Source organism: Tetrao urogallus (assembly GCF_951394365.1).
Source record: "Tetrao urogallus genome assembly, chromosome: 8".
NCBI lineage: Eukaryota > Metazoa > Chordata > Aves > Galliformes > Phasianidae > Tetrao > Tetrao urogallus.
This window is the reverse complement of record NC_136821.1, coordinates 26963259-27034856: the sequence shown is the minus strand read 5'-3', so window position 1 is coordinate 27034856 and position 71598 is coordinate 26963259. Positions and strand designations below refer to the sequence as shown.

The following is a 71598-nucleotide window of genomic DNA, read 5'->3' as shown; positions in this document are numbered from 1 at the left end:
TATGTAATAAAAGTATTACTACTGCAGTATTTAACAGTAATACAGATGTGCAGCTGAATGCCTAATATATACTTAAGCAAGCCAAAAGGTTCTGTCTTTTCTCACAGGATATCACTTACCTTCTGCTCTTGTCAGAATTAACTAAGAACCCAGTGCTACAGAAATTGCTGGCTACGTTTCAGCAGGCTTTAAGGCATACCTGTTCATCACCATCCTTTTTCTGTGGAAAAACAAGATAAATATATAGAAACATCTGCAAACAAATGTGCAGAATAACTTCATGTATTTGTACATAATTAATTTCTCCTTACTGAATGAGGAAACAGCCTTTTTTGAAGGTCGTTTCTTTGGTCTTAAAAAATTCAAACTCAAGCCACCTGGTTCTCATTTCCTGGCCTATTCCTCCTGCCCCAGCTGCATACCATGCTAAAGACAAAGACTCCATTCTTTAATTGTGAATATCAGGCGCCTTTAACCTTCATTTTGCTGCTATGGCCTTGGAATGTGAAAAAGCTAATATACAATATCCTCTTTTATTAGCTGAAATAATAAATGGCCAGCTCTATTCCTTTTATCAGCTGGGCTCAAGATCCACAGATCCTCAGAAGCTTCGACAGAGACAAAAAAATGTCTGAATTTCAAAGCAGAATTAACGTACTTGCACACAGTTCTGGTCTACTGCTTTGGATGACAGGCACAGATTGAAGGTCATCATGTTTGAAATTACCTAAGAAGAGGATGGAAATAAGTCACCTCGGACCCTTGTCACCCCATGGCGGTAACAGCCATCGTATCTGGTCTCAATCAAAACCCAGCAACAAACTGCAGCCAGCCTGCTCAAAGGCCAGGACCACATACAGCTCTAACACACAGACTGGTGCAGAGCAGTAGGAGCATGAAAGATGGCATTCTTCAGTAAGAAATGTGAGTAGTCACAGGAAACGGAGGGGGAGAGGAACTTGCAGAGCTCACCGAATTGAAGCTGATCAGCCAGCTCCACGCACAGCTGCTACTACAGCAAAGGAACACACATCCACTGGTGGGAAGGAAATGTTTAAATACTATGGTTTCCGAACCATCTCCTACCTGTGAAAGGAACGGGAGATTCAGAGTGAATGAAACAAGCTTATCCACACTCCATTAATGAGTTAAAAAAAAAAAAAAAAAGATATCCCTCTATCAAGAAAGCAAGCCTTCAGAAAACCTGAAACTCTGATGATCACTATCAAGAAAAGTCACATAGCTGACCAGGGAGATCCATCAGCTTCAGCCTTAGGATAAGTAAATTAAGTGCCGTTCATTTACTCCGTTATTCATAATACATTTGTTGCTGAGTTGCCCACAGATGAAACCAACTTATCCATAACTCACAGAACACTCAGTCTGGGGTCTGAGCTAGAAGTGACTGAGTGTAACTGGGGAACAAAGAGGCACTCTCCATTCAGGGCCACGCCACATCTCTTCACTGAGCTTCTGGGAGGTCTGAGCTCGGATCAGCTCCTGCTGGCTCCTGGGGGTGCTACAAGAAGGCAAGCGTGAGCAAGGCTGAGCTGAAATTCTATGGGTCAGAGGGAAAGTCAGCAGCAGGAACCTCTTTCAGCAACTCCTGGTGAGACGACTCTCCACCACACACCATCACTGATGCACAGATTTATACTTCAGATCAAGAGACTGTGCCTCACTAACCTCTTTCCTTTTTAATCCAAAGGCAAAGCATGAGATTCTACAGTTGGTTCACAGATGCACATTAAATAGCCAGCAACTGCTTCGCTCACACGTCAACACTTCCCACATTTAGTGAAGAACCTTAAACTCAAAAGCTGTTCCCCATCCCACTTTAATCTATTAGTAGAGGGTATTCATTACAGCAGCTTCCATAGAGAGAAAATGTTTCTTGCCTTGAGAGAAATGGGTAAGAAAATAGTGTGTTGCAACATGGTCTGAAATTTAATTTCACAACAGTTATTACACCAAAAGGTTTAAAAAAGTGGCCTGTGAGAAACAAACTTATGAGAAGTAATCAAGGGGGAAAAAAAAGAGCCTCATACTACATGGATTTAAACCTAATTAAGAGAAGAGTTTGCTTTCGTTTGTCAGTAAAGCTAATAGGCCGCAGAGCTAACATAAATTCTAGGTTACTTTTTCTCCAAGGTCCTGGAAGTAGCTTCAGGAGAGGCATTTTTTCCACAAACACAGAAGTTTGATGCCTGGTGCTGTGGTGCTTTTTTTTTTTTTTTTTGACAGAATTTCAAAGAAATCATCAGCAAAACATGTTGTTGTTTGGTATTTGTTTTTTAAGTAAAATCACATGTGAAAATCTTGAATTGGATTTCCCCTATTTTGCTCTTATCAATGAAAGCAATTCTACTCTCTGCAGAATGGATCATTATGAAGTAACTTCTACTTGTTGAAGGTTAGAGCTGGATATGTTTGTATAAATAGAGCAGTCTGCATAAAAGCTAGGAAAAAATTGTTTTTCCTAATTTGAAATTCCTATTTGAAATTCTGTCAAAAAAAAAAAAAAAAAGCACCACAGCACCAGGCATCAAACTTCTGTGTTTGTGGAAAAAATGCCTCTCCTGAAGCTACTTCCAGGACCTTGGAGAAAAAGTAACCTAGAATTTATGTTTGCAACAACAATTGCCAGTGCGTTTCATGGTTACTTGCAAACCTTTGCTACTGACCTAAAATCCTGAGCTTGGCTTCAGCAGGCACCCAGGTGAGAGGGTGCACACAAAGCACCTCCAGCATTTCCGCTTCCTCATCTTTCCAGGAGTACCAGGACACCTTGCTCTACCTGGAAAAGCCAACTCCGACTCCCACAGTGACTCCAGTGTGAGATGAAAAAAATTGAGCATAACAAGACATCCGTCTCCACTTCGCTTGGCAGAAGACCAGATCACATCCCTCAGGCTGGGCAAGGAACATCAGCACCGACCTTTCCAGTATAGAAATACAGGTACACTACTTCCCAGTATTTTCCAAGACAGTTTAGAGTTTGGCAGCTACACCCCTTTGATACTTCCCTGTACTTGGCATGCTCTGGCCTGAATACAGGAGCAAAAGGAGAATTGTCCAGAAATGACCAATTATTCACACAGCCAGAACTGCTGCAGTTGCAAGTGCAAACCAAGGCCAAGAGAATCATTCCTTACTGCCACTGCAGCTGCTCCCCCATGAAATGCAGGGGGAAAGGAGCTCTGACACAGACCCAGGAGGAGGTGCAGGACAGGTGCCATGGAAAAGTGAGGTGTATGCAAAGCAAGTACATGTGAATCAGAACAGTAGGTGGGGCGTAGGTATATGTGCATGAAATTATACCAGAACAGACAGAAGTATAGAAGAGAACTAACTGTGAGTCAACATAAAATTCAGGAAACTGTATTGTTATATTTTGCTCCACTCAGAAAGTAGCTCAGACAAAACACATCCAAAAAAAAAAAAAAAAAAACAAAAACCTACCTCTGCCAGTCTTTAAGGCCACTGTGCCTGAAAGATAACCACCAGCCTTGGCTGATCTTGGCCACATCAGCTCAGGCTGTAACAGGACGTGTTTCAGTGCAGAAGTTTAAACTGTAAAGAAACATGGGCACATACAAGTGCTGCATCTTTTTCACATTCAGAAAGTACAAACAGTGACAACCATGTTACAACCAAGAACGGCACACGATTGTGAAATTAATTCCTCTAAGCTAGGAAGGGTCCAAGGCAGCATTGCTCACGACAGCACAGCACGCATTCTGCTCTTTTAATTCAGGCCCTTCACAAATGTATCATTGCAGCTGTACTTACAGAAGAAATAAAAAAAAGGATACATCCTTTTTTCCTGACAGGTCCCTCCACCCAATTTGGCAATGCTGGATGAACCCAATCAGAAGAATCCGCTGTTAGCAGTGAGGATGTTCTCCATAGAGTTTCACTGATAAAGTCAGGAACAGTATGTAAAAGCAGAGAGATGGGGGGGAGCATGGGGGGAAGCTGGGAAGGAACACTTCATTCCCTTCACAAAGAAATCTAAATAAGGCAGATGAGGCTCTCTGGACATCCAAGTTTCAAACTTGCCATGTACTTAAAAAAGCGTCACAGTAATTCTGCAGCAATGTAAACTTTTCAGTTGCCACGACATGGCAAGTCTCCCATTTCTGCACAACAGTATAAGGTCATCTTTTGTTCACTTAGCCTAATACATTTTTCTTTATTAATTGTATAATTAGTTATTCATTAATGGATTTTATATGGCAGCAACCTGATCTTTCCATTCTTTGAACACTTTGCTCATTGTTGTCCAGAATCACAGCCTTGAAGTGACCCCCCCATTTGTTATTGTGGTTGATTTTCATTTGTACTGGAAAAGGAGGACCTCTGTCCCCTGATGGATGGATGCCACGTAAATACAAATAACTTTGTAAATTTAAGTTAACCTAGCTAGAAGTATCCCAGGCTCATGGTCTTCAACTCACTGCTATACAGTGAGTTAGTCAACATCCCTGTATCACTATTGTGGTAAGAATTCCTCATTTCACCAAATACTCTTGGGCTCTCAAGACTCAGATAATTAAACTATAAAAGAAATCCACAGAAGATGCGTCACAGTTTTCTCAGCACCTGAAAAAGCAGCTTCTAAAAAAGAATGCTAACATACCCTCACCAGGATGCTCCTGGTTTAACTGTGCTCATCTCAACCACCTCACTTCTTCCAGAATATCCAAGTTCAGATCCTTACAACCTGTGGGCCACAATTGTACTCACATTACATTTTAACAGCTTAATAGTAAGACATCATCTGCACTTGTACAGTCCTGGATATTAGAGAATAGCGCAAGTACAAATGAAAATGTATGAGGGCTGCCTCCCATTTATTACACGGGCTCTCGTCAGAGGCAGACGTTGGTGGTACGACAGCAGAAGCTGAGCCTTCCCACCAACATCCCATTACATTCTGTTGCTGTATGACAGAGGGCAGCAGAGGGGCACTCTGACAAAATGGTGTCTGAAGGAAATGTGTGTCACAGGATTCCTCCCTGTGACACAAACGGCACCCACTGACATTCAGCAATGCTTGCTGAACACCACAGAGACCGCAGAGTGGATGTAAGCACAGTGAGGCAGCGGGCAATGCGTTTGAGCAGCAGGCAGTGCTCGTCTCCATCAGTGCACATTTTACAAGCACAACATGGGAGCTCTTGTTCATTGCTGATGAAAACGCAAAGCTAATGGTGGTGACTATGTTCAAAAACAGTGTTTTATAGCTGGGAATGTACTCTATCAAACAGTACTATTGTGGTCATTGTATCTCCTGTAGTTTCCATGGGAATAAATAGGAGGTATTACTTTCAGAGCGACATACCTTTTTACTGCAAGCTGAAACCCATATACATGAATGTTTTAAAGGTATTAAAATGTAGCAGCATTGGAATAAAAACATCATTATGCATTCTGCCAGCACTTTGTTTTACAAGCAAAAAGCTAAGTTCTTGTTTCTAACGATCCTATCTCCAGATGATTTACTTTCTTCCCCAAACCCTTTTGCCAGTGGACAAAACAATGGCAGTCAGTACTATTAGACTCTGTCCCCTGAATCTGTCTGTGCCAAATAAAACATGCTATGGTTGCTAAAGAATACAAGTAAAACTCTGTAAAGCTACTCCTGTAAAGTCTTATCAAAATCGTGTATGACCCAGAGATGGTCTTTTTATTTAGGAGCTCTGACACAGGAATTGCACTTCAGTACTGCTCTTTCAAATTAGATTTCATCCTTGATGCTACGGATAACAAAGAAAGACACCAAATACAAACAAATTTTGCGTACAGCTGTTTCAGCACATTTCCTTCCCCTTTTCTTCTTTCTTGGGAAAGAAAAAGTTTCCATCTTCTGCAAAACCATGTTAAAAATGACTTTTGAGTGATAGTGAGGAGCTTGGCAGACAAAAGGCTGAAGTTACTCTCCTTCACTTTCACTATTTGACTTTAAGAAACAAAAAAAAAAAAAAATTCTGAGATACAACTAAAAAATTGCAAGTCCTCATCCATTCCTGCCTGTGTCAGAGCTCTATTTTTGCTTATCTTGTAAAAAAAGGTGCTTTACTTCCACTCTTCACCCTCTGCACTGACACTTACCCTGTCCTATCCTGCAGAACTACTGAAGAAGCAAAGGTAGCAGGTCATCTATAAAATAAATGAAATTTAGTGAGAAAGCACTAGAAAAACTGGAATGAACAATTCAGAGAACAATTTCAATACAAAGTCTTCAAGAAGTTCTTACTGTTTTCATCTAATAAATATGAACTTCATGTAGTATGCACATCACTACTACTACAAAAAAATCAGTTCCTAACTAATTGGTACCTTTCTAAACAACCAAGCTGCAAGCTGCTTCCACACTACCCCAATCTCCTAACAAAAACTTAGGTTTTGAGAGGTAGGGTGGAATTTCCTTTTATGCAGAACCATCTCACATTCATGTAAAACAGCAGAGAGAGGCCAGCTGACAACACTGCACTGACCTTGGAGAGATGGAAAATAATTGCCCAACTTGAATAATAGACAAGAACATGCCAGGTATCCAATTACTAGCATTTGCTGTGCTTTCTTACGGACATGAGATATTCTTCAACACTAGCAGAATGATGTAACCTTGTGTTTTATGTGGCATACTGTCAAATAGCATACAGTCCTTTTTCTTTCTCTTGAGTACATGCACAGGAGAGCAGGAAAAGAGCAAAGAAAGAAATAAAACATTTTTATCTCAAGCTGACGAGATTCACATTCTCTATGTCACACATGCATGCTCTGAATTTGTCTCATCTCAGATATCCAGAAACTTCCCTAACTCTTCACAGGAATCATAGCACAGCCTGTAAACATCACCTGGCATTATATGCAACCTACGCGTGGTCAGAAGACAAGCTAATCGTGATTGCCAAAGTCATACAAGTGATTTCACACACAAGTACTAAGCAACTGCTCACTTTCTGACAACAGTAAGAAATGAACCCTACAAGCAGGATAATGGAGAAGAAGCAGAACCAACAAGCAATTTACTACTACTTTCTCCCAATTAAACAAACAGCCACCACAACAACTGCCAGCCCGAGTACAGCTGAGTTACTGCACGACAAAGATACACACATTAACTACAGTTTGTATGTTTTTCTTATTTATTCAAAAGCTAGGGGGTGACAAAAGGGTTAAAATGCTTGACACCACCTATTTATTACATGAACAAATACTTAAATCCATCAGGGACTCGTTTTACAAGTCTCTCAGTCCAAAAACCACACGCAAATTAGATTTTATACACAAATGTTTATTTCTCAAATAAACAACCCCTTTAAACACAAGGAATGAAATCTAAATCTTAATAAAGATGAACCAAAAATGAAAACCCTCCTGTATACTGTAATCACTGTTTTCTTGGTCACTACTGGCTTTAACTGTTTAACATCAAAAAACAAGGACATATTTAAAAAATCATGCTACTGGATTCCTACCTCTGCCTCTGACCAGCTCTATACTCATCTCCAATACTTTAAAATTTTACATCATGAAATCTGAAGCATTTATGTGAAGAACAGCTGTGCATTAAACACAAACAACAGAACAAGAAGATTATAAGATGTAGTCAAGTTCATAACGAATATAGGTGTTCTTTTCATCGTTATAGATTCTTGGATAGTGTGCTATCAGAGCATCCTGTGAGCCAATGTAGATGGAATTATAAATCTTCCAGTAAACGTCTCTGACTTTCCGGGCAGGGTGAAACAAACCCTAGAGAACAAAACAAAACAACATTCATTCAAAGCTTCTGTTCTAAAAGCTTGTTACTGCATCTAACCAAGTTTTAAACAATAAAAAAGCACTGTGGTAACACTTAACATCAATTACTAGGAATGAACAACAATAAACGTGTAATTATCCGTTTTGTGAGTATATGAAATAGCAAGTATTAAGAAAATACTATTTAAGAGGCATTCCTTTTTTTTTGTAGGGAGAAGTTCTACTATATGTATTTCTAATTGCACTGTTCGTTCAAAAAAATACAAATCTACTGCAGTATATTTGGCTTGGAAACAAGTCTTATCTTTGGCTCTGGTAACTGTGATTTAATTGTGTAGAGATCACTGGATAGAAACACAGGACATAAGTGGTTATTAAACCTGAAGAAATTGAGCAGAACTTGAAGACTAGATAAAGCAGTTCTATAAAATAATAAAATTAGTAAAATATACACTGCACAGGAAACTTCCATGCAACTTTAGTTTTCCTGCTGATGTATCTTTGTGCTGAAGCACACCAATTACAAGAACAAAAAAAACAGCAAAATCCTCTATGTACAAATTATTAAAATGCAGACACATTATTCCTACACTGATCTGCACTACACACATCCTTGCTTTTTATCTGCCACGTGCACTTAAATTCTACAGCCTATACAGCAAGAACTGTTACACTCAAATACACAGAAAAGGAGCCTCCGTATTCTGCCTCCACATATGAATTCACAGAAACTGGACACACTACCATGAATCTAGCAGTGTAAATTCTGATCCAGACACTATTTTCTAACACTTTGAACTTAAACATATTTAAACTCTTATTGTATTCTTTGGCTAGCACCACATCAGGTTGATTTTATATCAATCCTATCCGCTTTTTAATAATGCTGCTTGTTACTTGTTCTCATAACTTTTTGCACTGTTTGATTCCTCCAACCATTATTTACTGTCCTCCAAGTTGCATCCTTCTACCTTACAAGTCAGAGACAATTTTTAGTCACTTTATATTCTAAGTTATCTGCTATTTCTATGTAAGCTCCTCAGTGTAATTAGTTATCTCATTAAAAGAAAAAAGAAAAAAAAAGCAGTTTTCATTATCAAAATCCTTGGTACAAAACAGCATGTTAAAAGAGATGAAAAGCCAGACTGTTCTCCTCTTTTCCTTTACTGGAAATCTCCTACAGCTGACTTCTCATCTCCTAAAGAGAATCACAGAATGTTTGGGTTGGAAGGGACCTTTAATACCACCTAATTCCAGCCCCCTGCTATAGGCAGGAACACCTCCCTGAGAGCAGGTTGCTCTAAGCTTCCTCCCATGCCAGGGAGGGGGCACCCACAAGCTCCCAACAGGCAACAGAAGCCCGTTTGGTAACTGCTGCCCACACAGCATACATCAGGACTCACCTGCAAACAATACTGCAACATTCGGCAAGGGCCAATAGCAACTCTGAGGCCCTCCAGAGCCCCCATGACTGCCTGGATGACGTGCGGAGAGGTTTCAAACACATTAGGCCATACGTAGTTCAACAAATGATTAAGAGAATCTTCACAGCCAAACCCATAAACACCAAGAGACATGTGTTGCACCACAGCACTGGCTGTTTGTCTGTGCACAAGATCTCTGAAAAGAAAACAACGGTGTTTTAGTAAATCATACTTAGAAGCAACATACCTGGACAAGCATCATGATCGTTCTCACTTAAATTATTCTGAAAGCACTAATACATGTTTTTAACCCACATCTACTGACACTAACAGGCAGAGTAACCAAAAATCAATTAATACAAATGACAGTTTTCTGGCAATTATTGCTCTCTAACCTCTGTAACAAAGGGACTAACAACAGAAATGATCAAAAGTGGTCTGAACACAGCAAATACTAACCTAACTAAAATGGCTGTATCATTTTCATCTTCAAAAGCGTAAGCAATTATATAACCTGAATTATCTGTAGATAATGGGTACCCAACGTCTGTTATTGAGCAATTTTTAGCAAACAAGGACAATGTGCACATTTACTGTTAAGACCCAGTTACAGATTAAACGTGACCACGGCTAACTGAACCATACACAGAAAGAACTGCACTCACCTGTCCATTAAAGCATCTTCGAGCAAAGGCGTAACGGCATAAATATAATCTTTTCCCATTTCTCCAATGTATTCAAACAGAAAAGAAAGAGATTTTAACACACCATTCTGGACATTCAGCTCTGGGACTCTGTATTCATTCATGAGCGCAGGCAGCACTGTGAAAGGTGAGCATGTTTCAGCCACAATAGCAATTGCTACTGTAGTACATACTCTGTTCTGCCTTTCCTGCACTTTCAAGTTATTCAGCAGTGTAGCCAAGACATCGTGAGGTCTGGAAGAGAAAATATGTACGTCTACATCAATAGATTTGGTGAGAATGTAGGTAAATTAGTTGACATGGAAACAGAAAACGGCAGAAGAACACGGCTTAGCCCTTCTTAAAGGAGTTAATATTCTCTGAGGAACACCATAAACCACAACATTGTAACAGACTTTAAGCAAGCACAAGACATCACTTCTTAAACCACCAATTTTTTATTGAAAAACAAAAACACACCAACTCTCTCTCTAGACTTTGCTTTCGTTCAGCCTACAGTTAGTTTGTAAACAAACTCGGGAGACAGGAGTAGCTTTCCCAGTATTACTCTGATCCCACAGGCAATTAAAACCTGTATGAAATTTAACGCATTAATTCCAAGTAAGACTTTTGACAGAGGTATGCAACCAGGCACAGAGAAGCCCAATTAGTGTGCTGCTCGCTAGCTGGCTGTTTCTGCTTCAAATCAGTAACTGGTCACTCATTTAGGGGTGTGCAGAGAAACAGGAATTGTGCTTCAAGCTATCATTTGCTGACTTGCAATACCTCAACGTGGAAGTCAAAAAAGCCCTGCGCTAATCAAAGCGGCACTGATTTAAGGAAAAATAAGAGAAACAGTATTTAAAAGAGAGCTATGAAAGAATACAGGCAGAGTCTCAATGCATATCACACTACCAAAACTCAAGACAACATATTTTAACTACCAGTTTATATACTTAACTTGCTAGCCTACCAATTCAGTTCAAAAGTGTAGCACTCCATGCTAATAAGAAAACATCAAAATTGTTTTACTCAATGAATAAAATCAAATGTCCACATTTAACATGTGAACTGTAGAGCAGTTCCAACATTTGTCTCCAGTGAAATTCAGTCATCACCACATTAGATAACTGTGCATAGAACTAGATAAAGCACTACACCAACTTACCCAATAGCTTTTGCAATATATCCAAAAGTATTTACTGTAGCTCTTCGAATAGCTTTCTTGTGAGCTTTTAATAACTCAAGCAGCTCAAAACAGATCCTCATCCATTCTCTCGCAGAAACGTATTCTGCACCTCTGAAAGAGAATAAGTGATTTTTCTTCAGTTCTGCTCCAAGTTTTGAAGTATAACCTAATAAATTGCAGTACCTATTTATTCACTATCAACAGAGGGACGTTATTTAAACAACTTACTGAAAGTACCCTTTAAACTAGACCATCACTGATTAACAGTTTACAAGGAACAGATAGATACAATAAATTTTAAATTTGAAAGCATGGATAGTATACTTCTTACAAATCAGTTGCAGATAACACAATTCCTACATCATTTCCCAGCGTATAATCAATGAATACACAGATGTTATTATTAATTGTAAGAAATACACAGGAAAGTTAGGTTAAGTAAGGTTATTGCAACAGGAAGATAATAAATGGAAAATGCTAACCGATGTTGTAGGCTCACGATATTCTCCACAAGGAGTGATCTCGAGAAAGAAATCCTTCCTCACTGGCAGTCAGCACTTAAACAGGTCTAGGAGAGGTGTAGCCAGGCTCCACCCCTTCCAGCAGCACAGGTGAATTACCTTCACCTGTGCTCCAGTGGCTGACTCATTGCTCACCTCAGGTGATCAATCAGAGGTTCAGAACATGATTCAGCAGTTCTCATACAACTATATACTTTACCTTAAACATCAAGTTAAATTTTCACAATAAAGCTTAAGAAATAACAGGAGATGCAAAAAAGCCAGGATGTCGAACCTGATACTCTAGCTGTTGCTAGAGCAATTGCTTCCAGAGAGGATCAATTACATCATTACTCAGCTTACCTGTCTGCAATGCGCCCAACCAGATCAATACAATTCTCCTGTACTTTCTCATGTCTGTTCTTCAAAATTGGCGTAAGCCGTGGCAGCAGATCTTTGATAGGTGGTGTCATCTTGTGCATACCTATTGAATTGAAAGAGGCATTCTAAGTTCTGCATTCTTTTCATTTCGCTCTTGAACGGGCACACAATCATTACACAAACATACCTATGACATTAACAATAGCCTTAAGTGCTCCAAGTATGCTGCCCAGTACTTCCGGATATTCTTCACCCAGGTACTCATACAGCACAACACCCAGATGTCCCATCAGCTTTTCCTACAAGCAAATAAGATTCTAAAGTTAAGCTTTCCTCCTTCTCGTTGCTATGACGTACTGTAGCTAGTTTGATACAAGCCCATTCAATACCTCTTGACAAGTCTTCATGACCACTGCAGTACGCGAGATGAGGTCAGCGGCCTGCTGCCGCACCTTGGCCGACTTGTTGTTCAACCGCCACAGAACCGTACCGCAGATCTGCGGCAAGTAGGGCTTCACTCGTTTGCCAAGAGCATTAACCACTGTGCCAAAGCCATTCAGCATCACAGAGTCCTGGTGTTAACACAGAACAGTTAGACCAAAACCACCACATTTCATTCGATCTGGCAGCATCCAAAATTGTCATTAAAATGCTAACGCTCCACATCTAGCATGTGGATGTCATTGATCTGAGCACAGAAATCCCTGCGAGGGCTAGAAACACCCAACTCACAACCACACCTTCCTCCGTAACTAACAGCGAGCTACCTTCCAGTTAAGTCAACTGTGCCTCCCATTAAGCTGGCCATACCTCTGTGGTCTGTTCTTGGAAGGCATACAAGATGCCATCAATAAGCTGCTCTTCTAGCTTATGATCAATGTCTGCCGCGCCCAGATTTCCCATTATCTTCTCAATGGTTTCCATGACCATTTTTCTGTACTGTTCGGCCTCATCTTTCAGATCATCCACAATTCTAGAAATAATTTCTGCTGCTCCAACTTTATTTGCCAGCTCCACTGTTGTGTCCACCAACTGAAATACACAAATAGTTAAGTGAACAAACATCATTAAAGCCTTCTTTCTAACTCTCGAAAACGTTTATCTCCCTGGTCTGAGAAGGAGTAGCAGCATCATGCTGGTTTCCAAACTCATTTCTGTGGAAATCTTTTTTCAAGCAGAAGTTACAATTTCAAAACAGATCCTATCTAGGAAAAGAGTAAAAATGCAATGGCACAGAGAAGAACAAAATGAAAAAAGGATGCACCAGTACAGAGCTACTGTAGCCACTACTACTAGTAAACAAAGAGGAGCTCTAAACTTGCCTTAAGACAAATAAAGTATTCTTTAAAACTCACAGTGAACAACTGTTTTCACCTTTTGAAATCATTTGGTTTTAAAAGACACAAATGGGGTGAACTACCTCACCTTAGAGCTGACACAGATTCATATTCAGAGATAAAATGCTTGGTGTGAAAGTCCTGACTGAACAGTTTCTAAACCACTATGCCAAAAGCAATTAAGACAGGATGTACAAGACAAAACTAAGTATCTAGTCTGAATAACACTCCAACACAAATTTTGTTCTGCTACCAAAAAAAAAAAAAAATCAACTGGAAAAATACCTGTCTGTAATTTCTCCTGTCCAATGCCATTCTGTGCTGCCAGAAGTGTTTGAAAAAAGGTGGCAAGATCTCTGTTTTAATGTAATTTGCTTCAACACCATCTGTACCACAACACTGCTTTACCACCTAGTAGGAAAGAAAGCCAACAACGTTAATTCTGTGTACAGTTTGTTTGTGGTGTTTTGGTTTGGCTTAAAGAAAACAAATTAAATGTTAATGCTAAACATTCAGGTTTTATCAGTTTAATTTATTACACTGCCAGTGTCTGAACAAATAATTTTGATGTACCTTCAAAACAATTTTTTTCATCTCTTCATCAGGAGACTGGAACTCTCTGATAAGAATTAACATGACTTCTCTGGTATAATAGTTTGCATACTCAGCATCCATGAGCGGAATCAGATAACCAATAGCCTTCAAAAAGGCAGCCAAGCCCTGTTTAAATGAAGAAATATATTTTCAATGAGTTATGGAAGATACGGATTCATTCCAGTTCACACCAGAAGTATTTTAGACATACCTTTCCTCTGTGCTGACGTATACCCTTCCACAAGGGCTTCAGAACAGAATCAAATGACTCAATACCATAGGGAGTAGCTGCCTCAGCTAAAGCAGCAATAGCCAAAGCACTGATGGTACGAACCTTCTGCTGCTCATCCACAAGACCTGCAAAAGAACACTGTTCAGTACCTCTTCTTGTATCTTAAACTCAAAATAGCGAAACTACGCAGATAGGATGAAAAAGTGATCACTTTATTTTCAGGAAAACAATCACTATTTCTCTTTCAAAGTCGGCAAGTTATTTCTCACTGTAAAAATGGCTACACAAAACTTTGCCTTAGTAACACTTCATCTCAACAAGGTACAGGAGGAAAATTCCAAATATAAATCTTAAGCCAGAGAAAGCAGAACCTACCATGCTCAATAATTTCAACCAAGCTCCTGAGATGAGGCAAGATAGCACAACCCATAAGAATAGCAATTTGCTGCACAATCTTGATGCCAGTATGCCTCGCTTGCCAGGATTTTTTACTTTTACAGACAGCTTTCAAGAAGGGCAACAGAGAAGGAATGCCCAAAGCAGAGGCAACAACAGCAAAGGCTCGAGCTGTGGTATTTCGGACATATTCATCCATGTTATCAATATCAGGTCGCATTGTAGAAATCATTGTTGCCAAACCAGCAGCCTGAAAACATACAAGACACAGAATTATGAACAGCACACTACATTCTTCTGCCATCACTACAGAGCAGCTCTATATAAGCTAATTCCTACTGCAGAATTAAAATTTATTACCTTAGCCAAGTTTGAAATAATTTCTCTGCCTTCCACTCTGGCATAATAGTCTTCATCAATCAGCAGTGGTTCAATGACAACAAGAATCTGAAAAAGATGAAAAAAAAAACACATTTCCATTTGTGAATACTTTAGGTAGTATTTCTGGCCCTAATAAGAAAATTATGATTCCACAAAGCTGAGGTAATTCCATGGATTCAAGCTTTCAACTCTATGATGACCAGAAAAGTCTTAGATTTGTTATGCTTTTTCTTTTCCCCTTTCTTCTTGATCGGAGAAAGTCTTGAGAGAAACAACTCTTTCTTTGAAGTGCCCCCCTCACAGATTCTAGCTCCATCAGGTAAAATTTCCTTCCCTCTCTCAGGTGTGCATGTATTCTTTTAACATTATGCCCTGATGTTGTAATAATGATGTTGTAACTTTGATCACACTGCAGTAGCTTAAAGTTTAGCTGAAGAAAATACAAAAGCCAATATGATCTTAAAAAAAAAAAACACCCCATAATATTGCCTTCCCTTCCGCTCGGCAAATGAACCGTACGCCTCTCCCACAGTGATCAGAAAAAGCCAATCAAAGATGAGCAAACTGCAACAGACCTTATGTACGTATGGTCGCACCAGGTCATCCAGTTTGTACAGAATTCTGTCTATGACTTTGACAAGTAAGTGCCGCTCCTGATCCTCCAGTGTTGGTGACATCAGCAATGGTAGAATCTGATTAAACAATGGCCCAGCTCCAAATTCCCGAGCTTTATCAGTAATTTGTCTCAATGCAGCCTAAAAAATAAAAGCAACTGTCACTTAACCTGAAGAAATAATACTGAACAGTTAGTGAACAAGGTATTAATCAAGTTAAAATATACTCTACTGTAAGCGCAGGCTTCACAATACTTGTCCCTACCACCATCTTCCACACAGATACATCGGATGATAGGCCCCAGATATTCCATTTTTCAAGAAAAGCATGCTCAGTACTAAGAATGGCACCACCTAAAAAGGCATTTTACACAGCACCTGCATCAGGTGCTCAGATCAGTTTAGAGTGGAACTGCAAAAAAACTGTAGTCTATTGCACAAGCAAGCTAGAAACTGAAGAGCTACACAGCCAATTTAAGAAGCCAAATCCAGAGAATTAGAAAGCTCTGTAACCAAAAAGCGCTTCAGAATCTAGTTTCCCATAATTAAGAATTATTATGTTCTGTAAATCATATGATACTTAGTAATCAGCATTACTGCACAAAGAGCAACAACAAATTACATCGAATGACAAACCAAAAGCAACACAGATACAGAAGGAAGAGAAAGCACTAAACAGACAGCAAAGCTTAGAAGAGAATCCCATGGACAAACAGGTGAAAAAAACAGATAATCTGAAAACAAAACTGAACACAAAGGCATAAGGTGAAGTGATAAGAATGACCATTAATCTTACCTTTCTCATGGGAGGGGTGCCATTCTTTATTTTCAAAAGTAATTTCATTATCTTCCTCTCCTTCTGCTCTTCAGGACTAAGGGTCGATTCATCAACGTCAACCTAGAAATAATTCCAGACAAATTTACAGGCACTGGTATACTTTCAAAGATCATAAAACTTTAACCAGCATGAGTGAAATGTCATTTACCAGCAGCTTATCAAAGTACTGGATATCATCTGGCTTTAGGAATGGAAGATTGCCAGAAGGCTGGTCATTGACACTCTTCATAGTCCGGTCCTCTGTCTGCATGTGGAATCCAGTCATACCACCCAACGGTGTGGGAGTTGCTGTAAGTTTACGTGCTGGAGTACGAATAGGTACATAACCAGCTGGTGGGGGAAGAACCTGCAGAAGGAAGAAGGAAACACAGTAAAAACTGCACCACAGCACTAATCTAAAGAAGAACCTCCACAGCCTTCTTACTGCAAAAGATGCAAATCGAGCAAGGTCTCAAATGCTAAACAGAAATAAAACAGAACATATGGGTTTAGCCATTTGTAGTTTTGTGCGTAACTGCATACATCAGATCCCACATGCAGTGGTATGATTCACAAATTCAGCAGGATAGTTCATATTCATGCTTATTCTGTATTGACAGCATTTCAGAAGAAAGCTCACTTTCACTTCTGAGGGTTGGATAACAGACTTAAGAAGTCTTTAGAAACTATTAAAAGAAACCCCACATACTTCAATATTTGTATTAACACTGTATTTGTGAAGTCAGAATCTGTGACTCTCTCCTGTTTTTCCACATTTGGGCTTTCTTCCTGAACTTAGCAGACATTCTTAACGTTGAGAAGCAAAATAAAAACTGGCCATTGAAATAAACATGACTTTCTCCCTTTCTAACGGATTTATAATAAATGAGCAACTGAACCAAACAAATTTCTACATGAATTAATCAACAGCTTCTGTGAAACGTTCTACATTTTGGACTTTTTTTTTTTTTTTTTTTTTTTAAATCAATATCACGTGACAGAAGAAAACTATCAGTCTGCTGCAGTTTCATTCAAATGAATTACCTTATATCCTTCTGGGAACATAGCATCCAATTCTTCATCAGAAAGTGGCCTGTTTCTCTCATCAATTTCCCTCTCCCAACGCCAAGCCTGCAGCTGTTCAGGAGTCATGCTCATGATATGACCTATATTCAAATTAAAAACATTTTTTAAAAACTTCCATAAACAGAAGATATATTCACTTAAACTTTAATACTCCTCTTGAGTAAAACCTTCCACACTTGACATCTGTAGCCAATACAACGCTAATGTCTCGACTGTCCAGATTGAACACAAACAAACCTTAGCTTTAGCTCCTGTGGGCATTAAAACAGGTAAACTGAATGTACACTAACTGTTTTCATACCATCAGAACACGACATTAGGTAGAAGTCCATTTCAATATACAATATAAAGGTTGGAGCTTCATTTTCACGTAAGAAAATGAAACCTTAAAGAATGGATTGGGCTTACCTGGCGTAGGAGTTGCCATGTTCATAGCTGGTGTACCAATGGGTGTTTTGCCAGGTGTCAGAACAGGAGTGCTGCCACCCATCTGGCTAGCAGGTGTTTCATCCCATCGGGATTTCCTTTTACTTGCTCCTGGGGTTGGTGTCTCACCAATGGAGTCACCACCTCTATCTGTACGAGGAGTCTCAGCCCATCCACTGCCATGCCCCGGAGTATCTAAAAAGAAAACAAACAACATCACAATTCTTGTACAAAACTGAACAGTACCATACACCAACTATAGCAAAAACATCCAATTTCATTATCTCATCCTCATTTCTACATGAATCAGCAAGCATATAATAAATACACTAGAAAAGTTAAGATTACTTGCATGAACACTGGAAACATCCAACAGATAATTTTATTTTATTGAAGAAAAAAATCTTAATTTTCTTGTTGAATCTTAAAATAAACAGATAAAATTACAAAAAATATCAAAGAACCCAAATATTCTAGATAATGGACAAAGTACTCCACGCAACCCCTTGATAAACCATTGAACAGTGCTGTTTCACTGTTCTCTGCCACATGAGCTCAATTCAAATTAAGATAGGTGACAAAATGCTTCCAAAACTTGCCTCAATGTTTTAAGCAAGTTTTCAAAAACAACTGAAAACTCAAAAAATTCAACAGTTGAGAAACAGCACAAACACACAGTTGTATACCAAAAAGCAATTCAACGTAAACTGAATTATGTTGTTCTAATTAATCATTAAAATCCCAGCAGGAGTCACTAGACATACCACACAACTTTGATACAATCTTTGAGCAGAGCTGGGTTCACAGAAGTGGGTTAAGCTGACAGAATTCAGTGCTGCACAAGCTCAGCTGAAAGCATCACACCAACCACTAGATGTCAGAATGTAATTACTTACTGCCTTTTGTTTGCTCCTACCGTTTCTGTAAGGTGCAAAACTCCTATAGTATCTGCCATTCAAAACTTCTTAGACACTCTCCGATACCACACATACATACACACCTCTTTCTGTTTTAGGAGTTTCATCCCACCGATTTTTACGTGCGCTGGAAGTGGCTCCTCCATGGCCTGGTGTTGCATGGCCAGGTGTGTCCCGGCCAGGTGTTGCAGCTCCTGCTGGCGTGTGACTGGGAGTGGGATCCCAGATCTTTGAGCCGGGGGTGGCACCAGGAGTTTCGCTACCCTTTGCACGGCCTGGAGTTTCATCCCATCGCAGAGATGGTGTATGCCCAGGAGTCTGCACAGGACAAAAGCCAAAATATTAATCTCTCCCACTCTATGCAGTAGCAGACTGCTGGTTTTATTCCTTTTCAGTGTGTACGTGTTAGAGTAAGAAACTTTTGATATTCAAGCGGATTAGCATTAATATCTGCTAGATATAGATTGAAGGACACAGGGATTAGTACCTCTGCTTGATCCCAACTGGATAACTTTTTGGGTGTTGCACCAGGAGTCTGATCTGCTGTTTGATCCCAACGCCGCTTGCGTTTTGAAGGTGGCTGAGATGCGGCTCCATTGACGACTTTAAGCTCTCCAGCTTTAGCTTTTTCAGCTAGCTGTTGCCTAATCTCCCTCTATTCAAGAACACAAAAAGATAAACTTACTTCATAAAAAAGCCTCTTCAAATTAAACATTAAGACATTTTTCAGTTGTATCAGATATCTTTTTATGCATTTTTTTTTATTTTTTTGTGAAAATAACATGCCACTAGCCACTCTAATTTCAAATTCTTCCATAGCAACATGGCAATGCATCTGGAGGGACTACGTTTAAATTCATTTGCTATCAAGCTTCATAGTACAGCAGAAATACAACGTACAGAATTTTTTAGTGCTGTCAGTTTCTATCACCCATACGAATACCTCAAAACTACCACTAATCTGTTTCAAATGAATTCCACTTCAGCAAATTGTTAAAGAGGGATGAATTAGAAAATACATTCATACGAGTTATATCCTGAGACATAAAACAAGCCATGAAATTCTCATTTAAAATTCCAAAATGTCACTGTTGAAACACCACACTGAAAGACTATTTTTCATTTACCACTGAGTCCATGCACTAAGGTTACCAAAATGGAGAACTATTTCCTCAATTAATGTCAATTAGAGTAAATCAGTATAAACCAACAGAGGTCACTGGAACTCTTAAGATCTTGCTCCAATTAACAAGACAGCTCCGTAGGTACCACAAAGGAAATTTTATTAAATTACCAGTATCTTTTAAACTATTAAAATGAATTTTTAGTAACTATGAACAGGTGGTTTTACTATTATTTCTTCCTTTCAAGTTTTAAGCCAAATGTTAGCAAGCTGTTGCTACTTCAACAAAAGCCTTTTAAAAACCCCCTGGATTCTCTTTATATAAAGCTTGCAAAAACAAATCCCTCCAACGCTGAACACCTCTCTGTATCTCTCAGGTTTTCATCACCTCCGAAAGAAAATAAACTGCCCGAGAGCTACAAAGCAATCCAAACTGAAATATACTGACAGCATTTCTCCCTCCATTCTTTTGTTATTACGTGGAACAGATGTCTTTCAAAGCTTTCATCTCTAAGGTCTACCATCATGGTTCAACATGGGAAGAATATGAATGTCCAAAGAAAAAAAACATAAAAATTCAACAGAATTTCCATTCCCACTGCTCCTAAGATGATTTCAAAGGCTGCAAAATGAAATGAAGTTCACATGCAAACCCCTCCCCCAACTCACCTCTTCTTTTGTTAAATGCTGTTCACGCATAACATCCATGTATGTTCTGGCATTCATTTTAGGGTCTGGTGTCTTCCCTCCTGTAGAAGAGAACAGCAACAGGAATGGAGCACAATGAGTACAGGACAAGCAGAATCTACCAACTTTTTCTACAGTCCTGCTCTAATATTATATTATTCCATGATCATTTAATTTTACTTTTTGATTGAAAATTTTAAAAATTACATGTATCTTACGTTTATTCAGTTTGCTGATCAATTTAACCTGTTTGAACACAAACGTAACTACTGCAGTTTCAAACAAATATTTTAAAGCAGATATAAATGATAGAATGACAACACAGTTAAGAGTCTTCATTCAGAAGTGATGGGTTCCTGGGTTGCTAATCCGGAATACGTACACTTTCGTGCCTTTGTCTCCACCAGCAGTTCTGACTTCAAGCAGCAGAATAGAAGCCTAGAAAATTATCTCTTTACCATTAGTAACACTTTGGAAAGATATTTATATTCAAAACATTACCTTGTGCAAGCTGCTAAATCCTAGTAGTTATCTGACTATAAATAACTATGGCATACCTAAGTAATGTTTAAAATGCTTTATCGTAAGGACCCATTTAAAAGTTTGACAAATCTGGACACATCTCCCAGATCTTCCAGTGTCATATTGTAAAAGGGCTTCATTTAAAAAAAGCAAAGAATCCCAGAAAACTGACAGCACCTTCCCCCTCTTTTCAAAGAACAACTGCCACCGGGATCTGAATGTAACACATATACCACCACGACGATACTCACACGTAATGGGTTTTGTGAACCATTTGTTGGTTTATGCTCTGTGTCTTGACTTAAAATTTAACTTCTACATACTTTACGAGAAGCCCAAATTTATATACATTAAGACTTGTCAAGAAAAACACTGTTAATTAAAAAGAATGTGCAGGTTTGCTATACGAGTGGTATAGCAATATAATTTAGGAAAAAAATAAAAGCCTTAAACATTTCTATGCTGAAGATCATTGCCCAATTGGCTGTGTCACTCTGACACTAGCTTTGATAGGACTTTCCTTTGGAATACTTTTTCACCATAATCTACACAGGATGTGTTGAACTGCACCCTTAAGAATGCAGACAGGACTGGCATATAGCAGTACTGCTGTAGGAAAGAAATTAAGGACAGTTAGTATGGGCCTGTGAATTCTGACAATACATGTTTATATCAATTACAATTAAGCAAGTAAAATAAGTAATATCCCTAGTAATTCATGCAGGCTGCAACTCTAATTTGTAAAACCTGCAAAACAGCTGCTGATTTCAAGCCAACAGGCACCTCACTTCCACATGTGAAACTCGCTTGCCTCAAGAAATTTTCCATCAGACCCACTATACCCCTTTTCCTGATTCGCATTCTAAAATTATCTGAACAGACTTGAACTATTAATAGTATCAAAGTCTTATATATGCTTTTGTTTCTTTTAGCTATACCACCTAAGTTTACGTAAGATGGCAAGAATTAGGTGCTCTACTTTGAGAACTAGCATTTCAAAAGCAATAGCCCTGTAAAACTACAACTCGGAACGAAAGCTTTCAAGGTACTGAAAGACTGAGCACTCAATACACAAGTTGTTCAAATATAATGCACAACCCAAAACAAAAAGAAAAGAGAAACCTTTAACCCTTTGTGTTTCTATGGCAATGGCTCATTATTTTCTTGTCCTTCTACCTGGAAAGAAAACTTGTATTATAAAGATGAAGAATATGGCATCTAGGTTTTCAACCCAACCTCTACAAAAAGGGGATGTTTAAAACAAAACTAAGTTTATAGGCATGCCAACAGAAATCAAAGGGCTAAAGACAGTTTAAGACAACAGATTTCAAAGAGAGTATAGAAAAGTCAAAAATAAATTACCATCTGCAAAAGGATCAAGACGCTCAGGGGAAATTATCATCATCCGCCTGTGCTTTTTGTACTCATCTTCCCGATCTGCAATCTTTTGAGGACGGTGCTCTGCAAAAGGATCATACTAAAAACAGAAGGGAAAAAAAGAGCTGGTTAGTCACAAAGGGACAGTATGAAAAACTGCCAACCATTAGCACTACCCTAATAGAAATCTTACTTCTGAAACTAGAATGTTTATTTAAATGCAGAATTTTTGATCAAATAACTTCCTATTACTGTTCTAAGAAGCTCGTTCATTTGCTTCTAAGGCATTTCATCCCAGCAGCCTTTCTTCTCTGGAAGAATCTTCTTTTCAGTCATCTTTCAGGAAGACTTAATACAACTTCATATGCTTTTAAGTTTCAAAGAAAAATATTTTAGGAGAATGAACCATACATGATTACATTTTTGTTACAAAAAGCTTAAGAGACATTCACTTGCTCCAGATATTTACATTTTTTAAGTATCCAGTTGATGTTTTTAAGCAGTTGAGCGCATATGCACACGTTGCCTTTATATGCACAAGTGCCAACTTTGCCACCTGCTGGAATTCTAACAGAAAGCACTGACAAGCCCAGTGCTTCAAATACTGTCACGCTTTAGAGACATCCTGTACTTTCAGAAAACAAGACGTGGTCTTGAAATATTAATACTTCTCCTAAGACTCAAATAGTCATTTGTTGTGCCCTGAGTTAAGACGTACCTGTTCAGTTGACTGCGGTATGTCATTAAGCAGTGCCACTGGAGCATGGTACCCTGGCTTCTTCTGGCCAAGCAAACTTGTAGATGGGTAATCATCATCATCCTGCCAGAAGAAAGACGTGGCAGAGTCACACAGATACTGGCTTTAGGTAACAATGTCACATTAACACACTGCAGTCATAGATAAGATGGAAAAAGGACTAGAATATTTACCCCAAATTTCAGCAATTCTTTTCACATCTAGTGCTGTATTATTCCCAGCAATTGACTGCTGAACCAGATACAGCTAAACAAATGGCTACACTGATACCTTACTCCTTAACAGATTCAGTGAATGTGCTGCATTTACTCCAAGATGCAACCTTCCATACTAAACAGAAAGTATTCCATATCAGTGCTACCGATGCGATGCGCTGATAGTTATGGAGAAAGTGGTGCACACCATTCTTTTTTTCTTAAAATCCAGGCAAACACAAAGAAAATGTCAATAAGTAACCCCGAAAAATATTTCTGTAATAAGAAGAGATTGAGAAATCAATTACGGCACTGTTAATTTGGTTGTACCTTCTCAACCACAGCACCAAAACCAAGTATTCAGAATGTGTAAGGTATTCTGGGTATTTTGGCCAAGCAGCAATGAGATTCTGTGCACCAGTTTACAGCGACACGGAAGGAAAATTGCTCTTGAAATTATGAACTGATTTCAGTGAAACACTGTAATGGAAATTTTTAATTAATACATTCCTGGGAGTCCTCAAATACTTTGCTACTAGAAAAAATACCAGCTAATACTAAATTAAACATAACACTCTTGCTTCCTCTTAAAAATATTCTTCACTCAGTTTAATGCATAGTTACTCTTGTGTATTTATGATCAGAACTGTAGTTTCTGATTGCTTCTGAAACAAAAAATGTGTTTAACATTAGAACTTGAAAGAACTTAACAACATAACCATTCTTACACATGAGACAGTGCAAAAAGCTGATCCACAAAAACTGCGCTGAAACTTCAAATGAAGTAGAAATGAAAATATTAAAATAGACATCTTAAATGGTGGGCCTGAGTTCCACTAAAGTTTTTTCATCTCGTTTTTCACCTTGGCAGCAACAACAAAACCAATTCAGGCACTCTAAAGCTAATAGAGCACCAGCCCCCCACTGCTGTGTGGCTGTCAGAGCACACATCACGAAGTCTGAGCAGACACGGATCAGATGAGCGCCTGGAGTAAGGCAAGCTTGTTTCCATTAACTGCAATTATAAATCACTTCAAATAGAAGCCAGAATACTTAGAAACTCCTTAAATAAAAGAAATCACTTACGTCTTCCAATTCAGTTGCTGCAATGGATGTTACGTATCCTGCAAACCTGCTGTCGCTGCCACCATAAATTTCCTGATCGTAATACCCGGTGGAGTCGAGGCCTACTCCTTGTGCTTCATCAAGGGCAGGCTTTTTGCCTTGGATTTCTCGGATCTGCGCTTCGATATCTAGGGGAAACATACCCAAACACTCGAGTCTTTTTCAACACACACAAAATGCAATGCTTGTATCATTACGTTCAGCAAACCACTCAGTTTCAAAGATCGTCTCTAACTAATTAACTACATATAATTATCACATGAAACTATAAAACAATGATGCACAAGAAGCAGGTTTTCTTTAAGCTGTAATATTATCCAGGACAGTTTAATCCAGCTGCATTACGGCCCGAAGCAAACCATTCAAAACTATTACTGTTAACACATCTCATCTTCGAAAGAGATGGTGAGGAAGGTAGTTACAGTACAACAGTATTTCTCAACACTACATGGCACAGGGCTTTCCCAATTAATGTTTTCATTAAAAGCAGCTTTCAAGATGTTATCGCCAATTAATAAACTGATTTTGCTAATTTAAAGAAATCCATTTAAAGGAGGTAGCGTGTGAGTAGGCATGCCTGGGAACATTCAATAGACCACCTTATTCAAGAACAAAATATCCAAAATATCTACACTGCAAAGTTGTATTACCACTGAACAAACAAAACAACCTGACAAGACAGGCAGAACTTCAGCCACAGCTCCCATCGCAGGCAGCTCAATTTATCCGACTTGTGACAACTCCTGCCTCTGCCACCACCGTGGAGGAGACCACTGCTTTTCTGAACTTTTTGCCTGCCCTTCAAGGAGGGCCAATGGAAGCTTTGGCACTCCTAATATATCAGGATCTGACACCAATCACCCTGGGGTCAGTCACTGACCTTGGAAATTTGGCACTATCTGAGAGAACAGTAACTCAGTAATCCCCAAAACCAAGGAACCAATTTAACCACGCCTCCTCCTATGAGTTAGTAAAAGCAGCAGGAAAATCAGTTGTGGCAATTCAGTTGTCTTCAACAAACACGATCAAGACACAGGTACACTAAGGCACACCTAATCCCACGAAAACAACTGTTGTTTCCATCTGTATCTGCACTTACGGGGTGAAGAAATACCAAGGCCTGTGCTTGCAGAGGCTGGCTGGACTAGATCTCAAATGCCCTTACTGACCTCAGCAATTCTGTGCTTCACCCATCTGAAGTACCACTGCCTACAACATTAACTGGAGGGAAATTCACCACTGACAAAAGCTACAGAGAAGTACTATTAGCAAATAACCCAGAAACTCTACCACACACTGCTGAGCTATTTACTACTGTTGCTCATCTCTCTTTTTTTTTTTTTTTCCTTCAGGGTTAATATATTTCACAAGGCTTTTCCACAGAAATAGCTTACAACAGATACTAAGATGCCTACAAACAAAAATTAAGAAAAGTGAGAATTAAATAAAAATAAAGGTAAAATCATCACTAATCCAGATACAGGCTGACCAGAGCTCTGCAGCTGCCTAGGGCACAGTCAGCTCTGCACTGCAGGAACCCCAGAGACTCGTGAGAGCTGAAGCCCAACAAAAGCCTTATATTGGCAGCCATGAGCCCAGCTGAACCCTGCCCCTACATTCAACTCCCCCGAGAAATCCCGCACAGCACAGGTTCTCCAGGACCAGAGACATTTTGCTCCTAAATACATTAACAGCAGAAGGAAACTATTAATGCTGAGTCCTAACTCATCTTGGTCTTGCCCATAGAGGTCTCTCATCTTCAGAGACATCCCACACATACTCCATCAACCAACAACTCCTTCAGGCATTTCATTTTTGCACACCTGTCCTACCACTTGACTATGGAACCAAAACAACTCAAAGCAGCACTTTTCTGCCAGGTCTGTTAGGTGTTTCAGGCTGGTCGTTTCCTTCACAGGGCAGATCAAGTTTCTGATTTCGCTTGCGGTTTGCTGCAATGCAGCACTGGGGTGAAATACCTGAGGCTTCTACTGCTACCGAGGACAATGGAAGGACCAAGTGATTTTAGACCACAAAGGCATTGTTTCTTTATTCTAAAAAAAAGTAGAGAATGTTTCTTTCTTTTGCAGCCACACACAGAGTGCCCTGGCCACCACTGGGGCTTGAGCTTGTTCTATGTAGCAAAGCTGCTAGCCTGGTTTTGTGAGCGTAAGAATAAGTAACCGTGCTTTTCCCAGCTGACAGTACACCAAGGGACAACCATCAATATTTAATTTACAAAGCAAGTAATCATATTTTTATTATTTTATATATGAATAATTTTCTATATGATAATACCTAAAAATAATCTGCTGAGTATTCTCTTGCCCCTCATATGGCCATGTGTGGCCAAACTATTTCTCACTTGTGGTTGTTCAATACCAGAAGATATTCTCTGGCTTCTATGAAGAAATTCTAGAGACGTTCTCAGGAGAGTTCAACCCAATCCTTTCAGTGAAAAAACCACTCACGTGGTTCAGCATTTAAAAATAACGTGGTGCAAGAGATGTGGAACCCAAACTTCCCTTCTTACATTACAGTCTGGTAAAACATACCTTGCGTATATACCTAAATTGCAGTGAGGGCATTAAGGGAGTACAGGACTTTAAACTTTGGACTGTAGGACGTCACACTTCTTCAGATCTCCACATACTTGGAAATTGATCTTACTTATAAGCTGGAGTTTGTCAGCACACAGTCCTTTCTGCCTCAGGAACAAATCCAAGGAACCCTCTTAACATACTTTTAATACAGAACAAAATCTCTGCAACTGCCTGAAGATCAGATCTTGCAAGCGTTTCAACTCACGCTTTACGTTAAACCGATCAGCAGTTTCTACTCAGTTCAATGGGGCTACTTCTGTATAACACTCACTCGTAAACTCAAGCCATTCCCATTACCCTTCCTCTTGCCTCCCCCGTGCCATTATTTGTCGAAGCAGCTCCCGCCGCCGCCCGGCCCGCTCAGCGCGGCGGTACCGCGGGCTCTCCCGGCCGAGGGGGGGCCGCGCAGCCACCGGGGGGGCGGCGGCGTGCAGCGCCCGGCGGGCGACATCTTAGGAGCCACCCTCGGGGCGGCGCCGCTCTGATAAAGGCGGCGCGCGGCTCCCCCCGGCCCGGCCGCGCAGCCCCCGAGCGCCAGGAGGCGGCCCGGCCATGGCGCTGATACGGGCACCGACGCCATTACGAGCGGGCCCAGCCCGCCCGCCGCCCGCCCGGCCCCCGGCTCCCCTGAGGACCGCGGTCGGAGAGGAAAGGAATAAGAAGACGCGAGAGGAGCGCGCAACTTCAAAAAGCACCGCCGCGAGCGGATTTCGGCCTTTTACCTTCGTGGGTCTTGGCGATCTTCGCCATTTTGTCCAGCGCGAACAACGCCGAGACGGAACTGCCGCGGCCCCAGCACTTCCGTTCCGGGGGTGGGGGGGAGGGGAGGCGAGCAAGCAGTGCGCAGGCGCAGCTGCGGGCCGCGCCGCGGCTTGCCGAGTACTGAGGCCTTGCGCAAGCGCAGTGGCAGCGTCGAAAAGCGCCGCTCGGTCGGCCTGGCGGCCCTGCAGGCCGAGATCGGAGGCACGCCCTCCTCCTGACTGACGTCTGTTCTAGCCAGTAGGAATACGGCATGGAAGCCGAAGTGGCCAATAGCGGTGCGGCGAGGCTGAGGGGTCGGGATGCGTGCGAGGGCTTGAGTACTGCGGGCCGTGAGCTGTTTGCCGCAAGATGGCGGCGGACCGGGGTTGAGCGCAGCGCATCCTGAGGGCAGCTGGGCCGCGCTGCTACTCGCCCCTTTGCTTGGGCTTTGTTCGCCAGTCGTGTGGGAGAAAAGTTGCTGCAGAGCAGAATAAAACATGTACATGTACTCAAATGTTGGAAGTTGAAATCTAACACAGGAACTCCAGTGCCAGAGCACTGACAAGGTGCCCGGGGGCTGACAGTAAACACGTATCAGCAGCGTGCTGCCGCTGCAGGAGTAAACCAATCCTAGCGCTGCTAATGGCAGCGTTGTATGCAAAGTCTAGAAAGCAGTCGCTTTGCTGTGCTTGGCACAACACTGCTCACGGAGTACTTGAGGGCAGAGCTAATTCTGGGACATGGCACGTGGACGCGGACAAACCCAGCAGTGCCCGAGGAGAATAAGCAGCACATCCAGAGGTGTGTCAGCCTTCACCCCAGCCTGGCACTTGGGAATGTAAACAGTGGCTAATTGCTTGGCTGTTCTGCAGCAACTGCCCCGGGCAGCTTTGTGCTTCATTTTGGAAACTGATGATTTTCGATTATTTCAGTTCTTTTGCTGTGATAGATCCATTTCAACATAATTGCCTACAGTATGCATGATAACTGAATGGGGTTTTTTCTGTTCCTATCCAAAACCCCAGAAGCTCTCCCTTAAGCTCAAGTGCTGTGAACAAGCTAATTATCATTCTCAGTTTTCTGTGAAAGTAAGCAAAACATCAACACTGACCACACAACCTGAGGTTCAAGTCTGATTGCTTGAGCATACAATACTTCAATGATATTTCATAACATATGGTATAAAACATAATCTTACATAAATTATTCAGCATCGTGCGGTTTTACTGTGCAACTGCCAAGTTCCTAATCTCCTCAAAAGCCTTTGCTACAAGGAGAGCAAACCAATTTTTGTTGTGTCAACTTAGAAACGCCTGAAAAGTTAAAACATAATGCATTTCCAACAAGAGGACAAAGGCATGATGGCAGCATTCGCTACTCATAAATCATTCCCACTAAGAAAGTTAACTTTTCAGCTTCTTGAGGATTGTCTTATATAAAGCCAACATTTTGTGTTTGTGAGAACGTGTGTTTGATCAGTCAGTTCATCTATGTGTCTCTTTGCTTTTTTATTGCTTAGTTTGCAGAAGTTTACTGACTAGTTCAGTGTTTGTAATACTTTACATAATTGCATGCATTGAAATATTAAATATCCTTAAGAGAGATTCATTTGCAAGTACAGAGGATCTGCTCTTTAGTATTACTAAACTCACATCCTGGATTCATAGAAAGATGCATTCATAGGCTGTGGAATAGAGATATACGCCAAGCTGTTGAGAGACATGTGAGGATAAGGTCAAGGCAGACAGTAATTCCCTACTACAGGAATTTAATGCCCGCAACTATTTTAAGTAACTGTCACATGCTTGGGTTCACCATGAAGATCAATTTGCAGTAAGTTTCTCTTGTTTCTTCAGCCTGACTTCCAGCTTTATGGGCAGCAATATTATATTCCCACAGTTATTAAACAGAACTGAGCTCAAGGGTTGTGATCCTAAGGTACGCTTTTAAAATGTGATTTTGGAATATGCCATTTCCCTCACAAAAGGAGTTCTGTGTTGCAAGAGTGAAGAGAAATTGTGCTGTAATAAAGCACTGCAAAGTGCAATGAGAAAACTATGTTCTGCTTTGTTTTCCTTTCCTCTCACAAATACTGTACGCTCACCACAGTCCTGTAATTTGCCTCTCAAAGCCCTGAATCCCAATGTAGCTACACCCTTGCTTCCTGAACACTTTGTCTGTTACATAGCTCCCACAGGATGTGGACAAGGTAACTTAGTGGTTTAGCCCTCCTATGTTACCTGTCAAAGATCCATCCCCTGTGCTCATATGTCCATATACCTCATGGAAATTTCTATACGGATTGGAAGGACATTGGTTTTAAGAGCCCAGAAGCTTTCCAGACAGTCTCATACCTTAGTCACAAGCTGGCAAGGTGTTGCTTAATTAACAGATTCAGATCCAATGTCATGGCCAGCCTATGCTATCAGTTGCTGGTACTGTTGCCAAAAGCAGTGCCTAGTCACATCTCCTATCCTTGATTTACCCATTCTATTGTGCCGTTGGCACTGGTTCACTCAAGCAGCCAGGCTTGTGGCTATTCCCTCCTGCTGGTTTTCCAAGAACAACTTACTCAATTTTTTTCTCCCATACACAATGCTATAAGGAATTGTACAGTGAATTACCATTATGCAAAAAGCTACAGATCTGGTCACAACTCCCTGCCTTGGTTTACCCTGGATCTGTGTTATGCTTTTTTTTGCTGTGACCTGTTTCCTTACATGTATGTGTCTATTAAAGGCAAAAATTATTGACTGAAAGAGTAGAAACGTAACAAAAGTGGGTATGTTTCAGCTCCACAGAAATGGAATTCAAGTTTCTCACATCATGAGTAAGGAAAAAATATAAATCTCTTCCAGTTCCAGCTTTGCTTCTGACCTCAAGAAATGAGGTAGATAGGATCTATTTCCTTACTGAAAAGCCAACAAGGGAGGAGAAAACAAACAATTTGGATGACAAATGTGATAAAGTTAAGGGCACGGCCCAAATGTTGGCAGTGCTGCCTGGGCCCTTACCTCAGGGCAGTGATGACTGCTGCTGGGCAGGCACAGGCCTGGAGGACATGTTGCCTTTTACCCACTTTTTGTATTTGCTCATTTCCCAAAGAGCTCAGTTGTGAATGTCATTGCCCCACACTGGCAACACACTACTGCTGGTCTTGCCCCTTTGCACACATGGGAAAAACAAGGCAGAAAATAAATGTGATACCCTAGCAGTGAGGAGCCATTACATCCACAGCTCTGCAGTTTAACAGCGCAGAGCATCCCGTGAGCTGGGAACAGCAGAGATTCAGGAAGGCTACAGGGAGATGTACCTATTCAGGAACAGGATTCAGACTATCCAACGCAAAGATAGACAGTCGTGTGTGATAGCTGATGGGGTTAAGGAGGATTTGAGGCTCCTTTGGTAGATGTGTCTCAAGAGAAGCCAGGAGGCCTGTGTCACCTCACTGCTGTGGTGCTGCTGGGTGAGCACTGCCCGGTGCTGCCTTGGGCAGCGATCCTCCCCAGCCAGTGATGGGCCGAGGGTGGCACCTGGGTGGTAATGCTCTTCCTTAGCAGTCAAATACAGCCTCTGTTTCTTTGGAGATGGGAAAGGGCATCAACAGAACAGCTGGATTTCACACTGTCTGTGAGTACAGACAGGCAGATTTCAGCCTTTTTTGGATGTACAGGCCCACCAACATTGGATCTCACAGTGGATAGATATAACTATTCTAAGCCTTCACGTTTAGGCTTACAGCCAAATACTTTAATTCTTGCTATACCAGAAACACCCAGCTCACTGGTACCATGTGAACACTCTCCTGATGTTACACTGTAGCTCCTGATTAATCCACTGAAGCATGAGATAGTAAATCTGTCCATAGTTCCTGGCAGCATTCTTGGGAGATCATTAACTAATGACTTAATCATCTCCCAAGCTTATCAATCACCTTCTCCTGCCAGATGATGCGGTGAAGAGACTTTACAGTTTCGAGATGTTTCAGTTGCAGGCATTGTTTGAAATTCATTTACAGGTGGGAATGCAGTGGTTGCTTTTTGTTCTGCTTGGCACATCTTTGGTTGCCACAGGAGCATGTTAAGCAGCCGCCCTACTGTCATCTGTAGGAAGAGCTGAAAGCATTGTATAGAAAATAACCTGCTTTTAAACCAGGATACGCCACATCATCCACAGTTTACTCTCCCTGTCCACTTAAAAGGACCCTGATTATTCTTAAATGCCTTAAAATTGTATAAAGGTCATAACCAGAGTTTAAACTGAACATTCTCTCGTGATGCGGTATAACAAAAAAAGAGTGTTTAGAAGAAAAAATAAAGATATGTTGCTGTGGCACCACATGATGACGCTTTCAGGTATACCCACAGCGTTCAATATTAATTAGACCCACTCTTCCTATCAAAGTTAGTTAATGCAAATCTGTTTGCAAACAGTAGATATTAGCCAAGGTGTAAAGGCTGTTTCTGAGCCACCCAAGTCACCAAATTTAAACAACCAACCAACCCCACAAAACCCCAGAGAAGCTCAGGGTATTCCTCACCTTTGTAGTTCAGTTACTGTAAATGCTGTAAGTCGGCCTCCGTGTGATGTAGCTCCTGATCTACAGAGTCTGCTGCGACCTTCACTGATGCAGGACCACCCAGCCAACAGCAGCCAGCAGGCGAGGATGGATGCTGCAGCATGTGGAGCTGGCAGCAGGGGTCTGGGGTGGGGGCAAGGCCTGGGGCTGCCTGCCTGTCTGGCCTGGCTGCTTTCCTGCTGTGCTGTAAAATGCAGGGCTTTGAATACTGCTTGTTTTCATTGACTACCAAGTGGAAAACACGCTGCAGGACAGCAGGTCTGAAAAACACTGTGCCCTGATGGGATTGAGAGGCACTCCAGTTAGATCCAGTTATTTAACTGGCATAGTTCTTGTTGAGTAATGGATGTTTTAGCCAGTGACAAAGATGCTGAAATGACAGAGAAGACTCTTCTGAAGAAGGCATGCATGTGGAGTCATACATTGCCCACAGCTGCTTCTCATTTCCCCGTATTCAAGTACTTCAACTAAAATAGCTTTTAAACTTCTGTTGAAGTTATCGTTGTGCTGATTTTGAGTGGGTATTCGCCAGCCAGCCAGACATCACCACAGAGTGAAGAGACATTGCTAACACCGCTCGTGGGCTGTCGGACAGCATGGAAGCACAGACATCGTGACACTGCAGAGCACAGGAGCCCGGCCACAGCTTCACTTGTGAGGTGGTTATAAAGCAGCTTTGTTGAAGGGAGCTATTTAAAAGGTGACCTGTCAGAAGGCATAAATAACATCGCTTTTTCTTTGAGTAGACGCCTAGCAAAGCAACGCTCTGGGATTACAACCAGGACCAAGCGAGGACACGCAGGTTTCGATGACGCTACGTCAAACCCGCGTCTCACGAGGAGCGCCGGCCGGGGCAGCTGAGGGGCGCTGAGGGGCACCGCCCGCCCCGCCCGTCACGCGGCCGCGAACACCGCGGGGCTCCCGGCGCGCAGCCCAAGTATAGCCGCTCTCGCCGCCGGGCCAATCCGGGGCAGGCTCCGCTCCACCCGCCCCACCTCCGGCTCCACCGCCGTCCCGTGACCGCGCCGCCGTCCCCCGCGCTCCGATAGGCGGCCGGGCGGGGCCGGGCCGCCGCGACAGTCGGGCAACGCCGGGCGGGCGGCAGCCGGCGAGGAGCGGGATCCGGGATGGCGCGCAGCGGGCGGGCGCTCGGCAGGGCGCTGACGGGGAGGCTCGCCGCCGCGCCGCCGCCTCGAGCGGCTGCTGTCAGGTAGGCCCCGGGGAGCGGCGGGCGTGCGAGGTCGGCGATCTCGGCCGCCGGCACTTCTGACGCGGCCGGGGGAGCGGAGCGGAGCGCCGCGCCGGGAGTTGAGTGCTTGAGGCGGTGCCGCTGCCCGGGCCGATCCGCCAGCAGAGCCGTGCCGCCGCACGGTTCCCGTCTCCTTAGCGCAGGGCGGCTGCGACGGCCGGGCGGCGTGCGGCTCCGGGGCTGCGTGCCGAGGGCAGAAGGAGCCGGGCGCTGCGGCGGAGAGAGCCGCGGGGAAGCCGTCAGGAGCGATGGAAGGCACGGCTGTGCGCTCCTGCGTTAAACGCGAAGCCGCAGAGCCGTCCTCCTCCTGCACGGACAGCGTGCACAAACACAGCCGGCTCTTGTGCTGCCCGCGCCTACGGAACGGCCTGTCGGCTTCCTGTGACCGCATTCTGCACCGCGCAGCAGACACAGGATACACTTTACATCACTTTACATCCTCGCCATTAAAACAGTTCGGTCCTGCAAAGTAAACCAGCCATTTTCAATGAACTTTTTAGAAACGATGCAGTTCTGAACGGAGAGCGGGAGCAATTACCGAGAGGGGCATTCAGCGCAAAGCTTAGTGGCAATTAAAGACAACCCCCGAATACGTGCTGCTGCTGGGGAAGCGCTGAGGGGCTGTCAGGGCAGCGCGGCAGTAGGAGCGGTGCCTGCATCCTGGGAGGGACTTGGCTTTGCTTCGGGGGCCTCTGCCGGGCTCACAGAACACACGACTGCTCATTGCGGCTCGCACTTGTGTGGTTTCCTGAAGAAGCAAACTGTTCCGGACCGGGGCCAAGCCCAGCAAGTTCTGGTAGCATCCATTCTTCACAGATAATCTAGAGAAACATGTAGCTACACCAGTTTAGTTAACATTATAACCTCTCGTAACCCCTCCTTCCTTGAAAGGCAATGTAGCTAAAGGATGTTATCTTACAGTAGCTACAAAAGCATTTGCAGAGACTGTTTTTCAGCCTTGTGCTGAAATGCATGCTGATAAAATTGTATGAGACAGTGCACTGGCACAGCTTGGCAGTAAAAAAACAACTACTGGAAGACACCTGCCAGCAGGTTGGGACTGCGTGCTGTAGGCAGCTCCAGACAAAGAAACTTAAATGAGTGCTCCAGAATGAGCTCTGGTCCAAAGCTGTGAGCTCTTTCAGTGAGTCTGGTTGAGGCTGCAGGGTTACTGGCACCTATCCACTATTTCTGTCGAAGCCACAATTATCAATTATCCTTAATGGTCCTGTCTGGTCTGAAGTGGGGAAAAAAACAGGCTGTGTCCATCCCTTGAGATACAATTCCAAATGTATGCAGAGCTTGCTGTTGGAAGACTTTTAAAGTAGGCTTGTTGTCTTCATTTCACCACTGTGCTGATGTAGTACCTTAGGTCGTCTCTTTTCAGCTGTGGTGATTACAGGCTGTGGTGTCAATCACCCTGCTTCATCTCACAGTTGCTCATTTATTTTTTAAAGAAGTCTGTGCAGATAATTGCTAATGAGCCGATGGGGATATTTATTTCCCTCTAAACCCAAAACCAGTTTATTCTTTTCATTCCTTCAAGTACAGTGACCACACAGACTAACATGGTCAGTCTAGGGCTATTACTGCATTTCTTTTAAATTGAAAGTTATGTTGATTTTTAAAGAGCATGTTAATAATAATTTCAACTGCTTAAAATCGGTAACTGTAATTTGCTAAACTACTTTGGTGGGTGGGAAAAAATGGCATCCATCACTGCTCAGTGTGTTAAAGAAACAACAAACAAGTCTTCTACTAGGAATGGAAGGTTGGTTCAATTTTTGACTTTGTGAATCTAGAGGTACAGTCCTGATTGTTTAATGAAACAGAAAAAGACCTTGGTTGTGCTCAAGCTTACGTACATAGAACTGCTGACAGCAAACAGTGACATTTTGAACTCCCTGGTGCCAAAACCCGTAGCTGAGTTAACATTTTACATCTGAACTGGCTCAATCTAGGCAAAAGTGGTAATTTAGCATGAGACCTATTAACCACAGTGAGTATTTGCTAGGCTGTAGTGCAGTTGTTCACAGAGAAAAAGCTGAGGTGGGATCTGAACTGATAGCATTTCTTAATTTGTTCGGTGTAATTTCTGAAAACAATGCATGCACAGTTTTGTGTGTTATTTTCAAGACAAGAAAACGTTCAGTGCTGGGGATGCAGTGCAGTTTCTGAAAGCACTTCCAAAATAAAATCTTCCTTTTAAGAGAAAGAAGGCAGCAGAGGGATTACTGCTGTAACTGCAAACACAAGCACTGCACGATCCAAAATAACGCGAGGTATGCCTTGATTTTGCTGGTAAGAAGTTATATTCTGCAAATGCAAGTGCACGAGTCTTGTACAAGAACTCAGGCTGCCACGAAGCCGGTGTTTAATGGGGGCCTTTGTTACTTTACTCTGCCAGCTTCTTGTCTCGTGACTGGGAGCTATTTTTAGTTTCTACTAAAGGGAAAAAAAAACCACCTCATGTTTTGAATAGACTGCAAACTGCTACCAGCTTTTGTTTTTCCATGTAAGTTGGACATTTTCTGGAACATTACTGAGCAGACTGTGCCATCTCACCTGCTGTGATCTGCGTTGCTGAAAAGACAAACATCTAAAAGCATTCTCACTGTTGCAGGCACTTGGCTTCTTGTGGTATTCTGATGACCAGAATTTCTCCTCTGCAAGTGCCTGTGCTGAGCCATACCTTTTCAAGAAGTTTCTTCAACATTGCTGCACCACTAGTGAATAAAAGAAAAGAATACTCTGAAAGGAGAATTATAGGGTATGTATAGAAATTTGAAAATTTGCGTATGCTGTGATTAATCAGAAACACTGGAAATCCAAAGGCTGACCATCCCTGAAGATACACGGCCCTGAGACTGTGCCCAGCTGGAGACCAGCAGTAAGTTCTGACATCCAGAACTTGTAGATGTCAGGCTGTTCATGTCTGAAATTCAATACCAAAAACTGAGGAACCTAAAATACCGTCTCTCCTTTGAAAGAAAAAGCAGAAATAACCTTTTTACTCTGCAACAGAACAAAACCAGTCCCAACAGGGAAGCATGCATCACTAATCTGGTGAAATGGGGGTATACAAAAAGATGGGAGAACTAATTTTTTTTTTTCCCCTTTTCTTGCAAATACGTGCAATGTTACACTTAGATTTTGTGGTACTTCTCACTTGAGATTTTGTTCTCTTTTCAAAAGAAAGAAAACAACTAACTGTGGGATTAAGAAACACAAGCACACAGAAAAAAGACTTTGTGGAAAATTTCTCACCAACATAATGAGATTGGGATCTGTTCCCAGGCGCCAGTCTGCAGTAGTATAATTCATTCATTACGTTTCATATTTTTGATGATACTTAACATTCATTTATATAGTAATTCTTGAGCTGCAATAAATTGTGGGTAGTTGTTTAAAAGGAACCTTTGTCCAATAATACTGTTTTTCCAGCGAGTGTATTTTTTAATCAGCTTGTTTTAGGAGCTAAGTAAGGAACACAGCGTTGCTCTATTTAAACCTTCTAAAACACAGGCCCTTAGTTTTGCCATCCCTTTTTTGGAGGATGTGAAGAGCACATTCTTTCACTGTGTGAAACGTCACATCCACCCCAATGACAACACACCATGCTGGAAAAAACTCTTTTTTCTATTTGAAATCTAAGCATGCTTCCCCAGTACTGCAGAAAGTAGCAGGCAACAGGCCCAGCGGTCACTAACCTCACAGCTGGATGTTGTGTGCTGTTTTGCTTCTTTCTGCAAAGGCTTTCACCAATTTACAGCTTTTTTTTTCTCTTGCTGCATGTTTAATTTTCAGAAGTAACAGTAGGGTTTTCTGGTATCTGCATGTTCACCTTCAGAACTGCCTGCGCCGTAAATGATATCTTTGAACCTTTTAATACTGAATTCATAGTAAAAACACCACGTAACTGTAACGCTCACCTTTTTATTCCAGTTATTCTATGCAGGAAATGTACGAAGTTGTTGCTGTTGTGGAGAACTACAAGCTATTTGTGCCTTGGTGTAAAAAGTCAGACGTGTTATCGAAGCGCTCTGGGTACTGCAAAGCACAGCTAGAAATAGGCTTCCCTCCTGTAGTAGAACGGTACACATCGGTTGTTACCCTGGTGAGACCACACTTAGTTAAGGTAACTTTTTCTTACCTATTGCTTTCCATAACTCATGTGTAATACATTCCAATATTGCTTCCTGTGGTACAAAACTGGTGCTTTTCCTTAAAAACTTCAGGTTACTCAGGGATAATTTGAATCTGCTTTTAAAACATCGGCTGCCAAATAGGGGAAAAATCGTTTTTTAAGCTTTTTTTTGCTGGAGAAAGAGGCAGCCATTCAAGGCAGCCAATTCGTGTTTATTTTTGTTATGTATCAAGCCTATCTAAATGCAAAATCAATGGCTTCAAAGTTATCGGACAACTGTCGCTTCTGGTATCTGAGCAAAATCTATCATTCTTTTTCTTTTGACAGTTTTAATTATGTAAGAAGTGTTAACTTCAGGATGAAGATCTGCTGAAGAGCTTGTTATTCAATATATTATGAGAACATCGGTTGTTTTAAAGTCCATTTCTTAGAATTTATTTGTTTAGCAATTGTGTGTTTTCTCCTTTCAGCTTTTCAAGGGCAATAATTAAAGGAGAAATTTAAATGAGGCCAGGATCTTCCAACTGCTTGTCTACCTCACAGGTTCACTCTGTTAGGAACAGCCCCAATCAGATCCGTACCAACTGCCTTTCCCTTTATGTGGCAATTCTGATCATCTTTTGGAGCAATTAATGAAATGACAGTTGGTTACTATTCAAGATACATATTTGGATATCTTATTTTACTGTTCTTTTCTAGGCTTCCTCTTATGGGACACTGCTCAAAACAGAAATGGGTTTCTTAAGTGCAGGGGGGACATGAATTGGAAAGAGAACATGCAAAGTACTTTTAATCAAGGTACTTACTAATTTTGGAAAGAAAAAAAAAACTTCCTTGCATTTCTAATAAAGTTGAATAATTGCAATAGAAAAATCTGCGTTTTACATGCTTTCCCTTTCTGCTCTTCCCTGACAAGAGTGCCTATTTTTTTTTCTTCTTTCACAGATAGATATCAGGTTGCCTTACAAAGCCTTTTTCGCTTTTATTCTGTCAAAAGAAAAGTTCCCATCTCAGAAAAGACCAAGAAATGTTAGTGTTATCTCTGCTGGGATGATTTTTCCTACAAGTTTACATTATGCTCATATAACTGTAGGAACATTACCATGAAGTGACTGTGTGTTTGGACTACTACACTGTCTTCAGAAATAACTCTGGGCAAAGGCAGCTTGCATGGTGCTTCTGTATAGCAGCCTATTGGCGATGACAAAATGAACATGGATTTCTTGCTTCCAGCAGCAGTGCTTAAGCCCTAGAAAATCAAGCTGGTAGCAGCAGCTCTTGCTGCTGAGGGAAGAGCCGGCTGAGTTTCACTGCTTGTCAGGTTGGGAGCAAGGGGCACATGCTGGCACTTTCCCCATGCTTCCTGTCCTTTTGTCAGCAACAGGCCTGAAGGGCTCAGCTCCCTTTTCCTGTCTGCCCTTCTCTCTATTCCTTCCCCTTCTGTTGCAGAAGCAGTGAGGCACTGTATTGTTATACTGGGCAGAAAAAAATGAGGTACTTTTCTGCATTTTATCAGTCTTTGAGGTGGCTTGGTTTATGGTTTTAAAGTAGGACTGTATAGAAGGGCTCTCAGAACACTGATTAAATGTGTCTTGCTGGAAACAAAGCCAAGATATAAGGCAATTATGAACTTGAGTGTATATGGTTTCACTGACTTTGGGGTAGTTCTTGATGATGATAGTGCCTTATGACAAAGGACTTTTTGAGTTTAGCATCAAAATAAACCCGACTGAAGTCAAACATTCCTATAGCACAAGATTACCGGTCTATACATTAATATATAAAGCATTCTATACATGTATTAAAATCAATACATATACAAAGCCAGTAAATATCAACATCCTTTGCTGAAAAGTGTTATACCAGTATTTTGGTAATAGAGCACTAACATTATCATGGTGTGGGATGCCTTAGGCGAGAGATCTGTTTTACGACTCAAGACAGAAATCCTTCCCCTACCATACAAGGTTTTCAGTTATTTTACTCTCCGTGACGCTGTGCAATTGAGATCTCTCGCTGGCTGCACTATTGAGAACAATTTTTAACTATGCTGTGACCCTCACAGTCTAGCAGAATGCGAATGCACGTTCAGTAATCCTGATTTGTCCTTCGTGAAGGAGATTAACTGCAGCTTGGCTTTTCAAACTTTCTTTTAGGCATCCTGCACTGATGGAAAGCTATTTAATCACTTGGAAACAGTCTGGCGCTTCAGCCCAGGTATCCCTGCCTATCCAAGGACATGTACATTGGATTTTGCAGTAAGTACTTTAATTAAAACTTGGACACGCGAGAAATGGGGCATAAAAATATTCTTTGGTTGCATGTAAGAAAAAAGAGTATGTGGTACCGTTTTCCCTCTGCCCTCCCACCCACTCACACTGAAACTGAGTTAATGGTTGTGAACGTTACCATGTGGAAACTGCTACACGGTTCTTTAGAGACAGCAGCTGTCTGCGAGATGTCCACACACAACGACTAGGGACTGGTATCTCTCACCTTAACATTCTCTATATGTTACAGTTTTAGATAAGCAAATACAGGGGGAGAAATCATAAACATATTCATGGACTTTGCTGTTTCCTTTCATTAGTTTACAACCAAAGTACTCTTGTTATCAGAAAGTAGATATTCTCCCATCTATCCTGTTTGGCCTACAAGTTTTGCCAGCTTGATTTCCCAACTTTTAGTTTCACTATTTCACGTATTTTAACTCCTACTCCACCTAAAACACTGCTGCATAATTCTTTAGAGAAATGCTGCCCTTCTATTTTAGGATATCACAGGAATGGCCTGATGCTGCTGGCCTATACTGGGACACTCTGCTTTGAAAAATCTCTTCTGCAAATAGGAAAAAGAGCTTTTAGAGTATTTGTAAAGCGCCACGTAACCTCACTGGGTTAGTAACTTTCACTTTATTGCTGTACTGAGCTTCAACAGTCCAAAAATTAACCTATAGGCACTTGAAAATTTATTTCTCATGGCATTTAATAACCATGTTTGCATGTTAGTTGCTCATGGTATTTAAATTTCTCCGGGCTAATAAGTGCCAGTTCCTGCTACTGACTAGTAATTAACTTGAGAAAACTTCAATCAAGCATTTATATAAACCCTGCTCTTTAAGTACTGGGTTTGTGCAGAAAGTTTTTTCCCCATTGAAGCCAACTTCAGGTTGAGAATTTCAGTTAGGCTCAAATCTGCACTTAAAATGGGCATTTTCTTCTCGAAGAAACACCATAATACCTTACGTTGCTTACGTCATTTCAGGTAACAAGCAAATACAGCCAGGTGAGCAGGAGGTTGTCTTACAACAGCAAGTACTTCAGGATTGTAACCCTTGCCCAATTCCAACATGCTGTGCCTCAGGCCTAACCTGCCTGCATTGATAAACACTTCAGAGCAAACTTCTCAAAACATACTGCGTAACTGAGTGAGAGAGAACACTGATCTCAAGAGTGCTGGTTGGCTTTAGAAAGGTTTGAGTTTTGCTTATGCTGGCTCCCCTGGCCTATGGCATTGTTCTGCCAGTCTGCTGAACTGTAACGAGGCGTTGTTTTGAGATGTTTCAGCTCTTCACTGATTTGGTATATGGATTTAAGCACAGTGGGTTGCCATCTGCAAGCTTCATGAATGTATGCCGTGCCTCAAAGTTCTTACATGGTTCCTGAGCATGCTGTAATGCTCACGATCCCTGCTTTGCAGAACTCTACACGCTGTGAGGCCTCTCAGACTTTCAGAAGGCACATTAATTTTACTGATGCTTGAGATCAAACAAATGCAAATGAAGCTACACCTGGCTTACAGTTCCCATAGTTAAATTACTTCCGTATTACTATTCCTGCAGCTCATATGCATTACTCATAAGCAATTTAAGAGAATACATATTTGCCTCGCTTAAGATTTTATTTGCTAATTTCTCAGGTAGGACAAAAGTACTTAAATCACAGTCCAGAAAACATGCAGGACTTTTTTTTTAAAGTGCAAGAGAGCAATCTATTTCTTTTCCTGACGATTTTGTAGTAATTTCTGGAAGCTGTAGAACTAAACCCAATAGTGTAGCCTGAAGGGGAACGTTCTTAACTGGACCAAGAGCCAGCACAGCAAAAAAACCCAACAAAACAAAGCTTGAAGGCTGGCTGACATAAAAGTGACCTTGCTGTTGTCATCATGTTTTCTTTTGGGGGAGGAGACAGAAAGCAAACTCACTTGCTCCTGCCTTAAGTGCTAACTACTACAGTAGCTTCAGCATAATGAGAGATTCAGTAGCTAGAAGGGAATATAAGGCACAAGGATTTGGTACGAAGGACTCAGCCAGTACCTCTGTGCTCCAAAACTGACTGCCTGTGTCAGGACAGCAAAGGTACAGAGTAGGTGTCCAGGAAGGAGACAGAGCAAATAAAAGCAAATTTGTAGCTTTAGTCAGTACAGAAGCCTTGTTTGAACATATGGTTAACGACATCTACACAGGTGGATAAACAGTGTTGGTACCTAATAGGTAACTACTTCAAAGTGCCTTTTAACCCCTCTTTGAGTTTGCTTCAGCTTACCTGTACATCTGCTGTCTTGCCTCGTGGGATTTTCTTCAAACTTGTCACTCGAATTCTGTGTGCAAAGTAATGAAGTTGTTATTGTTGGTTGGAAGTTTTTCCATTATCCTAAATCCATGTATGTTTTGTGATCCTCTGTTTAGTTAAGATACAGCTAACTTAGAAAAATGGAAGTGATGCATAAGAGAACCAACAAAATGCTAATTGGAAAACCTAGGGAAGCAGTCCCCAGACCCAAGAATTAGGCTTTTCTTCAATTTCACACTCATCATTCAGTTTTAACTGTTCTTTCTTCTACAGCTTACTTGTAGCATTAATTGAAGATTTTCAAGTTAGTTCTAATGACATTTTACCACAACGGGACAAAAACCATCTCCTTTATTTTGACAGATTTCTTTTGAATTTCGTTCACTTCTACACTCGCAACTTGCTACACTGTTCTTTGATGAAGTGGTAAAGCAGATGGTTGCTGCCTTTGAAAGAAGAGCATCCAAGCTCCACGGCCCTGAAACAAGCATACCTCGGGAACTCATGTTTCATGAAGTTCATCAAACATAATGGGGAAAACTTCAGCACCCTCCACCATAAACATTTTTTGTACACTATTTGTAGAAGCGGTATTATGCTCCTTTTGGGGCACCTATTTCATTTCATACCTGAGCTTCGTGTGTAATTTTCTACTGTACAAAACACGCACATGTTCAGCTGAATGTATGCATTCTATTCAAGCTGCTATCAAGTGCAGTTCAGAGTGTTATTGGTAACAGGCAACTGCCATGTATGTAATGCAAGGTAATTTAGGCTGCCATTATTATTCTGTCGAACCATTTCTGTAATCAGTTTTTCTGCCTTATCTAAGCTTACGTCTTTTCAACACTGTAATATATTAACTCAAGTTTTAGCTGTTAGCAGTGTGAATGTTACTTACCAGCATCAACTCGCTCAACTCTGGTTGAGTTAAAGGGAAATCCTGACATTTTAGCTTTAGGGCATACAGAACGCTTGTCCCAGCATCAGCGACGTGCTTTTGATCCCAGTGGCTGACAGGGGTGGTCAGGTGCCTCTGGCTGCTGTTGAATTCTGACCAGAAACTGCTACAGAAAAAAAACAGAAAGCAGCCTTACCCCTGAGTTTTCCAAGAGGCACACCTAACACAAAGCACAGCAGTTTCAGCTGTATCCACTATCTTTGCTCACTGGGCTTCAGGCACAATTGTGTTTGATAATCTGAACTTACCTACTTGCCACAGTTTCATCGTTAGGTGTTGCAATTAGGTTACACTACATATGCCTGGTCTAATGCAGAGTTCTTAGTTCTCTAAAGAGTGAATGTTAACTCAGTGAGAGCCAGGGCATGGATACTCTCCCTTCTGTGCTGCACTACTGCCCTTTAGAAAGAGGGAATGCTCCCCTTAATAGTGTAAAGACACCCAAAGTCAACTGTCATGTAGTGACACACAACATAGAGCAAAATTTTACTTATCTCAGTACTGTTGTGCCTTTCACTTATCAGTGCAGTAAGTGGTACCAGCTGTCTTGATTAAACTCATTCTCACTAAATTCTCTTCATTACATCAGTACTCTTTCCAGTCTCTAAAGAAACAGGTGTATAGGTTAGAACAATTTCAGATCCTGTCTATGCACTTTCTCAAATTTCATCTAGTTTCAGTCATGAAATTCTGTAGTTTCAGATCAAGCACATGTCCCAGCTGAGGTCAGTCAGCACACCCAAAGCCTCTGCAATCCATTTGAGTACTACCAGATAGGTGGCAAGATATCACGTAATGTAGGGACATACATTTCAGGACAAAGGATGGCCCTGGAGCAGTCTTGGGCATCTCATAACACTTCACCAAAAAGACTAAGATTTCTCACCTCAGTTCTTAGTACAGACTTACATAGACAGTTCTTAGCAGCGGTAGGCAGCTGGGGAAAGTGACAGCTGGATTAAGAGGTCAGTTTTAAAGCACCTCGGGAGCTGTAAAGGATTTTTTGTTTTGGAACCGTGCAAGAAAAAATGAAGGGTTTGTGAGCACCACAGGAGGTGGAAAGCAGAAAGGAAAGATAGTACAGAGCAGTCTTACTAGCTGTGCTGGGTTAAAGAAAAAAGGAATAGGTGGCATACAAGGCTGGCTTTAAGGGCAAACTTCACCTAGTGCAGACAATGTAATATCCAAAGAGCTGAAGACCACAACTCTCAAGCCAAGAAGGCAACTAGGTACTATGCTTAAGCAGCAGTACTAACTTACTCAACTCTTAGCAAAGAAAACTTACCTGTTTCATACCCTCAGGGCATTCTCCCTCCTCCCACAGCACTGTGAGAAACTGTTCCAGCATGTAAAACAAGCAGTATGGAAAAGGCAAAATAAAGTCAATGCACGTGCCTTATTTTCATATCATTGTTTAATATTTCAGAAGAGCTGTCTGTCAGTTCAGCTTAGGTATTTCTTACCAGAGTTAACGTAACTTCCATTTCAGAGAAACATTCTAGACAGGAGGATGCTTCCTGGAGAGAAATGCCCTCTAGGCTTAAGTGTCAGATTTCTAGTAAATCTTACAAGTGGGCTATCAAGTTTATCCCAGAACTATGGCTTTGTGTACAGAGGAATAAGGTGATACATATCAATACTCTTGCGCAGTTTGTTTTATTACATGAAGGTCACATAAGAGTGTATTTCTCTACTTTGTACACAGTTGTCTAGTCTTATGCACAGTGGCTTCCAAGTTCTTCCTAGTTCTGGCAAGCACCAATAAATTCTGAAACAGAATACCAAGTGCCTTAATTAAGTTTAAATCAGAACCTTGGTAGATGGATCTTGCACTCAGTTATCAGGAATGTACAAATGTCTTTATTCAAAAAATACAAAATAAATTATCTGTAGGCATGGACAATGACTGTAAACAATTACACGTGTGTTAAATGAAATCCAGTAACTGATGGTTACAGTGATTCTTTTAAACACCAGCCTCACTTCAGTCAATATCCATCCTCTCACACTGACATCTGAAGTTTTTAAGTCAGAACTGTCAGTCTTAAACAGCACAGTTCATGATGCATCAGTACCCCAGGAATTAGAACATGCCACCTCCCATTCCTCCACCCATCCCACCCATTCCTCCCATTGCTGGCTCTTTTTCCTCTTTAGGAACTTCAGTCACTACTGCTTCTGCCGTTGATAAGAGAGAAGCAACGCCTGCAGCGTCCATCAGAGCCGTTCTCACAACCTGAAGACAGGAAAGAAAGAACTTAGTACCCATTTAGCATCCCTTGCAGAGGGAGGAAGAGAAGTTAAGGCTGGTTTTGGTTACCTTTGTTGGGTCTATGATTCCTTTTTCTACCATATTTACAAAGTCCCCAAGCATTGCATCGTAGCCAACTTCTGATGGACTCTGCAGTATTTTTTCAACTATTAATGATCCTTCAACACCGGCATTCTTTGCAATAGTCATTGCTGGAATTTTCAGTGTTCTCTTAATTATTTCAATGCCTGAAAGGAAAAGGATCTTTAGGAGTTAGTTATTACTTACACTTCTATTACCAAGACATACATTTAAGTGCTGGAGATTAATACAAGAAGAAAAAGCTAGCAGAGCAAGAAGTTAACATATTTTTCTCAGTTCAGAGGGTGCGTGAGGGGAACTTCTTGAAATTTGCCAACAAATTAAATCACTGCAAGAAATTAGCTCATTTTAGTTTTACCTGCCCAAGAAGTACTAAAGAATATTGTTGTCATAGCAGGTGTTCACAGAACACCTTACAAAGCCATCTTCCATTTGATGTGCTGAAGTGTCTTAAGCCTTGTTGGAATTCATGCATGTTTGCAACAGGTTAAGTAATTCAATTATTTCCTTAGAGGCTTTTCAATTTTCAGAGGATGCTGCTGCTTTATTGTTTTTCACACCCAAGCTAGGGAAGCAACAAAAGCTCTTCCCCGCTGTAAAGGAGAAATGTCAAACCAAAGGGCATTGCCATACCAAAGAGATAAGATGTTCAAGTAACTAAATACTCACTGAAATCAATCTATTTAATCCAGTGAAGCCTCAGGACAAAAAAAAAAAGTCTATTCTCAGCACTCCCACACAAGCATCTGAGTAATGTACTTACCAATTTTCTGATCCTCGTTGGCTGGTTTTAAGGCATCTAATGCTGGAATGCAGCGAAGCAATGCACATCCACCGCCTGGAACAATGCCTTCCTCTACAGCAGCACGGGTCGCGTTCAGGGCATCAGTAACTCTGTCCTTCTTCTCATTTACTTCAACATCACTTGTGCCGCCAACCTACAAGCAAGCCATACGTCAAGGTCTGTAATGAGAAGCCCATGTAGGTAAGCCTGCCATGGACTCTGCCGCCACAAAATTAAACAGCTCCTAATGCCACGGTTTAGCACTGCATTAACCCAAACTCCTTATCTGAATCAGCTGGTTATGAGACAAGCAAACAGTAAATCACATCAGCAATAAATGGCTGGTGCCACCACTTGTCCTGAGTTACTCTGACAGCAGTCCAAGTACAAGCTGCCTTCTTGAGTACTGGCTGCATTTCCACTGCTAAGAACACTACGGAGCTGACTCCATGCCCCCGCACACCTCCCGCCAGATCCAAAGGAAAAACCCATGGCTCACAAGTTACGGTGCAGCTGCAGCGTTTGCTGCTGGTTCTGGAAGTAACTCCATTATCATCTATGTGCCATTCTCTGTCTTTGAAAGTGACTGAAGATATTAGTGAAAGATGGCTGTGAAAAATTTTGCTATTTTAAGTTTTAGTTCTAATAAATTTAATATCTCACCTTCAATACTGCTACCCCATCAGATAGTTTGGCCAATCGTTCATTCAGTTTCTCTTTTTCATATTCACTTGTGGTGACTTCTAGCTGTTCAATAATTTCTTGAATGCGTTTTTCAATTTGAGCCTTCTCACCCTTCCCCTTTAGAAGCATGGTGTCATCTTTGGTCACAATCACCTCTCCAACTTTTCCAAAATCATGAGGCTGAATATCTTCTACATTTAGGCTCAAGCCCTCCTCTCCAAACACCTGAACACATAAAAAGTATAGTTGGAATTTACAGCTTTTCCATGTATGAAATTATTATTTCTAGATAGATGAACACACGTACAGCAGCCTAACAGCACACAATCACCATACTGTAGCAGCTAAGTGCAAAGAAGTTCCTCCCTTCTCCTTACAGACGAGGCATGCAGGCATTGCATAATCTCGCTGAACAGGGAACTACAGAACTACAAGCTTTTAGTTCACAACTGATTTAACACATTAATTTAATGTGGCTGGAGATTGTGTACAGGTTCACCCATGTGCTTCCAGAAGTTATGAATAGTGGCAATAAACTAACTGTAGAAGAGTTTGTTGGTTTTGTTACTTCACGTTTCATGTGGCTTAAACATCTATTTCAATAACCAGCTTTGGATCTCAATATCATGTCAGGATTCTGAAGCATGTATTAAAAAGCATTTAAAAAATGACAGTAACAGTCAGTAACATCAACTATTCTGAAACAGAGATAGTACAATTAAACATTTGTGTAAAATAAAAGTAACTGCATTCTCTAGCTTATTCTTAATCTTCAGAACAATCACATTCATCCTAATTCAAGTCGTAAGAAGGGAACTATGCTTGCTATTTTTCCTCAAGAAGTGTTTTGGACATTTCTCCTCTAAGAAACTAAATCCTGCAAGGAAACCCTGTGTGTAACTTCAGCCACTTATAGCAACCTATTACTCAAAGCTGTTCAGAGCTGTGTGACGCAGCAAGTGTCACCATACTTGCTCTTGTACTTCTTCAAGCATCAGTTACCACTGCCCTTTTGAAAGAATAAGAAACAGCTTGCAACACAGCAAACAGAAGTCATGGACTTAAAACTAAATTATTCACCTCCCTAGATAGCATTTGTGTTTCTTAGAGGAAAAAGTCAAGTAAAGTATCATTACTTACGGCACCACCTGTAGCAATTGCCATATCCTTAAGCTGGTTTTTCCTGTTGTCACCAAAACCTGGTGCTTTTACAGCAACAACCTGAAGACCAACCTTGAGCCTGAAGAACATAATTGAGAGGGCAATACTTTAAATGTGTTCACAGAACAAATCTAATTGCTATAAATTAATATTTCAGTACCAATGCAACGGTCAAGCAAACAGGGACCTTCATGAACTGAGCTGCTGTTGCTCAAACAAGTAGCTAGGAAACCAATTCAACCTAAGCAATATCAATTATGGCTATGTGTAAGAGTTGTCACTTTCTAGTACTGGGAAAATTCAAATACATGCTTTCCAATGTATTCCTCTAAAAGGCTGAAAATGCAGGGAATAAAAAAAATTTATTGTTCCAAAGCCCTGAAAGTATGAATTTCAAACCTTACCTGTTCAAGACTAGAGTGCTGAGGGCTTCTCCATCAACATCTTCAGCAATAATGACCAAAGGTTTGCGGTGACTATTGGCAATTTCAAGAGCTGGAACTATGGACTGTACACTGGAAATCTTCTTTTCACTGATTAAAACGTAAGCATCCTGGAATTCACATTTCTGCCCTGCAGAAACAATATGCACTGTCTCAGCAATCTCATCATGAAAGCAGAATGAGCCTTCTCTGAAACTTACTGTGCAGCTTCAGAGATACTACTTTATCTTTCTACTTCAACTTTAAAATAAACCTAAAGCCCCTAACAACTAATGACAAACACAAACCCCATAAAAACCCCAGCACTGTCTTTTAAGACCTTCAGTTCTGTTATCTGGAGTGCCGCAGGGCCAGCTTAATGGTAGCACAGAAAATTGTTCACACTGAGCATGAAAGTATAAAAAGGAAAAAAACTATCAAGCTTTTGCCATTTTTCTGATAGGGGAAGGACCCCAGCATCCTACTGCCATGATATGTAGCATAACAGCCTTTATAAGACACCATTATTTTAAGATTAGCTGAGCCATTAAGGTAGCTGGCACACAATTTTATTAACTCACCTTTGGCTGTATTAATGAAATACGGAGAGATGTAGCCTCGGTCAAACTTCATACCTTCAATGATTTCTAATTCATCATTTAGAGTTTTTCCATCCTGTTTAGATGCAAGGAAGTCTTATTAGACATCTGTTTATAAGAATACCACACATAACAAAAAGAACTCTACACCACATCTGCTTCACGTGCTTTCTCTCCAAGGAAAATAATGGTATGAGCAGTCCAAGCCTGACCTAGAATGGATGGGAATGGAGGAGTTGTAGGTGCTGACATCCACTGCCCTCCACATCACATGCCACAAAAGCCAGCCCTCACTTGGAAAGGCAGACATTTTGCTCGTGGTCCATATGCTGACAGCTCTCACCTTGACAGTGATTACACCTTTCCGGCCGACCTTTTTCATGGCATCAGAAATTATATTGCCTATTTCCTGATCTCCATTCGCTGATATTGTGGCAACCTGAAAAAGCAAAATGCTTAAATTCATTTCACAGACCACATAATTTGTTTCCTTACTACAAACAAAAAGATCATTTTCAATTCTAATACACACAGAACAAGTGACAGTAGCACATCCACACCACAACTACAATACAGTGGCTAGTGGCTTCAGGGCAGCTCAAGCAGTGGGCAAGATCCCACACGCCGGGTTCATGCAGCACACACATCTGAATCTGCAGCCGCAAGAGGAAACGAGCCACAAAGCCCAACACGCCTGCAAAGTGCACCCAGCAAGGCATCTGCCTCAACCTGAACCTCTCACAGCTCATCTGTGACAAAACTCCTGCAAGTCAGCCATCACCAAACTCACCAATACATTTTTGCTTTCTTCAGTTCTTCCCAAATAATCACACTTAGGTTTTATGACCACTTTTTGAAAACAGTCCTGATGGAAAAAACTGCCTACTTCTGAACCAACATCTAAGTGAAGATAGAATACTGGGCATTTCAAATAACTCATGAATGTGTTACCATGGAGATCATTCAATGAGATGTATTCCAAACCTTTATACGTACAAATAAATACTCAGTTCTTCTGTATCCACAATCTACCACCATCAAACCTGACTTCACTAATCTTTCTGAAATAACATTATGTGGTGTGTTTTTTTTTGTTTTGTTTTTACCTGTGCAATTTCTTCTGGAGTTGTAACTGGTTTAGACAGTTTCTTCAGTTCAGCTATAACAGCATCAACTGCAAGCATCACCCCTAAAGATGAATGGGACACTTGTGAGGGAACAGAACAAACTATACAGTACAGGAAAAAAAAAACCCACAAGAACAACAGTTTCAAACCCAAGAAGCCCATGTTACAAAAATGCATCAAATTTGCAGGTTCATAAACAAGCTGTTCTAGCTCTGCACTGTCATCTTCATACCTCGTAATCTTGGCTTTTGAGCTGGCATGACAAACATTCAGCCACAATCAAAAGTAATTCATGTGAAACCAGCAAATTTATATGCTAACCAGATATGAATTAAAATGGATTTTAGAAGTGTGCCTATATCAAATTAACCATTTTTCTGTTTTGTAGGCAATAACGTGTTCAGAGAAGACAGATTCACTCAATATATCACAGCAGTAGCAAGTAGATTCTGAATGCATCACTGCTCAAGTTAAGTTTTACCTGGTTCTTCAGCAAAAGGCAATTTATTGAGGAAGCCAGCCAAATTTAGCATATGAAAAGCAAAAAGCCAGCAATTAAACATTAAAAACACTGAACAAAAAAAAATTACCCCTCCTGATTTCCACTGGATTAGCTCCTTTGCTGATCTTCTCAAAGCCTTCTTTGGCAATAGCACGTGCAAGTACCGTTGCAGTAGTAGTACCATCTCCTGCCTCTTCATTTGTATTGTTGGCAACGTCTTGAACCAACTTGGCTCCAATGTTTTTGTATTTGTCTTTTAAGTCGATTGCCTTTGCCACTGTCACACCATCTTTTGTCACTTTGGGGCTCCCCCAGCTTTGTTCAATAATAACTGTTCTTCCCTAGGGTTACAAATAATAAACATTAAGTAAAAGCCAGGCAACCCACAGCACATCATTGCAATGAAAATCCTCTGTGAAGTGTTACCTTTCACGTTAAAACTTGGTAAAATTCCCTTCAAATCACAATAAAAAGCATGTGGCCAAAAAACAGTAATAGGAAACTTTGCACATTTTGAAAAGAGAAAAGTTATAAATCTCATTGATGATGAGTATGAGGAACAGAAAACACTCGCTGTAATTGTGTCCGTGTGCTGTACTAATTTCTCAAAAACCGTTGGCACTTGCTTTAACTACAAAGCTGGACTATCCTAATTAAAATACAAAGTTGATATGGAAAATTATGGACCATACAGGGAACATAGGGCAGATGCCTCTCACAGAGCTCCAGCTTGAATAGCTGCCCGAATCAATCACGCTCCAGAACTTCAGCTGGAGACAGCAGAAATGCAACTGCCTCTCTAGCACCGCTGCCCTGAATCTCTTCAGCTGTGGTGACGGCTGGAGCAGTTGGAGGTGGGGAAGGAAGACCAAACATCCACCTCACTGCTGTGACTGCCAGCCAGTCCTGCACAAGCCCCCTCAGCTGGCCCATGAGGCCCAGGTGAGCGCTGAGCGCACTGCTCCTGCTCACACTGCTGTAGCTGACTGCATGCCAGCATGGCTTCAGCTCCGAGCAGAGCCTGGCTTGCAAGCCCAGCCATCCAAGGTCTCCGACACAGCGTGCTGCCACTGCGGTGCACTGCGTTCCCTGCCTGTGCAGTGCCCACTCACGTCTGCCTCAATGATTCAAGCCATGCATTGCTGCTGCGCAAGAGGCCACGTGGCTCCTGAAGTACAACTAACCCTAGACACTGCAGAAAAGAAATGTAAAGCTGCAGTTACCAGCTGAACATGTGAGAGAACCTGCACATTGCTCATTCTGTGCTACAGAACAGTTACATCAAGTTAATATTTAACACAACTTCTTACCGCTACTTCATTCAACCTGTGCTGTTATTAAACCCAAAGGGCCTCAAGAAAAAAAAACAACTCTGTTAGTATACTGATAAGTTCTTCTTCATACAGTCCCCTCCTTGGTTTGCTCCGTTTCGTTGTTTTGACCTGACCTTATTACAAATCAGTTTGGTAGTTAGGGAAACAATAACAAAGACCTACTTACATCCCATCACATTAAACAGCTTACACTCAACATAAGGATGCTATGACTGTGAATAAAAGAAATACACCTGCACTTTGAGTGGTCCTGCATATCAAGAACTACAGTAACAAAGCAATGGGCCTGCTGGCAGCAACATCAGAAGATTGTTCAAAACTGGAAATTGTGCTTCTTTAAATAAGGAAGAGTGCAGAAGGGAAGTTCCCTCAGAGTATGGTATTTCTTATAATTGCTAGAGGCTGAATCAGGTAAAAAGAGCAATCTCTACAAAACACCTGGAGAACAGCCGATGCACTGACTGCAAATGAACAAGGATTCCATGAGGTTGCAGTAAGTTGCATCAGGATCTGCCCTTTAACCAGCACATTTAGACCATGCTCAGACAGTCACAATGTAGCCTAAGCCCAAACCAAGCGTTAAATCAGCTGATCACACTGCAGCCTCATTCTTTTGGAGAACTGTCCTTATGGAAAGCAGCCAGAGATTGCTGACATCACTGCTGCTCAACCTTAACCATGCTCAGTTAATGGCATCTTGAATAAGCGAAGCTCCAAAAATGTATAAAAGATAAATAGTTTCATAGAGGCCAAGCAGCCTTGAAAAGATCAACCACGCATACAGTGTTACTGCACATTTTGAACCTCCTATGTTTACTTTAGTCCACATTAGTTACAATATCCTCCCTATTTCAAGGTTATACTTGGAGCTGGTGTATTAAATCCTTCAAAATTCCAAACAGTGAATTTATTGAAAGCTCCACCAGTCTTCTGAGATGTAAGGAGCTCAGCAGGGAGATAGGACACAACTGCGACTACACCATTCCTACCGAAAAACCAAAGTGATTCCATCTAACTGCTCAGCATAAGGAGCTGCACAACTGCAGCCAGCTCACCCACCATTCCACCAATGGCAGATAGCAATAAGCAACAACCATGTCTGAAATCCCACGGAAACTGAATAGCTGATCTGGAACAGGCATTGCTATGAATGTTATTCTAGGTATGCAAAGAATAACAACGAAAAAGGCACCTCTTCCTGAAGCAGGAGCCTCATTTTGTGTTGTATGACTGTGCAGAATACAGCATCTCATTTTCTGAAAGGCCTAAATCTTGCAGAGGTTCACAGACTGTATTTCACCCTACAAACAAAGGATGCCACTGGCACGGATTTCCCCATAAGGCCTTTAGGAGCTGGCTGAAAGCTCAACATTATGCCCTTAAAAAGCTTTCACCTCGCTACTGCTGGGAGATGAAGGCATACAAAGCCGTAATTTCTACCTAAAATAAATAAGTGCCAATTTAACTATTCCTTTTGTGAGGAGAGTTAATGATCTACCACGCCGTTAGGAACCGCGACTGGAGCCATTCACACTCAGCACATGGCCGTTCCCTCGGCCTCATTTACTGCCAGCTGCCTAAAGGAACCCACGGCGGCCCACCCAGGGAGCAGCTCGGTCTCCGTCTGCCCACAGGAGGCCGACAGACGATCACAGGCAGCCCGCAGCCCTCCCTCGTCCCCGCGGCCATCACAGACACACACGTGCGAGTAACGGGACGCTACAAAGACAAACGTGATCCGCTATGGCGTTTTAAAAGAGAGAAAAACACACGAAACCGGAGCGCCCTGCCGTTACCTTCGGCCCCATGGTGACGGCGACAGCATCCGCCAGCAGATCCACTCCCTGCAGCATGAGGGCTCGGGCGTCCGCACCGAACTTCACATCCTTCGCGTACGCCCGCGTCAGGTGCGGGGCGAGCGCTCTGGACACCGGCCTGACGTGACGAAGCACTGCGGGCAAGCGGAGCATGTCTGAAAAATGAAACCCCGCGTTGAGCTGCGATGGAACAGAATGAGCGGAGAGTCCCGCGGCGGCCACATGTCCGCACGCCCGCTCCCGGCAGGACACGCGCCGCAAGGTCAGAGCCGCTCGCCCCCTGCTGCCCACCGGCCGCGCTGCAGCCTCCCCACACCGTGCCGGCATCGCCCCGGAGCCGCGAGGGGCCGCGAGAGCCCGCGGCAGAGCTCGCCCCACACGCCGGGCCGCACGCCGAACGCGGAGCCCGAGCCCGCGCGCAACTCGTCGTAAGGCCGGAGATCGGCCTCCCCGCTACCGGCGCACGGCGGTGCCTGGGCGCCGCCGAGAACGGAGTAACGGTCGCCGTGAGAACGGAGAGCCGCTCTCAGCTCACCTGCGGGGTTACGGGAGGCGCCTCCGCCGTCCGGTCCGGTCCGAGCGCGCGGCACACAAGTCTGCACGCAGGGGCGGGAAGCGCGCGGCACTCACTCACTCACGCGGCCCCGCCCCCCGCCGGGCAGACACCCGTGCGGGGAGCGGCGCGGCCGGGCCCCGGAACCTGCATGGCCTCTCCGGTCCACCAATGGAGGAAAAAGGGATGCGGGAGTACCGCGCGCCCTGCGCGTGCGCAGGATGCGCCAAGCATGAGTCACTCAGGTTCCGGGGCCCGCCGATTCCAGAACCTTCTGGAACGCCCATGCTCGCTCCGGGTCAGAGGTGAGCTGACTTCACTTCCGGGTGGCTGGCTGACCCCAGCACCGGCCAAGCGTTGAACCTCCGTTTCGGCGGCACCAACAATGCTGAGGCGGCCCGTGCACCCGCGACGCGGGCGCGGCGACCAAAAATAAGCGGCGGGGACCGAGCGGCTCACGGCTGGGGGCGGAGCGCCGCCCGGGGGCAGGGCGCGGCGCGCGGGTCGGTGGTTGCGCATGCGCACGCGGTGACCTTTCTCACGTGTGCGACCAGCGGCGCGGTCACTCGGTGCGGGAGCGCAGCAGCCGCCATGGTGAGTGCCGCGCCCCGGCTCGTGCCGTCGCAACCTAGCCCGCGCTCGGCCGCGTGTCAGTATCCGTATATCCCTGCAGCTCTGCGCGGCGTTGGGCCCGCCGCTGCAGCCCGCCTATCTGCAGGGCGAGTAAGCTCTGATCGGGGGTCGTTGGGTGCGTCGGCAGCATGCCGCTTTGCGCGGGTGCTGCCCGGCGCTGTCGGAGGGCGATAGCGGCCGGTGGGGCTGCGTCGGGCTGCGGGGTGGCGGAAGCGGGCGGGGATGGAGCGGCGGCCCTCCTCGTCGGCGTCCCGCCTTAGCACCGCGCGGGCGCTCGGCTAGCTCGGCCCGGAGCTGGGAGCGGACCTTGGGGCGGCCTGGAGCGCTGCGAGGTCACCGAGTCCTTGGGGGGGCTGCGTTGGGTCCCGTGAGAGCTTTGGCTCCGTCCCGTGCCCTGCCTGCGGCGCTCAGTTCCCGTCCGGGCTGCGCTTAGCGCCTGTGGAGCGCGGGAGGGAAAAAAGAGCTCCTCGTGTCGCGTTCGGCTCTGTAAGCTGCTTCCATCCAGGCCTCCTCTGGAGGAGCACTGCATAAGGGCAGAGCTGTCCTTGTACCCACACCGATATCTCATTAGCAATTGTAGAACGGCCCCGGTGACAAGGACCGTAACGATCATGTAGTTTCAGCCCCCTTGCTGCGTGCGGTGCTGCCAACCACCAGACCAGGCTGAAGCTTTCCCCAGAGCTTAAGCATGAAGTGCCCGCGTTCTGAAGACTGCTTACCGATTTCAGTTAAACAGAACATTCCGTTTCAGGGAACGAAAAGAAAAAGACATCAGCTCTGGTGTTTTCTTCGAATGAACATCATCATAGTTCACAGTCGTTTCCATGTCTTTTTCATCGTTCTAGTAGTAACAGTTTTCCCAGGGATGCATCTTTCACACACTAGTTTTGTGCTCGCACATTGCCTACCATTTGGTTTTCCCCCAGTTTTAAATCTTGTGTGCTGGTGTCAGTGAGGGGTGCACAGATGCCAGGCTGATCTAGCTGTTTCTATGAGCCCAGGGTACCTGCCCTGCACCACACTGTCTCCATGTGACTTGGCAAGGCTCCATATCTTTCCTCCTAAACCAGAGCAGATTCCTTCTTCTGCCCCTGCTTGGTGGGGCTCTGTGCTTGCCCTTCATCTCCTGTGTGGGAGCTGGAGTGCTGCTTCACAAATGCTGCCAGTAAGGGGGTAAGGAGTTGCTTTTAAATGTAAAAAAATGAAAATAAAAAAAATTCAGTGAGTAGAGGTAGATAGTGACTGACTTATCTGCATGAAGGAAAAGCACTCAAGGTAGAAATGTGCTTACTTCCTTCCTTCTGTGGGCTTAGTCCTAAATGTTTTGTGGCTAAGGGTAAGCATGTGTGTATAAATCACTCCAAGCAACAGCAGTTTCCATTGGGACTTCAAACTTCAGGAGCCGTGTTGCATCATGTGAAATGCAATGTCTTGAAATTGCCTGGAGAAGACTGACATGAGATACAGGCCTAGACTGACACTTCGTTACTATAAAATATTCTGCTACAATGAATAAAAACACAGCTGTCCTCAATCCTGATTAAGTCCGTCTGTGAATGTAAAACACCCTTTTTATCATCAATAGGCTGTTCTTAATAAGCAGTATGAAGTAACGGTTTAGGATTAAACGCCTGCAGAACTTGCAGCCGCGTGGGGCTCCTGCTCCACCTGCTGGTGGCGTGTTCCTTAGCTGTGCCTCAAGGGCACACATTGCCCACTAGGAGCCCGTGAAGGCTGCTTGGGAGCGAGCTGCTTCTGAGGAGCTTGGAGCAGTTGTAGCACAGCCTTGCTTTCGTCTCCACCGATTTCTGATGCAATCAAAGGTGTGCTGTGCTTCTATGGAAGAGAACTGCCTGGCTGTGCTCTTAAACTCTTGTTCTCTCACAACGGCTGAGTTGTGGGCTTTCTTTTTTTAGTTGCATTTTCGTTCAACTATTTTTCCCTCAACATTGTGCTTCTTTGCAGGCAGGAAAAGCATTTAGGAAATTCCTTCCCCTGTTTGATCGTGTTCTGGTTGAACGATGTGCAGCAGAGACTGTAACCAAAGGAGGCATCATGATTCCAGAAAAAGCTCAAGGGAAGGTGCTGCAAGCAACAGTAGTAGCAGTTGGATCGGGAGCCAGGGGGAAGGTAAGCATCCTGAAGCATCAGCTTTGGCAGCTGGAAAATGGTAGTAGGAAAGGGATGGCTGCAGTGTAAGTTTAATGATACAGCACAAAAATTGAGAGAGGGCAATTGAAGTTGGAAGTGCAGGTCTAAAGAGGAGGTAGAAATCTTCAGTTCCCCTGCCTGGCTCTGGCCTTGAATTCGTCTTCCTTTGAACATTTGTAAAATGGAAAATACTTGCTTTTTGAAACATCCTTAAACAATAGTTACGTGGTTTTCTTCGTTGTTCTGAGCATGGCATTCACTGTCTTGTTCAAAAAGTATTGACCAGGATAGGGCTTACTGGACTACAAAAAATCAGGAATTGGTAGAAATAAATGTTAATTGAGCTTTCTTAATCTTTGATTGCTAAATACTCACAGGATCCTGAAAAAGATCTTCTAATTTCATTTCACCACCTTAAAATGCCCGTGGCTTCACTATTGGAAGATTTTCCCCCCATCTAAATAGTGATCAGTTAGTTCCAACAGTAGGAAGGAGGTTAAAATTTAACTTGAGTGTGTTGACTCAGACTTGGCCTGTGAGTCTCTCCATAATATCATGGTTGTTTTTCTCTGTGTCTGCTTTTCAAAGCGTTACATTGCAAAATGGCACTATTATTTGACTACTGCTGTGATATTGAATTTATGGTATAGAATTGTAATTGAACTTTGTTCAGAACAACTGATACAGAATTGTCAGTAATACAGAAACTATTCAAAGTAGCAGAAATGGGCAAGTAATACTAACTGGTACTTAAAGAAATTAGCAATGCTTATAGAATATTGAAACCGACTTTATCAGATATTTCAGAACAGAATTCTATGGTCTGGCAATTCCTGATTTTTTCTTTTTGAGAAGACTTTGCTGTTGCATTTGTACTGGAACTAAATGGCAATGCTTTTCATTCAGAAAATCACTGCTTAAACATTGTGGAACTGTAATGCTTGAAAACTGAGTGGTATGCTTTTCCTCCTGGTAAACCTGAGTATTCTTGTTCCACTGTACAACTGAAATTACTGTGACATCTTGAATAATTATGTGGCTGTATGATTATGCTATGGAGCAATTCTCATAATACCTTTCCATTTAACTTCTGTAAAGTAAAGGATTTTTTTTTTTTTTCAGGATGGTGAGATTCATCCAGTGAGTGTAAAAGTTGGTGAAAAGGTTTTGCTACCAGAATATGGTGGTACCAAGATTGTACTAGAAGATAAGGTATGTTTTCCCATTTTGTGAATGTAAATTAAACTGGTTCCCAGCGTCACGCAGTCAGTAGTAAATATTAGAGGGATTAGCAGCATTTAATAAATGCAGTTGTTAGTATTCAAGTGGGAACAGTTAAATCTAGCCACATTTTTTGTCCCTGCAGTACTTGTTAATTCCACCCTTAATTAAAAAAAAGTAACCAAAGTGACATCTTGGCTTGACCTTTGCTGGATGGACAAAGTGCCTTTATCTGCCAAGCAAGCAGGAGAGGGAAGCCTACGGGGCTTTGAAATTACTGGGCCGTCCTTACTTTCGATGGGGAAAGCCTACAGAATTGTCCTCTTGTAGTACTTATGCTTCCTGCTGCTAAAACGAGTAACGTGGTAGCATTCCCAAGTTGTGTCTCCTGGAAAAGAAGAATCTGTACAAGTCCAAGAGGTAGAACAAGCTGTGCTTAGCTCACTTTTGTTTTGTACTTTATGATGCGTGGTAGCCTTCAGAACCAGACAATATCTGCAGAACAGCTGATAAAAATCAATTGCGATGCTAATATTTCTTCTGCTTGCAGGATTACTACTTGTTTAGAGATGGTGACATTCTTGGAAAGTACCTGGACTGAAGTTGTTGCAGTATCCGTCGTCCATTCCACTAAAATTCTGAAATGCTTTCTTTCATCGTGTAAATAATGTCCTTTATTTTATAATAAGCAGGCATTGAGTCGCTGAAATAACTTGTGATCTCACTGTAATGATGGAACAGAAATAAAAGTATGTACAGTCAGAAATTGGTTGCTTTTGCTTGAGTTCCACTGAACAGTGAAATGCCACCATCCAGCCTTAATTATTCCAAACAGCATCATTTTTATATCCTTATCCCTGTACTGAAATTGTAAAGGCCTTTACAATAAACTTCTAAAACTGTGCTGCTTCTGTCTCAGTTTCTGCTACTGCTCTGTGAAACTGAGTATCAGTTGGGTGATTAATTGAAGTAATCTCTGGAAATAAATAGTTTTGTTTTACTAATGCTTTAATGAAAATACATTTGTCTAGTGGGGGGAGACAAAAGTGGTTATTGCAGAGAGATGGTGATAAAGGAGACAAAAGCTTTGTTTCATCTCAGACTTTACCATTGTCTCCAGCATGAGCTAGTGGCAGACAACAAGACGTTGAACAAGACGAACGCACACAAACCATCCTGCCCCACTCTGAACAGAGCTTGCTGCTAGCGATGCCTCCTCCAGAAAGAATTCTAATGATTTTTCTTACCTAAGTGATTCTTTTTTGCCTACCAAATAACTTCCCTACAGAAATTAGTTGGCAGAATTGGAGCTGATGCTGATCTTAATGCAGTAATTGATAACAACTTTGCCTCATCTTGCCAGATCTCTTCCTCTCCCACAACCGAGTAGAGAGCTGATACTGTATTTCACAGATTATACTGCATTTATCTTGAATGCAGCATTCTTAAACAGTAAGATATTTACTCAACTCGTGCTGAAGCAATCACATTAGTGTGTTTCTAACTGCCCTCTTTTGCGTTGGGAATGCATTCAAGGTTATCTACACATGACTGCACAGATCTGCACTTTATACTGTTCCTAGGTATGCCTTCACAATTGGTATGCTGACCGACTGCAGTCTGAGAGGATGGACTGTCTTAAAAGGCTTCGATATAGGCTTACGTGAAATAAATCCATACAGCACTCATTGCTACCAAAATCAATACTAGCTAAATAGTAGTTCTTATTGAATTAAAGCTGTTATAAAAGCAACATTGCTAGATAAACTGTAAGCCTGCAGATAACTGCAACGGATTATAATAAAGAACACTTATCACTTTCAGTAGCTATAGTGAGGAACTTCTGCTTCCACATGCCCTAAAACAACATATTTTCTGCTGGGTGTGATCTGTTGCTACTTTTTTTACACAACATTAAGTATCACCCAGCAATTCCATTAGAAGTTGGCTCTAATGCCTTCTGTTCCCTGTAGCTGGTGAGCACCTACTTTGGAGCTGTAGGCAAACCACGCAAAAGCTGCTCTGTCGAGATGGTGGTAAAGAATTCCCAGTAAGCAGGAGTGGGCACTAACAAGAGAATAGAGAAATCCTTTGCCTCAACAGGCTGACCTGAAACCTGCCCTGAGGCAGTTAGAGCAGCACACGTTATAGCAGAAACGAGGTTATCGCACTGCGGTTATCTTAAAAGACAATTCATTGCACAACGGAACACAAAGCTCGGTGAGAAACGTTATCTTCCCCTGCAGCAAGCACGCTTTTATCTTGTGTGATAAGGCAGGTATTCTGGTGTAGTCACATACTGAAAGGGGCAGGCATTTAACGCATTCACAGCTTAATTAACTTACAGAAACTGGATGACATCCTAAAGAGAAAAAAAGGTGCAGTAGGAAATAATACCCAACAGGTAAATGTTATTTAAAAGCCTAGCATTTAAATACTGTCTTTTAGAGATCATTTGTGTAGGATCCTAACTCGTGAAGTTCACAGTTCCTGTTTGTGAAGAGCTGCTCTAATCTACGGTGGTGCAACCTGAGACCTTGGCAGGCAGGCAACCCTGAGGAAGAGGTAGCACGTACATCTTTGCTACCTGCACCACTTCCCTGAATCCTTGGCCAGGGCTGCCCGGCCAGCCCAGCCCGTACCCAGCAGGACTGCACTGAACCAGCACTGCCATGTTGCCAAGTGCATAACACACATCACTGCTCCCAACTCAAACTCCAACTCATGCTTTCAGCCCCAGGAGATTTTCAGCACCTTGCTGTCATTAAATATTTCTCAGGTACATCTACCCTTTATATAGCACACTCAAAACCAATGTCACATTATCCTCAGAAGTTTCATGGGAATAAAAGATACATGGATAGGAAAAAAAAAAAAAAAGCATCCCTTAACTTAATCAAATGAAGGACACACTTGTGTATTGGATGGGTCAATAGACAGAACATTTTATTCCTGCACTACAAAGCTGTCCTTGTCAGCGAGGGCAGCGTAACCTACTGCACTGCCAAGGTGATCCATCTGCCATTACTGTTTTTTAAGTCCATGGCTACATACCATATTTTATATTCCCTGGGTTATAGAGTGAAGGTCAGTATCACTGACAAATGCTCTCTCGTGCTTCTGTAAGAATTTAGACTTAATGTTCTAGGAACTGGTGGAACAAACAAAGCTCCAATTTGTGCAAAAAAAAAAAAAAAAGTCACATACAGCCATACTTGTTATTTGGTGAGGATCCAGTTCTTTCCAGCTATCTGAAGTATAAAGAATGAAGGCAGACTCCATCTATTTCCATTCTGGAAAGGGCTCCCCTGGCAGCAGCAGTACTGCTTTTGGAAGGCCTTTTTCATCATGCCTGTTACCTGCCAAGTAGAAACAGGGTGAAGCTTTCACAGCCCACTGAGGAGATCTAGAGAGGAATGTCCAGGCCCTAACAGCACAGGGGTAAGATGACATTGGCCAAATATTCCCCTTTTCACTCATCAAACAACGCAGACCAGGTAAAAACCATGATGTGGAATTACTGTTGATCAGATTTTGTGTAAGAACCACTGGAAATTCACTAAAAGAAAAATTGAAAGCAGCTTCCAGTAACAAGGGGATAATTATCAAAGAGCAACAGAAAAAGATACACAGATTTACATATCTTGTTTAAGAAACACTTCAGAAACATTCTTTTTTCCACAAAACTGAGCCAGTTTCAAACTGAAGGATGGGCATTTCTCACGGAGAGGTGGCTATTCTCAGCCAGATGTCCATGAAACAGAAGTCAGGGTCAACTGAAAACGTCACATCTCCCCCCGTTCTGTGCTTTAGATACCAGCTGAACCTTGAAATCCATCAAAAAAAAAAAACGAAAAACACAAGACTATATTATGAGGGACTGAAACAGCACCTCTGTTACTTCGGGGCTGGCTAATTATAAATCAATGTCATAAAAAATTAACGCAGGCTCACAGCAGACCTAACGCGGCAGCACGACAGGCAAACCCTCAGCGCAGCGGTAACTGCTGTTATTAACTTCCTCACCTCGGAGAAAGTGCTGAGAGGCGCAGTTTCGCGCTGCGGGGCCCAGGCTCGCACTCGGGGCAGTCACGCTGACCCGCGGCTCACCGGTAAAACAGTAACCAGAGCAAGCGGCAGCGGGCCCTCGAGACGCGCCCGCGTTATCGTGCCGCGCACGGAACCCCCGCTCCGTCCCACGAAGTCGGGGTGCCGGCAGCCAAGCGGGGAGCGGCACCGTTCCGCGCTTCTCATCGCGTCGCCCAGCTCATCATCCACAACCCCCGCTGTGGGCGCAGCGGCTCTGCCCGCCAGCGCAGCGCACCGCACCCCCACCACCCGCAGCCAGCCCCGCGGCCCACGGTTCTTCTTCAGCGCCTCTCGCGAGACTTCCCGCGCCGCACCGCCCAACAGTCGCTCGCCCGGCCCCTCGCCCCGCCCGGCGCCGCCACATCCGGGTCCCGGCGCGGCTGTCACTATGGTCATGGCGGAGGGGACGGCAGTGCTGAGGCGGAACAGGCCGGGCACCAAGGCCCAGGTAAGGCGCCGTCGCCGCGCGGCCGGACCCGGGGAGCGGGCGGCGCCGCCGCCGAGGCGCGATGCCGGGCCGGCCGTCGGGGCGCCGATACCGGCCGGGCCGCGCTCCGCGGGACCGCTTTGTTCGGCGCGGCCGGGCCGGGGCCCCGAGTACCTCCGTGCGGCGCCCGGCCGGGCCCAACGGGCTCCGCCGCCGAGTAACCCGGCGTCACAGGGCCGAAGCGCGGCTTCCTCGGCCACGCGCCTCCCCCGCGCGGCGGCCGCGTCCCCGTCCGCGCCGGCGGCACCGGCAGGCCTGAGCCGCGGCCCTGCGGAGGCCCGGGCGGCCCTTACGTAATGCGGCCGTGAGCCGCTTCCTGTTCACTCACCGCGCCGCGCCGCCGCTTCCGAGTCCGCCTGGAAGGGGCGCGTCTCGGGCGTCTGCGGTCCTCTTCGGATCGCTCCCGAGGCGAGCCTCCGTCGGGCCTTCGCGGGGGTCGTCTTCGTTCCGCCGTTGCCGGGAGGGCGCGTCGGCAGAGCGGTGGCGGCACGGGGCTGCGGAAGGGTGCCTCTCTTCCCCCGTTAGCCTTCGGCGGGATGTCCGGAGCTCCATCGCTGCGCAGCGCCGTGCGTGCTTAACCTGCGGAGGACACGGAGCATCTGCCATCTTCTGGGTATCCTGAAAAATACAGTACTGCAGTCTGTGGAACTAGGAAATAGCAAAACTCACGTGGGCTGAAGAATTTTGGAGATGCTTCTCTTGTGTGTGACCATATTTCATCCTAGATGACGCTGTGGTATAGCTGTGCAGTGTGTAAATGCAACAACCCACCATCCAAGCACTTGCTACTCCTTTCCCTCAGCTGTTGCAGAGCAGCCTGCTGAGCTGCACAGGGAGGATGCCTTCCCTCAGTCACTGCAGCATAAGGTCAGCAGCAGGAGGCCAACATGTAATGCTTCTGGCTCCCATGCGAAGCAGCATTGAATGGGACACGCAGAAAATGCTGAGTTAGAAATCCCATTTCTCTGGGGTTATCATATTCACACTAGGCAAAAACAGCTGCAGAGCACTGACATGCAGCTGGGCCTGATGCAAGGCTTCAGGTGGTTGTTGATGTTAGCAGCACTGAATGCTGTGGGCTGCTAGAGCTGTTACCCCAGTTGTGCTGCAGCACACTGACTGAGCCAGAGAAACACAGCACAGAGCTGGGTCTGTGGTGCAGCATCAGCTTGCAGAAGCTGCTTTCAGTGGTCTGTTATTACTGGAATACACTGCGATTTTTAGCCTAGTGCCAATACCATAATGCTGCTCTCTACAGACCTCTTATTTTCCCATTCTTACGCTGTCTAACTTGTGAAGCTGACACTGTATGCAAACGTTTGATTTAAATATCCAAGGCTGCAGCAAGATGTGTGGAAGAGGCAATGTTTACCACACACCGAATCAAACAGAGAGGTTCTAATAGTAGCAGCACATTAGGAGCCTAATATGAATAATGTGAATATGCTTCACGATATTCATACCAAGTTTGTGTGCTGCTTTTATTAAGAAGTAGCTTCCTAGAATTGTATGAACTGAGCCTGCATCTACATTCCCTCATGTTTGAGTGTACTGGGCCTTTCTTCCTCCTCCCTTCTTTTTGTTAAGTTAGTTGAAATTTATTTTTCTTTTTTAAACAGGATTTCTACAATTGGCCCGATGAGTCCTTTGAGGAGATGGATAGTACATTAGCTGTTCAGCAGGTACTCTTACTTATCTAAAACTCTGCTTGTAAACTCAATTTCTTGAGTTCTTTTATTTTTTTGTTTAAAAACAAACAACCAAACAAAAGAAAAACAAAGGGATCATAGCACGTTCTTTTTCTGCTTACAGTAGTTCCACAGAAGAATCAACTTCATCAACTTTAAGAAATGAATTACTAACGGGATGTGGAGAAATAGCTAGAATTCTCAAACATGATTTAAACAAACCAGATATAAAAAAAAAGCGGGGTTGTGTAATGCTGGAATGTGATGGAAAGTACAGCAGTAATAGCAGGGTGACACAATCCTAGGCTGCAGCAAATGAGAATAAGACCAAACACAGCACCCATGGACGCACAAAGAAAGAAAATCTGCTTACCTTTGTAAGGCCTCAGGTTCACAGGGATCTCCAGCAAGATGCTCTTACCTCCACTGCCAACCCTTAAATGAGGTCTGGGAAGGTGTGGATCCCGACTCCACCCCTTCCAATCACTCAGATGCATGGCATTGCATTGCATGCACCTGAGTAGCCCTGGGTTGGCCCCACCAGATTCTGAATCAGTGCTTTAGGCAGTGACTTACTTAGCATTTCCACTACAGGTTGAAAACAAAAACCAAAACAAACAAACAAAAAAAGCTACTTTTTAAACTTTTTAGCCTATCCATTATTTTCTAAATAAAAGGAAAATGACTTTATCTCTGGGAAAGTAAGTCTCTTGAAGGCATAATAATGTCCTAAATACGTTGTTTTACTGTAATTACAACAAGACCTAGTGTTTGTTTCCTTTCCTCCACCTCAGTACATCCAGCAAAACATAAGGGCAGACTGTTCCAACATTGATAAGATCCTTGAACCTCCTGAAGGCCAGGATGAAGGTGTGTGGAAGTATGAACATCTAAGGTAAGAACTCATCTTCATCAGCATAATGTCCCGAGTCTGAGTTTTGTTCATTGATAGTGGTAGGGGATTTTCACTGCTTTTAAGTTGTCATATTCAACTTAAGAGGTTAAGGGATGCACTTCCAGACACATTCTACTGGAAGCTGCGTTTCTACAAGTCTCTCACTGTTAATCATCTGTGGTGGTACTTTAAGTACTTAAATGGTTTGGAGGATGTGTATCTCAGCAGGATGGAATGATGCCTATCTGCAAATTATGCCCTTAATTTTCTCAGTGTTCTTTAATTGCTTTTAAAAAAAATCTATATTTGTGAAATAGTATTTCTTCCCTAACGAAGTTGGTATCTTAAACACCTCCACAAAATTGTGAAATTCAGCCTGTGCTGTCAGGTAAAAAATCAAATATAATTGTTGTAATCAGTAAAAAAGATATGCTGGTAAGCATTCTGTTTCTCTCAAGTTGTATTTTTATAGTGTGTTAATTGGTAGCCTGTTGTTTATATTGACTTTTCAAGTCTCACATCAGCTGAAATTATGTGATGGTATTCTTAAAGTACAATGTTCTTCTTGTTCTGTTTTTTCCACTTCACAACAGTCATTTCAAGAAATGTTAACATCTGTTAAGAAGATCAGAATGTATCATTTTGTTTGTATTTAGTATCTCCAGTGTGAAAACAAATGGCTTGATTTTGATGCTGCTTTGTTCAAATTCCTTTTTAGACAATTCTGCCTTGAGCTCAATGGACTAGCTGTCAAGCTTCAGGTAATTCTTTCCTTAATATTTTTATGTTGTACTGGCACTTGATGCAGAGTCTGTAGAACTTTCTTTTGAATTTGTACATCTACGCTTAAGCAGTGGATTCAGGTAAGAGGTTTTTTTAGGGTTTTAAGGACTTGTAGGAAATAACTCTTTTTGGTGGTGGGCAGGACAAGGAAGTGATTTGGAAAGACCATCTGATTTTTTTTTTTTTTGCTTTTGGGTAACTGAAACTGGTTTTTGTAACTGAGCAATTGTCTTCACAGAGCGAGTGTCACCCAGACACATGTACTCAGATGACAGCAACTGAACAATGGATTTTTCTTTGTGCGGCTCACAAAACTCCCAAAGAGGTATGGATGGGTTGTGTAAAACTGACCCTACTGATGTAAGGCTTTCTTCTACACCTCGCAGCTCACGAGGAGACTGTTGCAGTTGTTTTCTTAGTTGAGCTGAGAGCCTTTGTGGGTTAAGAACAATCATATGAGGTTTCCTTCTTTCTTGTTTGGTAGTGAGTTTAGATAAGGTTGGAGGGAACTGCTTCCTACGGCAGTACCAGAGATAGAAGGACAGCATTCTACCTGGGTGTTGTTTGCAGTCAGAGAAAAGAGGAGGTGATACTTGTTATCTCTGAGCATCATTCATCTGCTGTTTTCCATGTTGATAGCTATTGCCTCATGGTCAGGGAGTGAGCAAGGCAACCCTGAGAGACTGCTGACCGAAAGTTACAGCTGAGAAGTCAGGGAATGACAAAGGACAGGCACTGCTGATTTCTCTCTGCCTGGCCCCACTTTGCGTTGGCTTTTGTCCTTTTCTTCTGCACATACTTGATTGCAGAGACAGGTCTTGGCTTATTGTATATTTATCTAGAATTATGCTTTTGTTTTTTTTTTTTTTTTGACAAGGAGGTTAAAAACAGCAATTAAACTTAAGGGCAGTTCTGTGTTTTTGTTTTTGATTTGTAACTCCTTTTGGATAGGATGTAAAAGCAGTAGTCTGGCAGCTTGAGAAACAAGTCAGCTGTGACATAAGGAATGTTTTTCCTTTTAGTGCACCTCCAGTATGCATTTACATGATAAGGTATTACTCAGGGAGATGCATAAAATTCACTACTCATGCACACGATCACATTTCCATAGTAACTTGCCTCTTGAAATGGGTTGTAAAACAAAGAAAAGCAACATCCTGCTTGAGAAGGAAATATAGCCAGACCTTCAGAGAAGCTGTAAGAAACTTCTGGGACTAAAAATGGCTAATTATATTAAAAGCATCAGGAAACATAATTGTTTTTCTTTAAGTAAGTTATGCGATAACATCATGCACGTGCTCACTGTATTTTGTAGTGTCCTGCTATAGACTATACTAGACACACGCTTGACGGAGCTGCATGTCTTCTGAATAGCAACAAGTATTTCCCCAGCAGGTAAAAATGTTTTATTTTGGGAGCAGAGAGGTGGCGGGGTGTAAATGGCATCTAAACATTTAAAGACCACATAGAAACGTGTAACACCATTTTTGTGGAATACTACTGAGAGCATCAGAAATCCTGCAGAATGGGCCGTTGTTGGTACAGTAACTGCCTCTTTTCAGCTAAGAAAGAATTCCTGCCTACTGAAACAGTCTGCCATTAGCTGGAACTGACAGAGGTGCTTTTTAAGTGGGAACTGCTTGTTTTCCTCATATTTCTTGGTATTGCTGCGGGGCTTCCACTGGAATGCCAGTCTAAGTAACAGGACTTAGGCAGAGGACTTATACAGGACTTAGGAGACAGTTGGACTTGATGATCTTATAGGTCGTTTCCAACCTTGTGATTCTATGATTCTGTGATACTGCACTGAGAATCACCAGAAAGCAGCAGCAATCCAGTGTGGAACAGCAGAAGACAGATTGAGTGCGTTCATTGGGCAGCCTGCCATGTTGGATCATGGAAACCTCACCAGAGAAGTCAAAATGGTTCTTCTCTGGGAATCCTCTGTTGGTAAGGAGGTGGAGCTGGAAGTCTTTTTTCCTTTGCTCTTCATTGCTAGAAACCAGAAATCCAGCCTCCACCAGATCTTTCTGTAGTGCAGGCAAATCGTACCTGTTTTCATATGTGCAGGTGTGTCAGCATTTTTATTACTTATGCAGAAAGAAGGAACTGCAGGCATATCTGTAAAACTTCACTCTAAGTTTAGCATGTAACTTCACAGTATAGTTTAACAGTCAAAATTCACGTTGACATGTATTTCACTAGTCATGGCAGTAGATTTGTTTTGTAACCTTTCTCCTGGTGCTTACAGGGTTAGCATAAAGGAATCCTCTGTAGCCAAATTAGGATCTGTGTGCCGAAGGATTTACAGAATATTTTCACATGCTTATTTTCATCATCGGCAGATATTTGATGAATATGAAGTAAGTAGTTCAATAGTTCAGTTATTGCTGAAATTACAGCTAGGATAATTGTATTGCCTTCTTTTAACACAGAAGATCTGCACTGATGTGAAGTATTCATTACAGTAGATAATGCTTCTATAAGAACTGAAATTCCATGCTGTGATTTAAGTCTCAGGGCTAAATTACACACAGGAAAGTGTGTGTGTTTATTACAGAAACTCACCTGTTTAGTTAACATATCCAATTGGTTACCCTTTCCTTTCCTTGGTTTTATTCAAGCAAATACTAATCATCATCTTACTTTCAAGATTCCCAAATGTATTCAAAAGGCTTATAGAAATATTTATTTCCTGATGGCATGTGTTATGCAGGCAGTTAAAGGATTATAATTATAAAACTGTATAAAAGCAGACCAACGAGTGGCACTTCCACAGCTTTGGGTTTTTTTTTTAACCAGGACATAGAAATTAATAGATGAGGAGAAAGCTGTAGGCACAATGAAATGTTTGCCAACCACTTCAAGTTGCTGGCACAGCTGTGGAATGGCTGTGTTCCATTTTGGTGGGGATGGTGTATGTAGCAGGAGTTTAATACCTTAAAATCCTTTTCTGGAGAGCAGAGCAGAATTGTGGTGATATTTTAATACATTCTTCCTTAAGTACTGTTAAATTGAGCTATGACTTGAGCAATGAACCAAAACCCCAACTGAAGGTTCAAGCTTATAATCGAGTAGTGAAGGGGATGTGTTAAAAGAAGTAGTATAAATCTATCATTTAAGCACTGCTACTTGTTTCTAAGACTCCTAAATCCATTACATAAAAGCAGTTTAATTGTACTTTCCTCGATTGTTTATAATATTCCTTCTCTATATGTATTTTTTCCCCTTTTTTCATCTCCAGAATGAAACTTTCTTGTGTCACCGGTTCACTAAATTTGTGATGAAGTATAATCTGATGTCCAAGGATAACCTGATTGTACCAATTTTGGAAGAAGAAGTGCAAAATTCAGTGTCAGGGGAGAGTGAGGCATGATGGGGATGACTGTATTGAAGCCTGTACTGAAGACAGACAAAAAACTACGTACTGTATATATCATTTTAGACACTTCAATCATGTATCCTTATAGCTTTGTTTAGTATACTTTTTGTATGCTGTGTGCATTGCCTTTTAATATGGGAAATACCTTAAGTTATTCATGAGCTGTATATTCATCAACGTGGCACTCATGGTTTTTAAATAAAAGTAGTAGTATCTGTTTATAATGCCTGTTAATAAAAGAATTCACAGTTCTCTAAAATTGCTGCTAAACAATCATTGAATCACAATCCTGAAGAGGACAGATTGGGTGGGGAAAAAGCAAGATTAAGATTACACAGCAAGCCATTTTGTAATACAGTCGCTAGGTTAGTTCAAAGATTTTCACCTTAAATATACAATTGTGCAGGAAGCTCTTTGCAATGTAGCTTATTCCTAATTTAGCTTTTATTTTTTTAAGATGGCTTTGAAGATTTACTTCTGGTTGTGCATATTCCTGTATGTTTCTATCCAAACACTAAGAGCATTTATAGTATTAGTAATACCAAAAGGATAATTTTACTATGATATTTAACAGATATATTATTGATATGTGTCTAACTTTCTTTTTCAGCCTGTTCTTTTCTTCTGTAACCAGCGGAGGCCTGTGTGCAGCAGGGGCTGGTTTCTGTCCTGCTAAAGCAGGCTTCTGCTGTTCTCCACTCCACAATTTCTTTAAGAGTAACTGTGGCAAAAACAACACAAACTCAATGGCTTACACCTGTTTATGGCAATGGCTTACAGATTATACCTCACAGAAATATTCTTATTACGCCACATAACCCACTAGCATAGTCTTTACTTGTATTGTCAGAAAAGAACACTCAAGTACTTGAAAAATTGAACCTGACTCTAAGAGTTCATCGTATTTCCAGTGTATGTTGATTTTTCTTTGTTCACCTGGATTACATTGGCAGAAAGATTTGGACTAATGCTTCTGTTCCCTTTTAGACGTTTGTTTCAATTTGTGTTTGCAGCTTTGCAATAACTGACAATTTCCATGAGTGCTGCTTAACTGTGTTTTGTCTAGAATGATAGAACGTAATATTTTAGAGATGAATATAGCAGACAGACATACTGCTACATGGGCATGAATGCAGGGTATAAAAGCACTAGTGGTGTTCTTATGTTAAATGAATTTTGCTTATTTGTTTGAAGAGGTAGCCAGTCATTTCTCTTGGAAGTTGCTGGGGGGCTCTGTTATTTCTTTATGCAGGTCACAATGGGCCAACTAAGCTAGTTTCTGTAAACTGTACTTGGTTTTCTAAGTTATGCTTACTTGGAAGGAAGGGAGTTGACCTATTTAATATTTTTTTTTCCTCCATAATACACTAAACATGCCTTAAATTCTATTTTTCTTTACACAAATCAAGCACACCTCAAGCAACTGTACCACCTGGATGTAAAGGGAATTTTAACTATAAGATAATAAAGAGATTAAGCTTATGAACTACTTCAGCAACTGCTTTCTTCAGCAGCTCTTTTGTCTCACGTTTATAGCTGTATTT

General features: G+C 42.5%; 5 protein-coding genes across 6 annotated transcripts; 3 read left to right on the top strand and 2 right to left on the bottom strand.

Moving 5' to 3' along the window:
* Positions 1-7206: 7206 nt before the first annotated feature.
* On the bottom strand, positions 7207-27891 carry SF3B1 (splicing factor 3b subunit 1; the record flags this gene model as incomplete). The annotated part of the gene is made up of 25 exons (XM_079539444.1): positions 7207-7767; positions 9180-9396; positions 9866-10138; positions 11052-11183; positions 11936-12056; positions 12141-12252; positions 12343-12525; positions 12764-12985; positions 13576-13701; positions 13864-14010; positions 14096-14241; positions 14492-14762; positions 14873-14959; positions 15469-15648; positions 16304-16405; positions 16494-16691; positions 17369-17490; positions 17819-18031; positions 18837-19071; positions 19241-19408; positions 20546-20625; positions 22448-22562; positions 23181-23282; positions 24500-24666; positions 27864-27891. 25 exons carry the CDS (start codon positions 27889-27891, stop codon positions 7609-7611), a joined length of 3906 nt encoding a protein of 1301 aa, XP_079395570.1. The 3' UTR covers positions 7207-7608.
* A 5697-nt stretch (positions 27892-33588) lies between these two features.
* Positions 33589-42959, top strand: COQ10B (coenzyme Q10B; the record flags this gene model as incomplete). The annotated part of the gene is made up of 5 exons (XM_079539403.1): positions 33589-33671; positions 36334-36480; positions 37656-37848; positions 40014-40115; positions 42792-42959. 5 exons carry the CDS (start codon positions 33589-33591, stop codon positions 42957-42959), a joined length of 693 nt encoding a protein of 230 aa, XP_079395529.1.
* A 2513-nt stretch (positions 42960-45472) lies between these two features.
* Positions 45473-54325, bottom strand: HSPD1 (heat shock protein family D (Hsp60) member 1; the record flags this gene model as incomplete). Its single annotated transcript, XM_079538735.1, has 11 exons — positions 45473-45625; positions 45710-45888; positions 46506-46680; positions 47190-47435; positions 48351-48450; positions 48776-48944; positions 49375-49468; positions 49736-49831; positions 50499-50581; positions 51110-51362; positions 54152-54325. The coding sequence occupies 11 exons, from the start codon at positions 54323-54325 to the stop codon at positions 45473-45475; spliced, it is 1722 nt and encodes a 573-aa protein (XP_079394861.1).
* Positions 54326-55316: 991 nt separating this feature from the next.
* HSPE1 (heat shock protein family E (Hsp10) member 1) lies at positions 55317-59331 on the top strand (the record flags this gene model as incomplete). Its single annotated transcript, XM_079538889.1, has 4 exons — positions 55317-55448; positions 57324-57488; positions 58632-58721; positions 59281-59331. 4 exons carry the CDS (start codon positions 55317-55319, stop codon positions 59329-59331), a joined length of 438 nt encoding a protein of 145 aa, XP_079395015.1.
* Positions 59332-63207: 3876 nt separating this feature from the next.
* On the top strand, positions 63208-70048 carry LOC306949293 (MOB-like protein phocein; the record flags this gene model as incomplete). 2 transcript variants are annotated; one of them, XM_079539147.1, is made up of 8 exons in its annotated part: positions 63208-63267; positions 64926-64988; positions 65789-65889; positions 66608-66650; positions 66911-66997; positions 67988-68067; positions 68924-69035; positions 69917-70048. In XM_079539147.1, the coding sequence occupies 8 exons, from the start codon at positions 63208-63210 to the stop codon at positions 70046-70048; spliced, it is 678 nt and encodes a 225-aa protein (XP_079395273.1). The 2 variants fall into 2 exon arrangements, with proteins under 2 accessions (XP_079395273.1, XP_079395274.1); XM_079539148.1 differs by lacking the exon at positions 64926-64988.
* Between the last annotated feature and the right edge of the window lie 1550 nt (positions 70049-71598).